The 71902-nt window shown below is 35.4% G+C and overlaps 6 protein-coding genes across 8 annotated transcripts in view; 3 read left to right on the plus strand and 3 right to left on the minus strand.

Moving 5' to 3' along the window:
- The window catches only part of LOC113707840 (trimethyltridecatetraene synthase-like), a 2856-nt gene extending 2808 nt beyond the window's left edge, over positions 1–48 (minus strand). The window contains exon 1 of the mRNA XM_027230181.2: positions 1–48. This exon is cut by the window's left edge and continues 314 nt beyond it. Coding sequence (XP_027085982.1) covers positions 1–45 — 45 coding nt within the window. The 5' untranslated portion in view covers positions 46–48.
- A 6518-nt stretch (positions 49–6566) lies between these two features.
- On the plus strand, positions 6567–7886 carry LOC113708161 (uncharacterized). The gene has a single exon (XM_027230631.1). The coding sequence runs from the start codon at positions 6567–6569 to the stop codon at positions 7884–7886; it is 1320 nt and encodes a 439-aa protein (XP_027086432.1).
- Positions 7887–31076: 23190 nt separating this feature from the next.
- Positions 31077–34079, minus strand: LOC113709123 (dimethylnonatriene synthase). The gene is made up of 2 exons (XM_027231880.2): positions 33109–34079; positions 31077–31925 (listed from the first exon to the last, which is right to left on the minus strand). The coding sequence occupies exons 1-2, from the start codon at positions 34006–34008 to the stop codon at positions 31302–31304; spliced, it is 1524 nt and encodes a 507-aa protein (XP_027087681.2). The 5' UTR covers positions 34009–34079; the 3' UTR covers positions 31077–31301.
- An 8368-nt stretch (positions 34080–42447) lies between these two features.
- On the minus strand, positions 42448–44233 carry LOC113707629 (trimethyltridecatetraene synthase-like). 2 transcript variants are annotated; one of them, XM_072064271.1, is made up of 2 exons: positions 43365–44233; positions 42448–43094 (listed from the first exon to the last, which is right to left on the minus strand). In XM_072064271.1, exons 1-2 carry the CDS (start codon positions 44226–44228, stop codon positions 42471–42473), a joined length of 1488 nt encoding a protein of 495 aa, XP_071920372.1. In that variant the 5' UTR covers positions 44229–44233; the 3' UTR covers positions 42448–42470. The 2 variants fall into 2 exon arrangements, with proteins under 2 accessions (XP_071920372.1, XP_027085694.1); XM_027229893.2 differs by having other exon boundaries at positions 43326–44233.
- A 13125-nt stretch (positions 44234–57358) lies between these two features.
- On the plus strand, positions 57359–59258 carry LOC140014006 (calcium-dependent protein kinase-like). Of its 2 annotated transcripts, XR_011820859.1 has the most exons (5): positions 57359–57800; positions 58097–58249; positions 58525–58636; positions 58797–59076; positions 59205–59258. XR_011820859.1 is itself a non-coding variant. In XM_072064274.1 (4 exons), exons 1-3 carry the CDS (start codon positions 57713–57715, stop codon positions 58632–58634), a joined length of 351 nt encoding a protein of 116 aa, XP_071920375.1. In that variant the 5' UTR covers positions 57359–57712; the 3' UTR covers positions 58635–58636; positions 58797–59128. The 2 variants fall into 2 exon arrangements, 1 of the variants encoding a protein (XP_071920375.1); XM_072064274.1 differs by lacking the exon at positions 59205–59258 and having other exon boundaries at positions 58797–59128.
- A 4602-nt stretch (positions 59259–63860) lies between these two features.
- On the plus strand, positions 63861–65649 carry LOC140014215 (uncharacterized). The gene is made up of 3 exons (XM_072064642.1): positions 63861–64070; positions 64187–65296; positions 65392–65649. Exons 1-3 carry the CDS (start codon positions 63861–63863, stop codon positions 65647–65649), a joined length of 1578 nt encoding a protein of 525 aa, XP_071920743.1.
- Positions 65650–71902: the final 6253 nt, after the last annotated feature.

The raw sequence follows: 71902 nt of genomic DNA on the forward strand, positions 1-71902 counted from the left end.
TGCAACAAGCCATGCCAAGGCTAAGAGTAGCCAAGTGCTTTCCATCAGGGCTGAATAGCAAGTTAGGGTATGACAATGGACTCCAGTGGGGTTGTATGCCAAACTCCGGTGGGGGGTTTTATACACATGGTCGAGTTTAATAAGGTTAATCTGTAGGGGCCACATGCATTGGCTTTGAATTATTTCTTGGGATAATTTCAGAAACCTTCCTAAGGTTTTTGTGAATATCACTTTGTACTTCTAGACTGTTGAAAATCTCATTGACCTCCCCTAAATCAACTCTTGTGTAACATGTTCAGGAACTAGGAGCAAAGTAAGATTAAAAGATTCATTTAAGTAAACAGAACATAAATTGCCCTTTTAGTTGTCTTTCTTGTTCACTCATTACCCAAAATCCATATGAGGATTAATAAAAGATTTAAAAGCCAAGGAAAAATTATATAGTGGTTGTTATTGTAATGCAACTAAATATAGCAGCAATAACTATTAAGCACATCATTGTTGAAATAATAACAGTTACTTATGTTGCTGAAAATGCATATGAACAGAGTTGAGGTGAAAAAAATAGAAACATTGATGCACAGATTTTGAAAATATAAAGTAAAGAATTAGAAAGAACAAGTAAGATCTCTTAAAATTTAAGAGGGAAGTCTTGAATCTTTCAATATTAGTGAACAAAATTGTTTGTTCTAATTGCAAGGCCACAGCCAGAAATTTTTTAGGCACAACCAAAAATTTTGTTTGAGGGCGGAGAAAATAAAAAAAAAACCCTAAAATAGGCTCTACTTATGCTAGTAAAATCACAATATGAAGGCAATAAAATTAATGAGTTGAACAGATTGTGTCAAAACAAATGGTAGGTAAACTGGTGTAAAAAAAATTGCACTTTCAAATATATAAGATTCTGAATTGGGACTAAAATATATTTGGCATTTGCATTAAAGATAGGGCAAAATTAAAAAGAAAAAAAGGCAAAAGAAGACAATCATATTAATTTTTTTAGTTGGAAAGTATTTTTCCCAAATAAACCTATAGTATTGAGGGTGAAAATATCAATTAGTGATTTGTGATGTTCACTTTGAATGACAAGGAAAGTAAGTGATGTTTTTAGAAGTTCAAGCGTGCTGAATATTTTGGATTGTGTTTTATTTGGAATATTTTTACTGTAGCACTTTTTGTGATGTGATGTGTGTGAGATAAAAAGGTAATTGGGAAGATAAAAAGGTGTATTGGAAATTGTAATGATGATGTAAGCAGATAAAATTGGGGAAATAAAACACAATCCAAACAAACCCATTGTTAGAAATCTCAAGCGAGATTCCTAAATCATCCCTTATTTCTTTTGGCCATAAACCACCAATTGTCTTTGAACTTAATTTAGAAAACCGTTCAAAATGTTTCATATTTTGTTAAATGATTTTTTTTGTCTTTGACTTTTAAAATATTAATTCTACATGCCTTACAAATTTAAATCAACAAAATTTAGTCCTAATCTTAAGCTTCCAATGTTTTTAGTTTGAAATCACCATTTGACTCACATAAAATCATTTTTTGGATACAAAAGTGTCGATCCCATTTAGGGGTGCCGCATATGTAGTTATGTACTGCATGTGACACCCAAACACTTTTGAAATGTACTACATGCGGTCCTATATTGCAAAAGAGCTCCTCCAAGAACAAAGAATAAAATTGCGGGTTGTATTTACTCCATACGGCCCTTTAAAAAAATTTAAAAAAAAGGTGTTTATCCATTCGCAATAATTTCTAACTTAAGTTCATTGTTTTCCACATTTTTTTGGTTGATTCCACGCGGATGAACGCACATATATTTTAATAAATATGCTGCAAAGCATATGACCAAATCCACTTATCTTCTTCGGATATATGCTGCCATTTGTTAATCAAGCACCAAATAAAGCTAAAAACTTTTGTTTCACAATCACCCTTCCCTCAAAACATTGATTTAACAGTAGCTAGTACGATTGTATTGATCATACAATTAATTAGTTTTCCAGAAAAATGAAACAAAAAGGATTACTACTTGTTTGAAACTTGATCACTTCTTTTTTTTTTGGAAAAAGGCAAAAAATATAAGAAAAGAAAAAAAATGAATATTGAAAAATCATTGATGCCGTGCAGCATTATCATACTTCTTGCCAGACATAGGCGTGTGTTTTGTCACAGTGTAGGAATCTGAGAAATCGTTGATGCCGTGCAACTTGGATCCCTATCCAATCATCCTTTAATGGAGTTGGATGAGTCACCCTAACTTGTTTTTTTTTTTCGGAAACGGAACAAGACACACACCCAACTAATTAATTTTGACTGAGAGTTAAAGACACACACACACCCTAACTTGTCGATTTGGTCATTTTCATATACAGCAAAGGGGTTGTGTGAATTGGGCCAAACATGCAAAACAGGAAGAAGAAAGAGACACATTGGCCAGAAGGAAGAAAGAGACTAAATAAAACAGAAGCTGGATGTGGAAAAATGATATGGAGCACGTGATTGAGAAAGACTAAAGACATTACTTTCTCGGACGACAATATATGAAACAATCACTCATGAGTAGTGATATATATCACCGATTTTTCATCATCGATCTATCACCTCCTACGTAGATATGATCTGCTATATTTCAATAATTTATTTATAAAATTGAGTGTATGTACTTTTTATTTTAGGAAATTTTGTGTTTGAATAATTTTCAATTTTTATGGAGCTTCGTAATACAAATATGTAAAGCATTTTGAAAGGAATATTTCTGCTCGAATTACGCTTTTGGCTTTACGTTTATTAATTCAATCCTCCCTACAACCCCACCTTCTTCTTCCATGAATTCAAGGAGACTTCATTAGCATTTTTAGTTACAAATTTTGCAAGCTCTTCTGTCATTGGTTCATTTAATCCTTAGCTATTCGCCTACTTGGTTCCATTTGGTCGTTGGCAGAAAGCACCAGTGATTAGCTCTAGAATATACTATCTTTAATTAATTAACAACAATGATTAGTCAAGATAGAAACATTCCAAATTGACAACTAGTTAATAGTTTGGAAACTTACAAATATTAAACCTTACTTAATTTTGTATAGGAATTATTAAGGTAAGCTTGAAATGAATAATTAAGCATTATAAATTTAATTAATTTGATATGTATATTCCAAATAATTATTGCCATGCCATGCCATTACTTCTTTAAGATGGAAAAGGAAACCTTGCTACACGTCATCACTCCACGTAGGTGATGATAAGCTGGTGATGAGTGTGTGTATGTGTATGTGTATATATATAGCATCATTCTACTCTCATAGGCTATGTACACAACTTGTATACAAGGCTATATTAAATAGTTACTCTTATAGATCATGTATACGAGTCAAATCTTTACTATACTAAAAGCGAGAGTTGGGATTGCTACAGTAGGCATGGGCCGGTTATAGAGTAATTTTTAGCAACTCCAGTGGCTCTTACAATGTGACATTCGAAGAAGTTCAGGGCAATATCGTCACTATGTTGATATATCATGCCAGAAGTAGGCCCGGGGAGGGAGGGGCACGAAAATTTTGCTCGTTCCATAACCCATTCATGGGTTTAAAGATAAGAAGAAGGGTTATCCAGCTATCCCCTAAAATTACAATTAAATACAAACCTTTTGATGATTGTTGTTTCCTTCTGAAAACTAATATGTCGAACTATTGGACCACAATAAAAGGCCAGAGTACCAAGAATGGAATCAATTAGCAATCCTCTAAAAAATTAAGGTGATTGTTCACATAAATTACCATTACTTAACTACAACAACAGTAAAGTTTGAAGCACAAGTACAAAAATTCTTGGTCTGCTTAGCAAGAAAAATCTGCAAGCCAAATATATAAAGAAACCAGAAATTGAATACTATCTATCAATTGCTTGCGATTTTGACATACTGTAGGTCAAAGCTACATGTTTTTTTATCAAAGTATAGTTTAATTTCCTAATCATGCAAGTACCACAAAAACTTCGACGGAAAAAAAACATACAAAAAAGTGGCAAAGGTTTAAAAGACTACCTCAGGCAGTGAATAAGGTCTCTGGATTCCAAATCTTTTCTGAAATAAGATCAATAAGTAGTTTCCTCCAAAACACTAGTGAGATAGAAAGCTATGAATACGAGCTATTCAGTTTGGTGGATAATTGAATAAGTAGTTTGGTCATTTATAAATCAATATTGGATGGTCCCTACTAAGACTAATCTGTAGATGCAGGGATACTATTGCTTTGCATTTGTGAAAATAGGGACAATACCTTGCAGTGAATCTGAGTATGATATATTTCTCCAGGTTGTTCCTAGCTATTGTTTAGTACTTCCTAAGTAATTCTCCTACTAATGCATTCCCACAAACGTATCAGAAATTTGCATCAAGTTCAAGCAAATACTTAGATATTTTGTAGCAAATTCAGACAGAAATCCAGGCATCCTTACGGGATTCAAATGGTAGTTAAGGTCCAATTATGAATTGGCTATTAAGGTTGTAAGGTAAAATATACTACATGTTGCATGTCTCAAGATTACTATAATTTGTTCTACTTCAAAGAATGCTTGACAAAAGAAAAGAAGGAAATGTTCATCGTCATTGACTAATAGTCTATGCACAAAAAAGAGATGCAAAGAAGAAAAATGATGACGATGATCTATGTACTACACCCAAAAATTATTGCAATGAGTGCAAGAAGTTTTGTAAGGCTCGTTCTATTGGAAAGATTACTACAAGAAACAACACCTGTCAATATGATATTTTTTACTACAATTACTAGAAGCATATTTGTTTTACTACATCACGAATAATTCTCAATTTCTTGACATTTTTTATTGCATAGAAATGTGATGATTGTTCTTTTAAATTATTGACATCACCATTGTGTTTATTCACAATAAGTTTCAAGAAGGGTTTTACTTGTTTAAACTTATTTCATTCTTGACTAGATACAAATAGTGTGTGCATAATTTTAAAAGTGATCAGCGTCACCACATTTATGATATTTGTATGTACTTGTACATTTCAAATGAATGCATCATTTATTTATAGTATCAAGAATTTGCAAAGATCTTAAGGTAATGACTGACTATCTAAGAGAAAATTACAAATCAAATGAGTAAACGAGTAACATCAATATTCAATTTACTTAAAATCAAATTCCTCACATTTATTAACACCTATCATGTATTAATACATAAGCATTTTACATTAATTCACTTGCCTTCATTTGATCTTGATTAACATAGACCCAGGGCATCCTCACGCATCGCGTGAGGCTGAAAAAACTAGTGAAAACGTAAAAACACTTCCACAATGGATCAGAGGCTTTTACTGTGACTAGTGGTGATAATACGATACACAGCTTGCTTTTGCTGTTACTACTGATGACAGTATTAAGTCAGTAACATAACTAATGTAAACATTAACATAATAAATTTATATACTAATATAATAAGATAAAATATATGACAAATTTTTTGATACATTGAAATTGGTATCCTATATTTAATCTTTACCATCTAATTTCATAACACAATTTGGATAGCTTATTATTTGCACAACTTTATTTAATTGCATTACAAACACATTTTTCAATTATCTTTTTATTTCATATATGTCACATCAAAAAAGTGTTATAGTATTTTTTTTGAAAAAAATTTCTCTAATAATCTCCTTTTCAAACACATTTGCGCCTTCAAATATACTCTGCTATTACTATTGTAACCGTACAAGACCCCAATCTTTTCATAATACTTGCCAGAGTTGTTCTCTATAGAATCTAGGGGTGACAATTTCTGACACGACCCGAAAACACGACACGAATCTAACACGAAATTAATGGGGCGTGTTATTGGTTAGGGCTAGGTTTTTCTAATATTAATGCAATTGGGAAATTAATTCCTATGGTCGTACCTAGGAGTATTTTCTGGTTAGGGGTGATCAATGGTCGTACCTTGGTTATCAATAATTTAAGGAAAAATTGGTCGTCAGACTATAACTAGCCTATTAATAAATTAAGTGAACCTCACTCGCATCAATGATCAGATAAATGGACTGTGCCTGAGTAGTTGCATCCCTGGCTAGAATTTATTTATTCTTGATTTAATTCCTGCTATATTCGTGCTAGTTAATTATTTATTTTTAGTTGAATTGTTTAATTGATTTTAGTTTCTTTCCGGTGAAATCCCCCCTTACCAATTGGAATTTAAGAGAGACAAATATTCCCAATCCCTGAGGAGACGACTCTACTTGCCACTGTCTACTATTCAGTGTTTTTTGCTAACTAATTAATTCTGGTATATCGGATTTAGCAAACTCTTCGGGAACAGGGTGAATCAAGTAACCCATTGCACACCTAGAGTCCCTGCTCCAGTACCTAGGATTAATTATTGACAGCTTTTTAGTGGTATTTAGGTTATTATTATTAGTATTATTGCACAGGTTGACGCCCTGTCAATTTTTGGCGCCGTTGCCGGGGACTGGCGTTATTATTTGTTTCTTTTTAAAATTTCATTTTTGCTCTAATTTTCTGGTATTTTTCTAGTGTATGCCTAGGTCTTCTCGCACAGGTGAATTGATTTTTGACGCTGAAGTAGAGAAAACCGCGCGCAGAACAAGGAAAGAAACCAGACAGCTCAGAGAGGAGCACTCCAGGGCTACAGCTCAGAGACCTGAGCCCGAAGTTGAACCAGCAGATTCGTTGGGTGACACTTCAAGTGATTTTTGCCAAGAGAACGTCGACATGGCAAACACACAAACATTAAGGGAGTTGGCTGCTCCAAACTTAACCCAACAACCTCTTTGCATAACTTTTCCTCGCCTTAGTGAGAATGCAGCTTTTGAATTAAAACCTGGTTTAATACATTTGCTGCCTGTTTTTCATGGTCTGCCAGGAGAGGAACCCCACAAACACATGCAGGAATTTGATGTGGTGTGTTCGAGTATGAAACCTTCGGGAGTAACTGATGAACAAATTAAATTAAGGGCCTTCCCTTTCTCTCTAAAGGATTCGGCAAAGGATTGGTTATACTGTCTACCTGCAGGCATTATCACCACGTGGCCAGAGATGCAGAAAAAATTTTTTGAAAAATATTTCCCTGCATCCAGAGCTGCTAGTTTGCGAAAGGAAATATGTGGCATCAAGCAATTTCACGGGGAATCCTTGTATGAATATTGGGAGAGGTTCACCAGGCTGCGTACCCGATGCCCACATCACCAAATAAGTGATCAACTGCTGATTCAGTATTTCAACGAGGGACTACTAATGAACAATAGGAATATCATTGATGCAGCAAGTGGTGGTGCACTGGTGAATAAGACTACCCAGGAAGCATGGGATTTAATTGAGCGAATGGCAGAGAATTGCCAGCAGTTTGGCACGAGAGCAGATGTTCCTACAAGAAAGGTCAACGAGGTAAGTTCATCTTCCATTGAACAGCAATTATCTGAATTAACCTCATTTGTTCGACAGATAGCTGTAGGAAATGCACAGCAGGCCAAAGTGTGTGGGATTTGCACGAATATTGGTCATACCACTGACTCGTGCCCACAGTTACATGAAGAGGGAATTGAGCAAGCAAACATGGCTGGTAACATGCCCATGCCATGTAGACAGTATGACCCCTATTCCAACTCATACAATCCGGGTTGGAGGGATCATCCAAATCTAAGCTATGGGGGAAATAAGCAACAAAATTTCATCCCCAATAGACAACAGGGTTTCCAACAACAATATCAAACAAGGAATCAACCCTCCTCTGCCTCAGGTATGTCCCTAGAAGACATGGTCAAAACCATAGCTTCTAATACTATGAAATTTCAACAGGACACTGAGGCCAACAATCAGGAGATGAAAGCGCGTATGTAAAACTTGGAAAATCAGATGAGTCAGTTAGCCTCAATTGTCAACCGACTAGACTCCCAGGGGAAGGGAAAACTTCCATCCCAACCTGAGGTGAATCCCAAGAATGTAAGTGCAATGACCCTCAGGAGTGGGAAAGAGATTGAAGGACCAGCACCAGTGGCTTCGAAGGACAAGAATGAGGACCGCATTGAGAAGGAGCTTGAGGAAGAAGGAACTCCCGGCACCAATAAAGAGGTAATACGTAACCCAGTGGTTCCAATGAAGCCTAACCCACCACCTTTTCCTAGCAGGTTGGAAAGGCCTAAAAAGCAAGACATGGAAAAGGAAATTTTGGAAATGTTTAGGAAGGTGGAGATAAATATCCCCTTACTTGACGCAATTAAGCAAGTACCCCGGTATGCCAAATTTTTGAAGGACCTATGCATCAATAGGAAGAAATTAAGGGGAGATGAAAGGATAATTGTGGGAGAGAACGTATCTGCAGTGCTTAAAAGAAAACTTCACCCAAGTGCGGAGACCCAGGTATGTTCACTATTCCTTGCAAAATAGGGAACACTAGCATTAGGAATGCCATGTTAGACTTAGGAGCCTCTATAAATGTGATGCCCAAGGCTATATATGCTTCTCTGAATTTGGGCCCCTTAAAGGAAACTGGCATTATAATTCAACTGGCTGATAGGACTAATGCTTATCCTGATGGGGTGATAGAAGATGTGTTAGTGCAAGTGAACAATTTAGTGTTCCCTGCTGATTTTTATATTCTTGATATGGGTGATGAACGTTCTCCAAATCCATCACCAATTTTGTTGGGGAGGCCCTTCTTGAGCACAGCTCGTACAAGAATTGATGTTAGTGAGGGCATCCTAACGATGGAATTTGATGGAGAAATAGTTCATTTCAATATATTTGAGGCCATGAAATATCCGTGTCATTCTAATGCTGTTTTTGCTGTGAGTGTAATTGACCCTTTGGTGCAAGAAGTATTTGAGATTAATGGCAGGGATGAATTGGAGGTAGCAATCACCAAACATTTGAATCTGGAAGCAGCCTGCGAAATGGAGTTAGACATCAATTTGCAAAGAATGGTCGGAGCCTTGCATTCACTAGGCCAAAGTCCTCTAAGGTATGATGTTGCTCCTATATTTGTGCCTGAACCACACCTAAAGCTATTACCTTCTATCGTGCAGGCACCTGAAGTGGAGTTGAAACCCCTGCCCGACCATTTAAAATATGCCTTTCTAGGTGAAAAGGAGACGTTACCAGTGATAATCTCATCTAAATTATCACCCACGGAGGAGGACAAGCTGCTGCGGGTTTTAAGGGAGCATAAGGAAGCTATAGGGTGGACAATTGCAGACATCAAGGGTATAAGCCCGTCTGTGTGCATGCATCGAATTCGCCTGGAAGAGGATGTTAGGCCGATAAGACAACCACAAAGGAGATTGAACCCCATCATGATGGAAGTTGTCAAGAAAGAGGTAATCAAGCTTCTGGACGTAGGAATTATTTTTTCTATCTCAGACAGCCCATGGGTAAGTCCGGTCCAAGTGGTGCCAAAGAAAGCAGGGGTAACTGCGGAGGAAAATCATGAAGGGGACATCGTTCCAATTCGAAAGCCTACGGGTTGGCGCCAGTGCATCGATTACCGCAAATTGAATGCAGTGACCAAGAAGGATCATTTTTCTCTTCCATTTATCGATCAAATGGTTGAAAAGTTAGCTTGTCGTGCCTATTATTGTTTTTTAGATGGTTTCTTTGGTTATTTTCAAATAGCAATTGCACCAGAAGATCAAGAGAAAATAACTTTCACTTGCCCCTTTGGCACTTTTGCCTATCGAAGAATGCCTTTTGGGTTGTGTAATGCCCCTGCAACATTCCAGAGGTGCATGATTAGCATTTTTTCTGAATATGTAGAGAGAATAATTGAGGTATTCATGGATGACTTCAGTGTCTATGGTGATAGTTTTGACGATTGTTTAGATAACTTGACATTGATTTTAAAAAGATGCATTGAGACTAACCTGGTGCTAAATTGGGAAAAATGTCACTTCATGGTTGAACACGAGATAGTTCTAGGACACGTAGTGTCGTCTAGAGGAATTGAGGTTGATAAAGCTAAAATAGATGTGATAACTGCTTTACCTTACCCCGTAACTGTACGGGAAGTTCGTTCTTTTCTAGGACATGCAGGTTTCTATCGCAGATTTATCAAGGATTTCTCAAAGATCGGAGCACCACTTTTCAGGCTTTTACAAAAGGATGTCAGTTTTGAATTCAACGAGTGCGAAGAAGCGTTCGAGAAGTTAAAAAAATTACTCACTTCTCCACCCGTCATCCAATCCCCTGACTGGAATCTCCCATTTGAAATCATGTGTGACGCCAGCGATTACGCAGTGGGTGCGGTGCTAGGTCAAAGAGTGGGAAAGGCAGCCCACGCTATATACTACGCATCTCGAGCCTTGAACGGAGCCCAATTGAACTATTCGACCACTGAGAAAGAGCTTTTAGCTGTAGTTTTTGCTTTAGAAAAATTTCGTTCCTATTTACTTGGTGCTAAAGTTATTATCTTCTCTGATCATGCAGCCCTGCGGTATCTGTTGACCAAGAAAGAGGTAAAACCGCGACTGATAAGGTGGATACTGTTGCTACAGGAGTTTGACTTGGAGATCAGAGATAAGAAAGGGGCAGAGAATTTGGTTGCAGATCACTTGAGTCGGGTACAAGTCACCAAGGACGATATCCCATTGAGAGAAACCTTCCCCGACGAGCACTTATTTTCTGCTAATTTAACTTTGCCCTGGTATGCAGATATTGTTAATTTTCTAGTTACTGACAAGTTTCCTGCAGGGTGGCCTAAGGCAAAAAGGGATAAGTTAAGGAGTGACGCAAAGTCTTACATCTGGGATGACCCTTACCTCTGGAAGTGTGGTGCCGACCAAATCATTCGCAGATGTGTAAGTGAAAATGAATTTCAGTCTACTTTAGCTTATTGTCACTCTTTTGCATGTGGGGGTCACTTTGGACCAAAGAGGACTGCCCGTAAGGTTCTAGAGAGTGGATTCTATTGGCCAACCCTCTTTAAAGATGCCTACTCATTTTGTAAGTCATGTGATAAGTGTCAAAGAGTAGGTAATATTTCTCGTAGGGATCAAATGACCCAAACCCCAATGATCTTTGTTGAGATTTTTGATGTTTGGGGTATTGATTTTATGGGCCCTTTTCCTTCGTCTTATGGTTTTCTATATATATTGCTTGCTGTAGACTATGTTTCGAAATGGGTGGAAGCAAAGTCCACTCGTACTAACAATTCCAAAGTGGTTGCAGAATTTGTCAAATCTAACATTTTTGTCCGCTTTGGAATGCCTCGAGCAATTGTAAGTGATCGGGATACCCATTTCTGCAACAAGACGATTGCTGCGCTTTTCAGGAGGTACGGTGTCTTGCACAAAGTCTCCACGTCTTACCATCCGCAGACAAACGGTCAGGCGGAAGCATCGAATCGGGAGATCAAGTTGATTTTGGAAAAGATGGTTCGACCTGATAGGAAGGACTGGAGTGGGAGACTTGAAGATGCCTTGTGGGCGTATAGAACGGCGTACAAGACACCGATCGGCATGTCTCCGTACCGTTTGGTATTTGGAAAGCCATGCCACCTCCCTGTCGAGTTCGAGTATAGAGCATTTTGGGCGGTCAAGCAATGCAACATGGATATCGAAGAGGGCGGGGTTCAAAGGAAGCTACAGTTACAAGAATTGGAGGAGATTCGCAATGAAGCCTATGAGAATGCTATGATTTATAAGGAGAAAAACAAGATTTTTCATGACCAGCAGGTCTCTAGGAAGACGTTCGAGTGTGGGCAAAAAGTTCTACTGTACCACTCCAAATTGAAGTTATTTCCAGGTAAATTACGTTCTCGGTGGATTGGTCCTTTTGTTGTGACTAATGTCTTTCATTATGGTGCAGTAGAGATCTAAAGTTTGAAGACTGAGAAGAAATTTGTAGTGAATGGTCATCGTCTTAAGCCGTATTATGAAGGGGTTCCAACTGAAAGGGTGGAGATGATGCACTTGGAGGACCCTACTTGCTTAGTTTAAGCAAAGTTTTGGACAACGTCTAGCCAAAGACGTTAAAGAAAGGCGCTTTTGGGAGGCAACCCAATGGTTAATTTTGTTGTTTTAGTGCTTAATTATTAAATCATGTCGTTTCTCACGTGGGTGTTTGTCACTCTTGGTGTTTTCTAACTCTAATCAGTAAAGGGAATCTTGGCGTGCCCACGCGAGGAGGGCACGCGTTACGGTGCGTAAGGAACTCTCGAAGGCAGTGGATACTCGCGAATCTTGGCGTGCGCGCGCCGTGTTGGTAAATTCTCAACATCTCGCGACACTGGTAGGGAATAGAATCTTGGCGTGCCCACGCGAGGAGGGCACGCGTTACGGTGCTTAAGGAACTCTCGAAGGCAGTGGATACTGGCGAATCTTGGCGTGCCCACGCCATGTTTTGCAATCCAAAAAAAAAATCTTATTTATTACAATTAAAATTTAAAAAAAATAAAAAAAAATTTCAAAATTGAATGAAAAATGAAGATGAAGATACGGAGGATTTGTAAAAAAAAAAAAAAACTTTCTTTCCTCTTCTTTTTTCTTTTTCTTCTTTCTTTCTTTCTTTCTTCCCTTCTTCCCCGCTGCCCTGCTTTTCCTTCTTTTCCTTCCGCGCCGCACGCCGCACGCCGCTCGCCACTGCCGCGCGCCGCCGATATCCTCCTCTCGCGCGCCTCCGTACCGCCAACCACCAGTCCGCCCCAGCTGCCGACCAGAGCTCCACCAGCGCGCCCGCACGACTCCTTCTCTAGCCCAGTCCGCCGCACACCAGCAGCCCTCTAGCTCGCTGCCCTGCTGACCGCCGCGCGCCGCTGCGTGCCACAGCCCACGCCCGCCGCCGTGCGGCCACCACCAAAGCCACTCCAGCTCAGACACTCGCTCACCTCGCCGGTGCCACATGCAGCTCCAACAGCCTCCACCTCTCAGCAGCTAGCCGTCAAGCGCCCCTCGCAGCCACGCGTCACCACCTGCCCAAATTTGGCAGGTGGAGGTATTGCAATTTTCATTTTCATTATAGATTTCTGGTCCTTAATTTGCTGGAATTTGCTGTGATATTTGGGGGGGTGAATTAAGCATTTTCTGGGGCTAATTTTGGGATTTTTGCTGCGATATTTGAGGGGTGAATTAAGAAATTTTTGGGGTCCATTTTGGACAGGTTTGGGTCTAATTGCTACCATATGTGGGGGTATTTCTGATTTTGTTGAATTGTTGGCCGTCTGACCTCCGTGTGTAAACCAGTGGTACTGGTTGGAGTGGTTTGTCTATATTTATTGAGTTGGCTATTTGTTTTAGTTTCCCCTGTGACTCACCAGTGGTACTGGTTGAGATTTTTGTTGTGGTTAAGGGCTTCCGTTGAATTTCATACTTTACTGTCTGAGCACCAGTGGTACTGGTTGCTTTGTTGCTTGAATTCTTAAACTTTCTCAATTACTTTGTGGTGAATTGCTGCGTTTGCTGGTTACATTTGGGGGCGCCCGTGACGCTTATATTTGCTTATTGGGGGCGCCCGTGACGCTTGCATTTGCTGCTTACTCTATTGTTTTGGGTTGCCTGTTGGTCACCATGGTGAAGCCCCGATCTTCTTCTAAGTCTAAAACACCTAGGAAATCACAACCTCCAACACCTCCACCCAATATTCCCGTCTCTGACCCCTCGCACGAACCTTCCTCCTCTGGGAGGAGAGCTCGCCTTGGGAGACAGAGGGGCGTCCATATTTCTGACCCTGCACATTTTGGGGGCAATCTGCACTTCACTAAGACTGCCGACAAACAGCGATATGCTGTTTGTTGTGAGCGGCAGATCACTCCCTGCCGTTATCTGGATGCTGCCACCATGGGCCTTCTCAATATTAGCGAACCCTTCCACCATTTGATCCATGGCATTGGGTGGCGCCCATATTCCCGTATTGTTAATCTTCCGGCCTTTGTTGAGTTGGTTAGGGAGTTCTATGCCACCTTTGAGTTCACCATTACTACCGGTTATTCTGCCTCTACCCCCAATGTTATTCACTTCCGATTGATGGGTCAGGAGTTTCACCAGTCGATCACTGAGTTTAACTTAGCTTTTGGCTTTATTGACCAGTCCTATGCCGCCTCTCGGGAGTATGCCGAGAGTGCGTGCGACTACATAGAGCCTTTCTTCTCTCGTTATCGGAGTATATGGGAGGCGTTGTCTGTCGACCCTGCCTCTTATGATCCTCGCCAGACCAAGAGCTCGTACATCAAGGACCCCGCTTCTCGCTACATCCAGCGTTTCCTAGCCTATAGTTTCTCGGGTAGGCGGGATAGTTCGGGTGTATTGTCCAAGCCAGAGTTCTTTTTCATATGGTGCATGCATAATAATATTAAGGTTAATTTGGGGTGCTGGCTCGCTACTCAATTTAAGTCTGTTTTGACAAAAAAGAAGCGTCCCTTGATTCTTGGGTCATATATCACCCATTTGGCTGTTAACTTGCAGTTGCTTGATCTCTCTAACCATGATTTACATGTTGCTTGTCAAATGGAGCCCTTGGACATCCCGTGCTTGGAGCGAATGGGTTTGGTCCGGGAGGGTGATAACGGGTGGGAGATTGTGCCCCCGGGACCAGTAAATGCCCCTCTGCGATCCTCGTTTGCACGCCCTTCCACTTCCGGTGGTGGCCCCGGTCCTTCGACTTCCGCTCCTCCCCCTTCCGGCCATACGGATGAGGAATGGAACCAGCTCCGCAACACAGTCGAGCGGCTTGAGATGCGGCAGAGGCACATGGACGTTAACATTCACAATATGGCGCAGAATCTAGCGGCATTTATGCAGCAGGCCGGGTTCCCTCCGCAGTTTCCGCCTAACCCTCCCTTGTCTTGACGACTTCAGGGAAGTAACCTTGCCCCTCCCCTTTTTCTGCTCTTCCATTATCACATTGGGGGCAATGTGTCCATTAGGTGTGGGGGGGTCAGTTTGGGTGCTAGATATTGCCAATTTTTCGTTTTTGGGGTGTTTTCCTATGTTTTTAGTGTTTTCTGTTTTAGGTGTTGCTCCTTTATCCCTTTTAGGTGATTTTCCCTTACTCTTGTCTTGGTGAATATGTTGGCAGCTCACTTCTTTATCGCTAGTTGTAGTTTATACTATGAGTTGAGTTTCGATGGCTAGTAAAAGCATGCTGTGTTGGTGAATACCTTGAGGTTAACGACTTGGTGCAATTTATGGCTAACTTGTTTAGGCATTATAAATATTTTGCCGGCATTGTTGTGTAGTTTGGTCTCCTGTTTACCTTAGTTCTCCATTTTTGGGACATGACGCAGGCTATGATCTTTAAATACTTGGTATTTTGGTGTTATTGGTGAATAACGTATGGCTTTACTCCGCTAGTGTCGCTACCTAGTAACCGGGAGCCTTCACCACAAGTGTCGGCTCTCGCGTCAAAAAGTGGCGATATCTACGAGTAAGTGGTCCTGGAGCTGTGAAAAGTTGAGTAACTGGGCTCTTTCATCTAAAAATGTCAGAGTTCACGTCAAAAGACTTGAATAGCTCGGGACTAAGCATCAAAAAAAAAAATTCAAAAAAAAGAGAAAAGAAAAAAAAGAGAAGAGAAAATCAGATGTGGAGAGTATGTGAGTTTATGATCATGTTAGCCTGCCGATCCTTGGTTCGTATTGTTGAGATTTTGGTTGACAGTTGACTTAATTATGGACTATTGCTAGTTAATATTTGGATTTCCTAAACGATATAGCCATGAATTGGACAGGTCTGTGAACTCAGAAGCTAACCGAGTAAGATATGACTTGACACTTAGCCGCTAAATCTTGATTTTTGGTATAAGCACAGCTGGAAATGAAAGTGTGAAAGCTAGCCTGTGTTGAGTTGAATTGTCCCCATGCTTGAGGGCAAGCATGATTTAGGTGTGGGGGGAATTGATAGGGTATAATTTGTTAGTAATTTTATTATTAATTCTCCCTTCTATCCCTGATAAATATTGTGTTAATTGCTGATTTCTACTCATTTTTGGTATCTGGACTTAATTTCAGGGATGAAACAGGGAACTACCAAAAAAGAAGGGATTTGATGGAAAATATGAAGACTTCTAAGGGTTTCAATTCTTGGGCCCTTGAATTGGTAGGGGACCACAAGCTATATGTCATTGTGGACTCTTAAAAGAAAGCTACGGAAAGAGACTTGGGGCAAGAAGTACTTTGAAGGCTTTGTCCACATGTGTGGGGACCACCTAGATAGATTTTAGTCATCTTTCTTTTGTTGCTTAAATAGGGATAACGTAGAGTAGCAGAACATCTCTAGTTTTAGTCTTTTAGTTTTAGTTTTAGTTCTTTTTTCCTCCTGACTGGCCTCTGACACACGCCAGGTGTTCGACAATATTCCCCAACGGGAAAAACATCCTTTATTCCTTACTTTTTAGTCAAAAACAATGCCTTCGCAATTTATTAATTCGTGTGGTGAATTAACTATGCGGCGTGGCTAAATCTTCCATCTAGTCAAGGGTCAACTCGACGGCGCAGTCCCGAAAACCTGTGAGATCTAATTAGTTTTCACGCGTCCCTTAATTTATTAATATTTGCACGTTGCCTGCTTGTATTTTCATGGGATTATTTTATTAATTGGATGTCAAGGGCCCGATGTTCGATGTGATTTATTAACCTCGTGCCAATTTAGTCAATTAAATCCGTAATTGTTTGATTGATTAATGTTAGTGGCAACTGGTGTGTTTACACATTAGGGGAACGTGCAATCTAATTTAAATAACCCTCGTAGCGTGTTATTGGTTAGGGCTAGGTTTTTCTAATATTAATGCAATTGGGAAATTAATTCCTACGGTCGTACCTAGGAGTATTTTCTGGTTAGGGGTGATCAATGGTCGTACCTTGGTTATCAATAATTTAAGGAAAAATTGGTCGTCAGACTATAACTAGCCTATTAATAAATTAAGTGAACCTCACTCGCATCAATGATCAGATAAATGGACTGTGCCTGAGTAGTTGCATCCCTGGCTAGAATTTATTTATTCTTGATTTAATTCCTGCTATATTCGTGCTAGTTAATTATTTATTTTTAGTTGAATTGTTTAATTGATTTTAGTTTCTTTCCGGTGAAATCCCCCCTTACCAATTGGAATTTAAGAGAGACAAATATCCCCAGTCCCTGAGGAGACGACTCTACTTGCCACTGTCTACTATTCAGTGATTTTTGCTAACTAATTAATTCTGATATATCGGATTTAGCAAACTCTTCGGGAACAGGGTGAATCAAGTAACCCATTGCACACCTAGAGTCCCTGCTCCAGTACCTAGGATTAATTATTGACAGCTTTTTAGTGGTATTTAGGTTATTATTATTAGTATTATTGCACAGGTTGACGCCCTGTCAATTTGAGGTTTCGGGGGTTCGGGTCAGAATCGGATTGAACCCGATGAACTCGAAAAAAAAAAACAGGTCGATTTCGGGTCAACCCGTGGTGACCTGATATGACCCGATATGACCCGTTTACGAATTAAAAATAATTTAATACACATAAAAATTATTTTATCTAACTAAACTAAATCATTCTTTTTTTTTCAAAGGCATTAAATCATTAATTACTTAATCCTAAATGAATTTATTTAACTTGTGTGAAGTTGAAATTATTATATTTAGACAAATAATATATTATATTATTTTTTACTTTTATGTTATTTTAATTTATTTTATATTTGGTTTGGGATAAAACACTTTTACAGCGTTTAATTTATTTTATATTTGGTTTGAAATTATTTATTTAAATTTTTATTACTTGATAATGTAATTAATTTTGTCAGAAATTGATTTTATTAGAAATTATAGTGATAAATTAATAAATTAAAATTAATTTTCGGGTCGACCTGCGAATCCAAAATTTTCGGGTTCGTGTCAGATATCCTAACCCGTTTCGAGTTGGCGGGTCAAGTTCGGGTCAGTGGGTTTTCTGTTATACTTGGGCATCAACCCGATCCGCCAACGCGAACCCCGACCTGATTGCCACCTCTAATAGAATCCAGTGAATTGATTAGGAAATTATTTTTTTCATACTTATTTCTTTAAAGCTGTGGAATAGAGGCAAGAGTGTTAGAGATATTTACTGTGGTTAGTTTGACTATGTTTGTTTATTTTGTTCTACCTAATTAGTGGAATTAGTGGAGTAGCTAGTGAAATTAGTGGAGTAGCTACTGGAGTTAGTGGGATAGTTAGCGAAGTTGTTTTGAACTCTATAAATAGAGCAATTTCTATGTTATGAGTTAAGCATTAGCTTTACTAAGAAATAAAATCTAATTCTTTGATTCTCTTATTATTTTTCTTAGTCATTTTAACAGTGGCATCAGTGCTAGGTTTTTAAGTGAAAACAAAAGTGAGTTGTGAAAATTGTGTTGGTAAGTCACGATGGCTACCAACAACTTTGTGCAGCCAGCAATTTCTCGCTTTGATGATCACTATGATCATTAGAACATGCTGATGGAGAACTTCTTGAATCTAAGGAGTATTAATAGGTTGTCGAATCTGGAGTAGTAAAGCCAAAAGCCGAACTAGTATTGTTAGAGGTGCAGAAAACAGAGTTTGAAGCATTGAACCTAAAGGATCTTAAAGCCAAGAATTACCTTTTTTAGACTATTGATCGAGTCATCTTGGAGACAATTCTTAGCAAAGATACCTCCAAACAGATTTGGGACTCTTTGAGGAAGAAGTATCAAGGAAATGCGAAGGCAAAGTGGGTGCAACTTCAAACTCTTCGAACCGAATTTGAGACTTTACTCATGAAATCAAGTGAGTCGGTCACAGATTATTTCAAAAGTTTGATGGCAATCGCTAACAAAATGAGGATCCATGGAGTGAATTTGGAGGACGTCACCAATTGCGAGAAGATCCTTTGATCGATGACAACAACATTTAATTTTTTTGCATACTTTGTAGTGGAATCAAAAGATATTGATGCACTTTTAATTAATGAGTTGTAGAGCTTTTTGTTGATTCATGAGCAAAAAATTAACCCGCAAGAGAAAGAGGAGCAAGTATTGAAGGTTTCAACAAAAAATCACTCAACATGGAGAGGAGGCAAAGGCAGAGGCAGAGGTAGAGGAAGCAATAATTGTGGCAACTAATAACAACAATACCATTATGAAGAAAATCAATTTCAAGGAAGAAAAAGGGGACGGGGAGGCCATCCATCAACAACTCAAAGGCCAAAGTCAGTAGACAAGTCTAATGTTGAATGTTACAAATGTCATAGGTATGGCCATTATCAGTCAAAATGTCAAACTAATTTGAATAGACAAATTGGAGAAAGAACTAATTTTGCAAAAAAAAAAGTGTTTCTTTTAATGGTGTGTCACATGAGTAAAGAAACTCAATAAGACATGTGGTATTTAGACACCGGTTGCAACAATCACATGTGTGGAGATAAGAAGGCATTCTTTGAGTTGGACTAGTCATTCCATAATACTGTCAAGTTTGGTGATAACTTTACAATTTTCATTATGGGAAAAGGAAAGATAACTATCTAAACTAAAAAAAATTCTACTCATACTATCACTAATATCCTTTTTATTCTAAATTTAAAGATAAATTTGCATAGTATGGGTTAGTTGTTAGAAAAGGGGTACGAGATTTCTATAAAAGATGGAGTATGTCGGGTTTGAGATACAAAGTTAGGCCTAATTGCTCAAATTAATATGATAGCAAATCGTATGTTTTCACTCTATTTGCAGAACTCGACTCATTCTTGTTTCTCAGCAAATCAAAAGATGTTTTATGGTTATGATATTTTAGTTATGGACATCTAAATTTTAATGGATTAAAGACTTTGCAGCAGAAAAATATGGTGACTGGTGTACCTCTGATTACAATTCCTTCAGAAGTTTGTGAAGAGTGCGTCGTAGGCCAATAACATTGGGATAATTTTTCAAAAGAAAAATCGTGGATAGCAAAGAATGTATGGAGCTAGTTCACTCTGATTTATGTGGACCCATAAATCAGCCATCTAATGGTGGAAAACGTTACTTTATGACGTTTATTAATCATTATAGTCAAAAAACTTGGGTTTATTTTTTACAAAAAAAAAAATTGAAGTATCATAAGGAAACAGGCAAGTCCATAAAGATTTTTTGCAGTGATCGTAATGGAGAATATAACTCACAAAAATTTGTAAGTTTTGTAAGGAATATGGAATTCAGAAGCAACTTACAGCAGTTTATATACCACAGCAGAATGGTATTTCAGAGAGGAAGAATCGTATAATCTTGAATATGGTAACGACCATTTTGACAACAAGTGGTGTTTCAAAAAGTTTTTGGTTTGAAGCTGTCGACTGAAGCATTCATATATTGAAAAGAAATCCTACACTTGCCATTAAAAATATGACTCCTGAGGAAGTATGGAATGGACGAAAACCAATAGTGGATCGCTTCAGAATTTTGGATGCATTGCCTATACTCATATTGTAAAGCAAAAGAGGACAAAACTAGATAATAAGGGAGAGAAATGTATTTTTCTTAGTGTTAGTGATCAGTCAAAGGTCTATAAATTTTATAATCCTATCACTAAGAAAATTGCCATTAGTCGGGATATAATTTTTGATGAGGAAAATTTTTTACTATGGAGCAATAATGTTATTAAATAATAAATACCTACTGATTTTAATAGAGTTGATGAAGAGAATAGGCAACAGTCGATAGAACAAATTCCACCAGATGGTTCAAATGATATTCCAAGTTCCCAAACAATAGCAAAAGATGAAGAACAGTATCAATGTATTAGAAAAAGACCTGCATGGATGATTGATTATGAGGTAACTAGAATTGACCAATCTGAAGATGCACTTATATATTTTGCTCTATTTTTCGATTGTGATCCTATAGTTTTTGAAGAGGCTATCAAAGATTTAAAGTGATAGAAGGCAATGGATGAAGAAATTGCAATTATTGAACAAAACAACACATGGGTATTAACCGATCTTTCAGAAGGACAAAAGTCAATTGGTGTCAAATGGGTGTATAAGACGAAATTAAAGGAGAATAAAAAAGTTGATAAGTACAAGGCACGCTTAGTAGTTAAAGGCTATAAGCAAGAGTTTGAGATGGATTATGAAGAAATCTTTGCTCCAGTCGCAAGGCAAGACACGATCAGGATAGCGATTACATTGGCAGCACAACATTCATGATCTATCTTCCAATTGGACATGAAATTAGCATTTTTACATGGTAATCTACAGGAACATATTTTTATTGATCAACCTCCTAGTTATGGGAAGCTTAGAAGTGAACATAAGGTATACAAACTCAAAAAGACATTATATAGGTTGAAACAAACCGCACGTGCTTGGTATTGTTGTATAGATGCTCATTTTCTAAGGAGGGATTTAAAAAGTGTCCATATAAGTGACAAGTATATATTTTACGTACTTTTAGTGTGTTTTATTAGTTAGTTTTGATGTGTTTTAACTACTTTTATAACTAATTAAGTAGGATTCTAGTGAAAATATGCATTTTATGGTTTAACATATGACAATTATATTTCTATGGATTTTGATGGTGAAAATTTCATATTTTTATAAGTTTAATGATTCAATCATCAAAGGGTATGAATTGAGAATATAATTGGATGATAATTGATGGTTTGAAGTTGTTAAAAGAAGACGTGAAATGCAAAACATTCAAATAAAGAAATGCAAATGAAGACAGTTTTGACACCTGGTAGTATTTTGGCTATATCTTGAGCTACAAGCATTGGATTGAGGTGATTCTTGAACTATTTTGAATCCAAAAGATAGATCTACATTTGGTATGAGACATCAAAATCCAGTTCAGTCGTTTTCATAGTCAAAATGTCAAAATACAAAACTGAAACTCTGTTATCGAAAGCTGAAATAGAGCTCTGATCAGTCGTTGGTATTTTGGTCATATTTGGGATCACAAAGCTCTAACTAGGATGATTCTTGAGGTATTGGAAAACTAACTCAAAGAGCTACAATGTTTAAGTTTTGCACAAGTGCTAGTTCGGTCTCCATCAATGAGAAAATAGTAGTTGAAGTGGTACTAAGTGAGCAGAAGTGAAAACGCGACTACCTGAATACGTGGCTTGAAATTGCGAAATCTCAAGTCGCGTATTCCTCAATTTTGGCTGCAACTTGTTCAACAATTTGTGTTTTGTTCATACAAGCTTTTTAACCCATTTTTCTGCAAGAATATCAATGGAAACAGCCCAAGACAGCTATAAAAGAAGCTTTACAACTTATTTCTACCTTGTTTATGGGCTCAAGACATGATTTAACATTGTCTCTTGCAAAATTTCCTCTGTGTATAGAAGCTTTTGGAGGACATTTTCATAACTTTAGAGAAACTTACCAAAAATGTAGTCTTCACTAGTTTTTTTTAATTCATTAGTTTAGGTAAGTTAGTATAGTTTTATCCTATCTTGTATCATACTAAACAAGGATGATGATTGAGGTTTGAAGATGGAAAAGATGTTGCTCACATGTGATAAGGGGTTCCATCTATTCAACTCTTTAACTCTTGTATTTGAATCTTATGTTTAGTTATAATACAAGTATGATCGTTTCTTTAATGTTTTTCATATTTAGTTAAAGTTTATGCCTAAAGTTATAGATGAACTTTCTATATCTTGTTAGTGAAGTTTACTTGGTTATTTGATGATATTATTTTGAACAAGTTATTTATCACTTTTGCTTTTCTAATCATGATTAACCGGCCATTGGTTGTGATTATTTAAAAGTGTTTAATTTGCAATGAGAATTGGAATTTAACACTAGTTCAAGGAAGTGATAATCCTAGCGAGTACACTCACGAGAGTGGAGGTACACCTATGTAGCTTAAGTGACTTGTTTCATATGATTTCATAGAAGGAATGAACTTGTAGTTAATTTCATAACCACGAGAGTAGGTATGGCTTAGTTACAAGTATAGTTGATTCACAACGAGAGTAGGTTTCACGTACATTAGAAAATTACGCCATAACTAGTCAAGATAATAGTATTCCCTCAACCGGTAACTTCATTCTAGTGTTATTTTCATTAATTTTATTTTTATGGTAGTCTAGATAATAAAGGAGTTCAAAAAACATAGCTAATTGAAATCTTCCATGTAGAATCGACCTTTAATACCCTATATTCGTTCACGATTCGTATACTTGTGATAAATCGCGTATGGCTATTTAGGATTTATAAATGTAAAACTTTATTGTGGATGAACTAATTGTATATGTATACCCCGCGCACGTCAAGTATTTGACACCGTTGTCGAGGAAGATTTGTTAATATCGGTGATAAGAATTACTTTATTAATTTAGACAATTTTACTTGTTTTTTGTTGTCTTTGTTGTGTCTTGTGTCTAGTTTGTTGTATTTAGTGTCTTGTTGAGTCTTTATTTGCATGTTTTCGTTTGTGTGTCGAGTCATCTATTCTTCTTGACTAAACTTGTTTTTAAATTACTTTAAAAGCATGTTTAAAATTTAAGGAGAATAGAAAATATGAGGAGACAATGTATGATAGAAGGAAGATCGGCAATGGATGATTACTACATGCAAAACTCTTTGAATAGAGGTAACTAAGAAATTATAGAAAGTATGTCGTCTGAAGATGGTTTGAGGTGCTTAAAGACTAAAGTTGACGTTATAACGTTACAAATTCAAATGGACACTTTTATGCATGAAATTGAGCAAAAGAGGAATGTTAATGCTTTTAATTCTTATCATGTGATTTATGACTTGTGCGGAGGTTATCATGCTACTCATACATATAGACAAGCACAAAACATGAATTATTATGCTAAATTTGGGTATTACAATCCTTGTTTTGATTAGTACAACGCTAATTGGGGTAATTCTTATGCTTATGGTTTGGATAATTAATGTAATTATAGTGATTCTCCATATTTTTATGATTATCTACCCGAATGTGTCCAATATGAATCAAAATCATCTTGAAAATGGACAATAGAAAAGTTAGTTAATGCACCTTCATCTTGACAATTAGAAACTATTAGCTAATAATTCTAAGCTATCTTAGGAATTAGTCATAGAAAAGCTAACAAATGCAACTTCCGACTGTTTTGATAGGGTTAATAAAAGATTAGATAAATTAGCTTATCATTTTGGCAAAATACAAGACCAATTGCATGAGTTGTATGAAATTATTTATTCTAATGATATGCACTATGACCCTAGCATGAATGGTGAGCATGTTGCAAGTGAAATTGGATTGCATTTTGATGAAAATGATGAATCTCAATTGTATTTCAATGAGAAAATGTCCATTTCACATGATAATACCTTTAAAGCTAACCTTGAACCTCAAGAGGTGAGTCTTAACGACTCATTTTTCACCCCTCTTGAGAAATGTATTGAGAATATAGGTTTTAAATGTATTATTCGCCAAAAAAGCCATACAGACATTCCTTTGGTAAGTTCTCAAGTGCTACACATTCAAGATAATATCTATGAATCACTTGAGATAGGTAAGCCACTTCCATCTCTCATATCATTTGATTCTGTGACTGTTGCTATAAAGTCACTTTTTAATGATCCACCACGACCAAAATTGATGGATTATTTAGCTTCTTGAAAAATGAGGTTCAATAGTCGAGCAAATGACTATAAACAAAAGCGCTTGTTGGGAGGCAACCCAATATTTTTGTTATTCATATTATTTTATGTGATTTTATGTTTAAGTTATTTTGTTATTTTTCATCTGTAGGTATTGGAAATAGAAGCAAAAGTAACCAAATGAGGTGAAAAGGATGAAATTCGATCAAGGAACTCAACCCCTCAATTTGTGTAATTATTATTTTTGACTTGTTAGAAGGGATTAAAATGCATGTTTTGATCATTTTACATGTGCGCGTATTGATTATTTTGGCAAAAGAATGATCTAAGATGCATTTTGAATAATTTGGGTAAAAGTCAAATTTTTGAAAAGTTGCAAAATTTCTGCAGAAAACTACAGAAATTGAAAATGCGTGCTCAGAAATAGGCGACTTCAAGTCGCGCATTCATGAGCCACGTATTCCATTCTGCAACAACAAAGAAGAAAACGAGAGTTTCAAAACGCGACTTTAAATTGTTTTTTCAAGAGTCACGTATTTGGTCCCACAACTTTTAAACTAAAAACGCGAGTTACTAAAACGCGACTTCAAGCTCTCGTTTTCTGCAATCATGTTTTTAGGGTTTCTTTTTAAAGACAAATATAGGTTCCATTGTTCATTTTCTTTTTTTTTTCTTTTCCTCATGTATTTCCTTGTGCCTTGAGTAGTTTGTTGCGTATTATCTATAGGTACATCACCACCACAAAGGCATAAAGTTACGGATCGCCGGTTTATGTTTATAAATGCCTTTGTTATCACCTTTGTTTCACATTTTCCTTTTTTAGATTTATATCACTAATGGTTACCTATTGAACTTGTGAAGTTCATGGCTAAGAGCATTGGATTGAGCTAAAAGCATCGGATTGAGGTGACTTTTGAACTATTTTGAAACTAAGAGATAGATCTACATTTGGCATGAAAACATCGAAATCCAATTCAGTTGTTTTCCTAGACAAAAAGTCAAAATACAGAAGTGCAATTTCATGGTCGAAAGTTGAAACAGGGAATTGACCAGTCATGATTAATCTAATCATATCTTGGTCCACAGAGCTCCAAATTGGATGATTCTTAATGCCTTGGAAAGCTAACTCAAAGGGCTACAATGTTTATGTTTTGTGCAATAGCTAGTTCAGCCTCCATTATCAATAAAATGTCAGTTGAAATTGGACAAAAAATGGAGTAAGGATGAATTCTGCCTAGAAAGTACAAACCTGCAGAAGCAATACGTGGGTAAGCAATACGTGATCTAAGGTCGTGTTTTCAAGTCGTGTATTCTTCATTTTCTACTACAACTTGTTCTTCGTTCATACAACCTTTCGAGCTCATCTACAACTTAAAATTTTAGCTATATCTGACCAAGAAGAGTGTGGAAACTTGGACAACAACTCTTGATGAATTAAAAGACCAACTTTGCCAACCAAGAAACAACTTACCTTGAGTTTTAATTCTCTGTAAATAGCAGCCTTTAGAGACCATTTTCAAAACTTTGGAAGGCTAGAAAAACTAACCAAAAATATAGTCTTTATTAGAATTTCCTTAGTTCATTAGTTAGAGTAGTATAGTATAGTTAGTGTAGCTTTTCCTTCTTGTATTTGTAGTTAGATTTAGGTGAAGATTTGAAGAGCAAAATAGAGAGTTTGAAACTCGCGTGACAAGGGTGACTTCTCTCCTATCACTTTCTCTCTTGTTTTTGATTTCATGTTTAACTATAAGACAAGTTTGGATCTTATTTTCATGATTAGTTAAAGTTTATGCCTAGAGTTATGGATGAACTTTCTATATCTTGTTAGTGATGTTTATTTGATGATATTATTTTGAGTAAGTTATTTATCACTTTTGCTTTTCTAATCATGATTAACCGGCCATTAATTGTGATAATGTTAAGGTGTTAAGTTTGTAATGAAAATTGAAATTTAACACTAGTTCAAGGAAGTGATAAACCTAGGAAGTACATTTACGACAGTAGAGGTGCACTTATGTGGTTTTAGTGATTTGTTTAATGTAATTTCATAGAAGAAATGAACGTGTAGTTGATTTCATAACCACGAGAGTAGGTATAATTTAGTTACAAGTATAGTTGATTCACTACGAGAGTAGGTTTCACATACATTAGGAAATTATGCTATACCTAACTAAGATAATAGCATTCACTTAACTGGTAACTTCATTTGCAAGAGTAGTAAGGAATTCCATACCTCTAGAATCTTTCTATTGTATTTTTGTAGTGCAGATTTAATTTCTTTGTACTTGTGATAGTCTAAATAATAAAGGTATTAAAAAAATATCGATAATTGAAAATCTTCCCTGTAGGTTCGACCCTTAATATCCTATATTCGCTTTCGACTCGTATACTTGCGAAAATGGATACGAGGGGATGATCTATGCAAAATACACCTTAAAAACACATCATGTACATTTTAAAAACAACTATTAATAAACACTAAAAATTAACTAGAAAAAACTAGAGGCAATCATCGCAATTTATGTTTCGTACAATTTCACACAAATTGACCTCTGGTATAAATTAATATGATTTTCGTATAAATCAAGTCAAGTTTAACGTAAATAGGTTACAATTCAATGTATGTTGATTTGTTATTATTTGGTGTAAATTAAGTACCGTTTGGTATAAGTTAATTATTATTATTTAGTGTAAATTAAAGATAATTTGATGTAAGTTGAAAGTAAATTATTAATTTACACCAACTTGTATGAAATGGAACTTGTGAGGCCCCGTTTCCCCAACGACGTATCAGATGGAAGGTCATAACATAAAATCAAATGAGTAAAGGCCAAAACTTAAGTACCTTAAATTGGATGCTATTTGCTGAAGAAGATAAAAGCTCAACTTGAAAATTACAACCTCAATTTGAAAAAGCCGTAATTAACATAGAAGATGGAGGAAGATTCATGTAAATCTGTGACCAAATTCCAATAATTTTAGTGAAGAATAGACGTGCCACAAGATTTCGTATCCATCGGGCCAAACAAGTACAATTTATCCGTTCTCAATTTTTTAATGCTACAAACTCTTCTTCATCAAAGCATTTGTTGGTCAGTCACTGCCCAACACTTTACTGTCGAAGAATGAACAGAAAAGTCGGCCATCAGTGATTATAACGCCGAACCACAGAAATCACACTAAAATCTCACAGGATCAGCCCAAGAACGATGTGTTAGGACATCATTGAGTTGTTTTAGTATTCCAATAGTAGGGTATTGAATTGATTAGTATTGTGTTAGGACAGTAGTACGTATATCTAAAAGGTAAGAATTTGATTTAGGCGCAATTGGAAAAAATTAAATGAAAGTTGAGGAAGGGACTATATAGAACTTAGAAGTGGCAAAATGGATTCATATCCACCAATCCATCCATATAAACCAACCTTAAATGGATTTGGATGATCCATATAAATTCAATGGTTTTAAATGGATAACCATTTAAATCCAATTATATTGGTGGATTTAAATGGATTATCCATCTTATCCATATACATCCATTTAACTTAAAAAATAGGAAACACATTTATAAAAATGCGAGATAAAATTTTGTGGGACCATCTATTCTTTTCTTCATAACTTTCTCATATGTTAGATTAATTTTGTGGGACCACCTATTCTTTCTTTCGTAACTTCCTCACATGCCAAGTTGCCAATAACATTAATTGCATTTTATTTGCTTCTAGTTCCTAGATTTCTTCCATCCTTTTCAAAATTATATTTTAGTCTCTACTCTTTTTTTTTTTAATTAAACTCTCATGCAGTAATGATTGCAAACATTTATATTCTTAAGTAAAGAAAAAGCAAGAATGCATCATGCAGTGTCAAAATAATTTTTATTTTTTTAATTCTTTTATTTATAAAAAGAATTTTTCTAACGAGTGTCCCCGCAACATTGGTTAAGATATGTAAATGTCACCTTTTTTTTTTTTTTCCAAATCCTCATACTTGCAATCTCTCTCCCCTTATCACCCAACCCAACTATCCAAAAAAAAAGACACCTAATTTACTAAGTAATATAAGGTAGCTTGTATATCAATGGTATAATAAGAAGTTTCATACATTTTTAGGTACTACGTGCATAAGTGATGAAAATATTTTACTTATCAAATAACATAAGATTTCTTATTTGAACTCCACTTTTATTCAAGACATCACTCTTGAACAGGAGTGCAAAAATTGGAAACGTAAACTTTTTTTTCACTATAAAGCCGTATTCAATTCATTCAAAAGTTATAAAAATGTAGCCAAGTTCTTAATTGTTCATTACTTTACAAAATGATACTTAAAGTAATGACGAAAGGTTAAATTGACCACAGCAGTTAAATTTTCTTGGAACTAAACTAATTTTATGAAGAACTGAAATAGAGTAGTAGTACAAGCATTTGTTATTACCAAAAGGTTTTAGGTGATTTAGGGATAGAACTTTGGGGATCTGTATTTTTTGGAAAAAAAACATTTGGATCTTAAATTTAGGATTTGGGAGAGTAAATGGATAAATGGATGGATCATGGTTTACAGTATCCATTGAAATGGCATCCATTTAGATCCATTTATTAAATGGTTTTAATTGGATTGGATCAATTTGATCCACTATCCATTTAACTAAAACCATTTATCAACCATATATCCATTTTGCCACTTCTAATAGAACTCTAAGACAATGTTATGTAAAATCAAATGGTTTCACGTCCCCCACTTATTTGTTATTAAAATAAGAGGGGGTATTGTTGGAGTAATTTAACAAAAAAAAATTACAATTATTATTCAATGATTTTCAATTACAAATTTGATAACAAAAATGAGAAACTTTTCTAATGTTATTTTCATAATAATTTGACCGTTATACATGGCATTACAAGCAATAGTATTTTGAAACTAAAATTTTGTATTGTCATTAGATTTAATGTGAATTGTCAAGGTTGCACTCATATAATATTCTACCTATAAATAAATGTTCAAACAACAGATATCTTACATTATTGTAACACCTATATTTCTTACTCTTGATAAGGAGATTCTTCTACTATATTCTACTAATACTAAACTAGTTTTAGATATGTTATATGTACTAGTGTTAAAGGCACACCGAGTATGTGTGCAATTTAGAGATAATTATTATTTTTATAAATTCACAAATTTTATTTTTGCACAAATAAATTTTAAAAGAATTTTTCATTAACAAACATCAATTTATAAGTAATTTTCCTTCAATTAAAAAATAGATAATTTGGTAGCTGGAATATTTGGTGTAGTTATGAGCAGTGATATGTTGGCAAATGTGATCAAGTAATTAGGACAAAAAATTAGTTTTTCTAAGGGGTAAAATTGAAAGTTCATAAAAATGGCAGAAAATCTTTATACCAACTATCACTACTCTCCCTTTATATATAGTATAAATTTCATTTGAAGTAAAAACAGTATTGTGTTAAGTTTTTGTCTAACCTATTGGTATATTAGGATAAATTGCAGTAAAAAATAGGTTAGAAGCAACATGCTAAAACCTAGTACATTGGATAATACTTCATACGTGCAAATTATCTTAAAGAGAGCAATCTAATTTGTGCTTCAATCCATGCAGTAAAACTTTTATGGTACAATTTTTATTTTTTCATGCAATATTGAGGTAAGATAATTTAACTCATTTTCTAATTGAATTTAATTTGAGATGTATTCATATTCACTTGATTATATTTAGCACAAAACCAATGCCAGCTCCGTACATTTTTAGAATATATATAAAAAAAATTAATATATGTGTGCGTAAAGCTCATTTGAATTCAATTAACCTTAATGAGTTTTCGAGTTTCATATGTTAAAATCGAACTCGACTCGTCAAGTAGCTCGAGTTGCTCGAACTCGAGCTTAAACTTGACCAATGAAAAGTTTGAGAACTTTGACAGACCAAACTCATGAGCTACTTAATTAACCTCGACACCCGTAGTTTTACTTAAATTGGGTGTCTCGGTTCAATCTGTTTGGTTAGATTCTTGAAGTTGCATAGGAATTGGGTTCATAGTTAGCATTGCCATATTGAAACATGTGTTAGTAGTATGAAGTCAAGAAGTCAGATTTGTTTTGTCTTTTTTACAGGCCTTGTGCGAACCAATCATAAAGTTGGTCATTGCACAAGGTTTAGTTTTGCTCCTTCTCTGTTCCAGTAAGTTGTGCCAACTCTGCTTTCGTGAATGTTATCTTTTGTTCTCAAGAACTTGAAAAGACTTGTGGCTCTAATTGAGGGCCTCCTTGTTTGTTCATCAAATTTTTGAGATGTTATATTTAATGCCGTTGCGTACCTATTTTCTTTGCTAACAAGAGAGCCAGTTTCCCCCCCCCCCCCCCCCTCTGTGCAGTTTTCAATATTTCCATGTCAATTCTTCCACACGTCATAATTGCGATATTTTGACTCTTTCTATTTAGCAAAAAAAATATATATTGTGACTTTTCTTTTATTTCACAAGATAGAATTCACCAAAAGCAATTTCAAGAAAGAAAAGAAAACGCAGCATGATTGTGACTTTTGTTTTATTTCACAATAGAAATCACCAAAAGGAGTATCGTCTCTTCAAAGTTTTCTTAGGTCAAACATACTCTGTCCCAACTTCCAAGCTCTCACCTAAATTGAGCTAAGTGATCAAAAGGGCATGATACAATTGGAGAGGGGAGATTAAGTTTAACCTTTGATTGATACAGAGTAGGAATATATTTCAATCTTGCCTTAAATCAATACTTGCTAATAGAGATTGACCGGCAAACGTGGTTCTGGGATCATAGCAAGTGGAATCCTTGGATGGGTTGTGAGTCCGTAGTGTTCTTCCATGCAAATTTCTTCTGGTTTCATGCCATGAGGCAATTTCCAGTTAAATCCATGCAACAAGTTGGCCAACATTGATCGAATAAGTTTGATTCCAAGGTTATAGCCTGGGCACATCCTCCGACCTGAGCCAAAGGGCAGTAGCACAAAGTTTTGTCCCTTCATGTCAATATCCTTCTCCAAAAACCTCTCTGGAATGAATTCTTCAGGAGAATCCCAATACTTTGAGTTCCTCCCTATACTCCATGTGTTTATAAACACCGTTGTTCCTTTAGCAATGTTATAACCAGCTACAGTGCAATCCTCGAGGGCATAACGGGGCGAAAGTAGCGTTGCCAGTGGATGTAACCTGAGAGTTTCCTTTATGATCGCCTCTAAAAGAGGAAGTTTTGAGAAATCTGCCTCTTCCACCCACTTATCTCTTCCTATCACTCTATCAAGCTCTTCGGTTGCCTTTCGAATGAGACGTGGATGTTTGAGAAGTTCATTCAATGCCCATTCTACTGTAAGGGCTGAGGTATCGGTACCACCAACCAGCAAGTCCTGGCCATGATCAAATAATGGTAAAGTTAGAAGTTAGTCATGCCATGATTAAATATTGGTGAAGTATCATGCTTTACAACAGATTGGAAGGAAAAAAACTGTTGGATCCTAGATCCAATGCTAGGCTTATATATGAATAATTATGTATTGCAAACTGTGAAATTAGATTGAATCCAATTAAGTAATCAATTATAATTTGAATTTTAATGTATTTCATAAGATATTGGCTTTTATACATTATTGGCTTTTAATGCATAGAGACTTATGGATAATTTCTATTTTTATGATAGATTAAAATAGAAACATCAAAAGATAATAGAAAAGTTATTTATATTATAGTTATAATCCCCGGATCACATGCATTTTTATGTTGTATACTTTGGTATTGCAAAATAGTTCTTATATCCTAGATACCAGAGAGAAATTGAAGATAAATGTTGATTTGAAAGGCCAGCCTAAGATTTAAAGGATTCAAATAGCAATGAATCAATATGAATCTAGTTGATAGTTTTTTTTTTTCAGAGATTAGTTTTATAAATGGTACGCATTTATATCATAGTTGTATTAAAAAATCTCCTATTGGAATCTTGGAAAATGCAACAAAGCCCTCTTAATCAGAAGGATGAAAGAAGACAATTATCTTTTTTTTTTTTTTGGAGGGTGAAGACAGTTATCTTTAATAGCACGTTATGTCAGCAACACATCGGTAAAGTTAGTCCCGAACATGACATATTGGTAAACTTAGTGCCTCTATGATCAAATATTGTTGATACTTTACTACAAATTGTAATACTATTAATCTAGAAAGGAAATAAAAAACTCTTAACTAGAAGAAAGGAGACAGTTATCTTTAATGGCACATTATACTAAGCAAGACCGCTGGCTTTCAGATTCAGTAACTTAAAGAGGTACTTCTTAGCAGCAGCAGCCCTTGGAGGCAAAAGCCCAAGAGGCTTGGCCCTTGTTGGGGTTTCATTGTCCCACATCGGTCTTGGAGGGTTGGGATTTGAGTAGATAAGTCTCCTGGGAGCCTTCAAAAGTTGCCGGCTTTTGAAAGATTTCATGGGGCTTTAGGTTTATTTGCCGAATTCTTACTTTCGTAAGAAAATGCGTAATGAGTAACTTAAAGAGGTACTGAGTCAGAGACCTAGGAATTTGATTAAACAATGAGAAGAAATAGCACCTGAATTAGCCCTTTTATCTGATCTCTGGTGAGTTTAACCTGGAGATCTGGATCTTCAGCGTATTGCAATAGAATGTCAACCATGTCCTTAGGGATAAAATCTCTCTCTGTTTTCCTCCTGGCCTGGTGATCATCAAGCACATGGTTATGGAATCTATCAAATTTCTTGTGAAGTTCTTTCATTTGCTTTACATAACCTTGGAGGTCAAATCTGTCGAGCCATGGTATCCAATCCCCAATATTGAACACACCACTCAGCAAATACCAAGTATCTATCATCTCTTGGAATTCTTCAAAGGTAGGTAGAGATCCCTCCCCTTCGAATTGGGCAAAGTACTTGTTAGTCAAAACCATCTGGCTTGCAGTGGAGAGGGTAAGACGTGTTAGATGATCTCTCATAACTACTGGCTTTCCTGAGAGGGCATACAAGCGAGAAATGAAAGCACGCCTTTCTTCAATGCGTATGCTCTCGAAGGAGTCAAGTCGCTTTGGATTAAATATTTGGGTTAGATAAAGTTTACGAGCTTGTCGCCAGAATGGACCATAAGGTGCCCATGTCAAGTCGGAGCAGTTATAGCTAGTGTATATGCCAGCAGCAGTTGTAGGCCGAGAGGCGAAGATGTTGTCATGTGTTTGCAAGAATTCTTTTGCCATTTCAGGGGATGAAGCTACTACAACAGGGCTGGAACCAAATTTTAGTTGCATGATTTCTCCATATTTCTGGGACAGCAAGTGTAAGGATTGATGTGGGATTGAACCTAGGAGTTTCAAGTTGCCAATAATAGGCCATGGTTTTGGTCCTGGTGGATGATTTTGCTTCAGGCGTTTGTGAGTGGATACTTTTGAGAGAAAAGCCAATGCGACAACCCATGCCAAGGCTAAGAGTAGCCAAGTCTCCATCAGGGCTGAAATAAGTTAGTATGGCAATGAACTCCGGTGGGGATTTGAATGCCGAACTCCAGTGGGGGCTTTATGCACATGGTCATGTTTGATAAGGTTAATCTGTGCCACATGCATCAGCTGGCTTTGAATTGATTCTTCGGATAATTTCGAAAACCTTCCCTAAGGTTTTTGCGAATATCACTTGGAACTTCTAAACTTTTGAAAATCTCATTAACCTCCCCTAAATAAATTCTTTTGTAACATGCTCAATGACTAGGATAGGAATGGCAATGAATGGAGTCAAACTCAAATATATAATGTATTCAATCTCGAGCTCGATGAGCTTGAAGACATTACTTGAGCTCAAACTCAGGTTTGAGCTCATCAACTTTGAAACTCAAGTTCGGCTCATGTGAAAGATAAAGGTGCTCAAGAAGCAAATTAAGATCAAATTCGAGCTCAAGTGGTAAGACAATTATTTCTAAAAATATAGGTTTTTAGGTAATTTAACAATTACCTAGATGCTTGAATTCGATTCAATAATTGACTTGAGTATCAGTCAAACTCGAGTTCGAATAAAGATTTGACTAAATTCCTTGCGAGTAACTCAATTCATCTACCACCCCTAACTAGGAGCAAAGTAAGATTAAATGATTCATTTAAGTAAAATGAGCATATTTTTATTTCAAAATTGCCCTTTCAGTTGTCTTGTTCCTTCATTATCCAAAATCCTTATTAGTATTAATAAAAGATTTAAAATCCAAGAAAATTTTGTGTAGTGTTTGTTATTGTAATGCAACTCAATATAACAATAGATAACAACTATTAAGCACATGTTTGGATTGCATTTTCCGTCATTTTTCATGGAAAAATTACTGTAGCGATTTGATATATGTGAGGGAAAAAGGTGATAGGGAAATGTGATCACGGAAAACGACAATATTTTCCGACGGAAACAAGCAATCCAAACACACCTTGCTGGAAATGCATATGGAGAGAGTTGAGGTGAAAAGAATTGAAACATTGATGAACAGATTCTAAAATATAAAGTAAAGAAATAGAGAGAACAAGATTGGTCTCTTGAAATTCAAGTGGGAAGTCACCCGATTCACCAAATCTTTCAATATTAGTAAAAAAAAAAAAAAAAAAAAAAAAAAGTGGTTCTAATTGCAAGGCCACAACCAGAAATTTTTGAGAGCCAAAACTAAGAAAAAAAATTTGAGAGCGGACGAAAAAAAATCCCTAAAACAAGCTCTACTTCGCTACTGAAAATACAAACTCTTCCAATAATATGAAGGCAATGAAATTAATGCGGGGAATGTGGTAGGTAAACTGGCATAAAAGAATTACGCTAAAAAATATAAGCTCCTGAATTGGGACTAATATATGCGACATTTTTATTAAAACAGGGCAAAATTCAAAAGAAAAAAAAAAAGCAAAAGAAGAAAATCATGCCAATTCTTTTGGGTGGAAAGTATTTTTCCAGAATAAACCTATAGTATTGAGGGTAAAAATATCAATTGGTGACTTGTGCCGTTGAGTTTGAATGATGAGGGAGGTAACTGATAGTTTTAGAAGTTTAAGGATACTAAATAATTATCAAAAACCCCAAGAGAGGTTCCTAAAAATGGGTCGCTCATTGCTGTACGTCAGAAGCCACGAATTGTCTTTGAACTTAATTTCCACAGCAGCCGTGTCTTCAAGTTCAATAGGTCCAGATTATCTCATGGGTATGCCCATCAAATCATTTTTTCCCATTAATACACTTTGCTAAAAGCCTCTAAATATTTTCTAAACATCCCAGCCTTTCAATTTTATTATGGAGCAAATCCCCCGAATAGTCATTCAAAATTTTTACTAATTCATATTTGATCCTTCATCTTAAGAATGGGACATAATGGCCCTCCAATGAAATTTTTTGGGCCGAATTGGTCCCTATGTGACGGAACGGGCAAGAAAATTCAAATCTCATCACCACTAAGAACCAATTTGGTCTAAAAAATTTTATTAAAGGATCATTCTATCTCATTTTTAAGATGAAGGATCAAACATGAATTAGTTAAAAAGTTGAAGGACTATTTAGAAAATTTGCTCTTTGTTATATTATGTCACTTCTTGCCACACATAGATATGTCTTTTGTCAAAGTATTGAAGTTGTAGGGATGTGAAAAATCATTGATGCGTGCAGCATAATCACACGTCTTGCTGACATTGACATGTCTTTTGTCAAAGTATGGGATAATTTCATGAACCTCCCTTAAGGTGTTTCATAATTGCAAAGAGCTCTTTTGAAGTTTTAAAAATTACATCTAAATCCTTACTTTTATTGTTTATATAATAAAATAGGTCCAACAAATTAGATTTTTTCTCAAAAACCTTAAATTACCCTTTATTACAAAAGTAAAAAGGAAAAATACAATATATTCAATCCTTTTCTTTCACACTTTTCACAAATTGACCATCCCAATTCATAATAACCACCTAAGTAAAAACTCTAGTTCCAAATCAAAGCAACTATCCAAAGGATCATCAATGCTTGCCACAGAAAAAATATATATATGGTAAAATTTCCATCTTTGATCCTCCAACCTGTTTCAATCATTAATTAATTTCGTTATTTTTTTTTCTCTATCACTCCAAATCTCTTCATTTTCTTCTAATTTGATACATAATTCACTCCCTCAATTGAACTATTAATTTTATAATTTCAATTTGGTAATATCTATAAAACTGAAAAAAAAAAAGAGGACACAACAATATAATAACTAGAAAAGAGAAGAGTGGAGCTAGGCAAGACATAGAAAAAATGATTTTTTTTTTTTTGGGTTTTCCAAATATATTGCATTACACTGTGAATTGTCTATTAAGTGAGGGTCATTATAGGTCCTTTATTATGTCAAGGGAGGTAAGCCTAATTATTTAAACTTGAGGAAAGCAGAGTAAAATTATCAAAATCCCAAGGGAGGTTTTTGAAATTATCCCGTCAAAGTATTGATGTTGTAGGAGTCTGAAAATTTGTTGATGCCGTACAGCATTGTCACACTTCCTGCCAGACATACACATGTCTTTTGTCAAAGTATAGAAGTAGGAATCTGAAAAATCGTAGATGACGTGCAGCATTATCACACCTTCATTTTTTTTTGGTCAAAATTATCACACCTTAATTCGAGAGGGTTGTTTCAAGCTTGCCAAGCACTAGCGCTGCAGCGATTGTTATTTTTTTAAAATTTTTGTAAAAAATATACTATAATAATTTAATATATATAAAATAATAAGATATTAAAAAATGTGTTCATTAAAAATGTAAAATTTTTTTCTTAAAAAACTACAATCCAAATATTGAAACTCCAAAGGAATTGACAATTGAAGTCCATGCCGTCTTGCCTAGCGTTATTCTTGCTTCCGTTTCCATTATTGAAGTCTTGATTATTTCTTTTCCTTCCATGAATTTTGGACGAATTTCACATTCCACTTTTGGCAAATTTGGTAATTTATATCACCTAATTTGGCAAATTTCTTCGTAAGAGTGCTAGTCAAGGCCTTGTTAGAGATTACAAATTGTTTATCAATTATCTTGTCAACCATGATCAGCATTAGGTCGGAATATGGTATAAGAAAAATTGGCTTGAACCTATCCTTCAGTGGGTTAACCAGTGAAATCACATTCTCATTCTCTAAACTTGATTCACTGCAAAGCTTGCAAGTGTCTCTGTTGCCATCCTGATTTGTGAATTTACTTTCTTCATCAAACGTTTCCATTTACCAATTGCTTTTGCGGCTATCCTGAAATATCAATTATGACTATTTTGAATTTATTATTGGATAAGTTTCATGCCATGAGAAGAATCTGTTAAAATTATGGATAAATAGAGAATGAACTATATTGAGAAAGTTCTTATTCCATTAACCAATAAATTGGAAAGTACTAGGAAGTAGGGTGTGGATTTTAGCAATGTTACACATGTAAATTATTGGTTGATTATGCCTTTTTGTGCTTTAATTGGATCCTAACTTGCAAAAAAGTGAGATCGAGGAGGAAATGTATTCCAAACGCGTGGAAATTTGATCTTGAAATTGACTTGTCACCGGATGTCATAAAAAACTATGCGGGAAGCCTATTCCTTTCGAGATTCAACAGAGATTATAGAAAACTATAAATGGGAGTACTTAGAACATTTTTAGGAGATAAAACACTTGTCAAAACATTAGTTCTATGGCTTTCTTTAGGAATTGAAGAATCGAGACTGACAATCAAGACACGGGATTTGGAGTCGGTAAGAAACTTTTCTTACGCTTTATTCCACGTCTTGTATTTTCAATATTGAACTCTTGTTTATTCTTACAATTATGATGAACTAATTTACTTCTAGGGTTAGGATTTTTTGAAGAGAATTGATTATTTATTCTAGTTAAATTCTTGACTTTTATCTTGATTTATTTATCTTCTCTTAATTACATATTTGTGATTAGCCACCATAGACATGCTTTAGCATTTGTAGTGAACTGAGAAGAGATATATAATCATGCATTAGATAGATAAATATGCTTAACCTAATCATGAGAGCAGGTTAGAATTTGTATGACGTAATTAAATCATCTACGATCTTAAAGGATTTAATTAAGGGATAATTTCAGAAGCCTCCCTTGAGATTTTTTATTATTGCAGGAAGCTCCCCTCTAGTTTAAAAAATTATACCTACCTCCCCTACGATTAGCATTTCAGTAACAATATAGACTCAATATACTAAATTTGTTCTTAAAAATCCTAAAATACCCCTTTATTACTTAGAAGGAGAAAAACACACTAATAAATTTCTTCCACGTTACAACTATTGCTAACAACATAACCACCACCATAACAACTTCAATAAACCACTTCAGTTTAATCCCCATATTCTCACAATTTTGACAGCCTACCATTGCTGTTCCAAAACTTCCCATACAAATCAGTTATGACAATAAAAGTTTGCATTCAACCTAATCTTTAACCTCATTTTTTGGGATCTAAATTCAGTGCTTGAATTGACCAATGTCACTATCCAAACTCAATCCAAAATGTTGCAACTTCGTTGATGCTAAAATAATCAGACCCACTAAGAAAACCAACACGGAGCAACCAAAAGCAACACTAGAAACAATATCCCATGTCTCTAGGCAAATTCGATTGCAATTTTTATCCCAAAATTCTTTTTTACACAATTGACATAATAACACAATCTTCCTCAATTCAAGTTTCCTTTTTAGCCATTAGTTTTATTTTCTTGTCTGTATTCTGTATCACCATCATCCTTTTCATCTTCATTTAGTTTAACAACAAATCAAATCCGATAACTGTCATTTGGCAATTTTAATTCAATAATACATACAAAAAAAAAGAGGATCTATTTCCATAATAATAAGGATTCGAGATGTATTAAATGGTTGTGTAGATGGCAGTTGCGAAAAAATGGTGAATTATGAGATACAGGAGAAAGAAAGTAGGAGAAAGGGTTGGAGAGAGAGAATAAAAGTTGTTTTATGTGGCAATTGTTACTTTAGAATGAAAAACTAGTTGTAGTTCTAGGGTATTTTTTTTTTGTTTGTATGAATTATTTATAAGTGAAGAATATTGTAGTCATTTAGCTATATGAAGAGAGGTTAGTGTAATTATTCAAATCTAAGGGATGCAAGTGAAATTGTCAGAAACCTCTTTTAATTAAATATTTATAATTTTGAGAGAGACATGAAATTTAATTGGATGCAATTTGGCTGTATCAAAAGGTAATCTATAAAACTTTTGCATGATATATTCTTGGCATGTTAAGAAATTAACGAGATAAATAATTCAAAATATGGATTAAAACCTGAACCCTAGTCTTTTGCCAATTATTTTCTTACCTATATCTTATTTGATTTGATTATTTATTCAATTTCTTAATTAGTAATTAAAAATCCTTTGAATTTAAGTTTCATTATTTTGTTACGATAATTAAAGTAGAAAATTGACTCATCTATATGGATTCAACCCCTAAAATATTTTAGGTGAATTATTACTCTGATTGACCCCTATGTACTTGCAGGAATTTGTCTATCACTATCACTTTCAATGGGCTAAGCGATTAAAAGGGCATGATACAATTGGAGAGCAGAGAATGAGTTCAACCATTGAGTGATACAGGGTAGGAATGTAGAACCCAAATGTTAGAATTCTAAGAATAATTAATGCATATAAAGTTATAGATTGAAAGATGAAACAATCACTCAAATATTTATAGGAGAGGAGAGAAATAAATAATTCACACTATTATTGATATCTCAAAACAATGTAAGAAAATCACACCATAACAAAACTTCACAGACTGGTTCCGGACTTTCTGGAGAAAACACTCTAAATAATGTCCTATTTATAACTAAGCATCGGCAGAGTGGAAGCATCAAGCCACTAAGGATAGGCTGGGTAATGTACATACCAATACACCTAGAATGCAAGTACCCTAACATTAATGACTTGTACACTGGTACTGAAATGCCTAATGTACCCCTCAAAATGGTTAGATGAAAATTATCCAACAGCCACACAACAACTCCTTTTTATATATATATAGGAAACTTGTTAATTAAGAAATCACTACCATAAGAAATTACCAAATAAAACACAAATTTTTAAATCATACAACTACTGAAAATCTGATACCAATAAAATTAGTAAATAAATAAGTAGAAAAGTTTAGGCTTGACTTCTTTTGTCAACATTGCCTCTCTTAAATCAAACTCTTCATTGAGATAGGTTCAACTCTATCTAGAGCAATAGTCTCCATGCAAATATATGTCATAGTATAATTGATATGCAACTCTATCTTGTTGCCGACTTTTATTTCATCTTTACTCGTGACAGTGAATGCACTTTGTATTTTGCAAATAATTTCCTTTGGATCAAAGTACTTATTCATACAAAGCCATTCATCACTAGTCACCATATTTACTACCAACGTAAGTGCCTAAGAATACAAAATCATAGTTTGCATTTTTATCAAAATGATCATCACCAAACAATTCAAGAATTCCACTACCACAATTACCAAAACAAGTTCACAATGTCAATCAATTCTTTAGAAGTAAAATATTTTTCAACTCCAATAAATCCATATCTATCAAATCAAACATCTTACCATCATCTTGAAGAAAGTCCAAACCAACAAAATTTTCAATAGCAATTTCATCTTCTTCTTGTCTTATCAAATCAAAATTTTCTTCTTTCTTTGTCAAATTAACACATTTTTTTCAACAAAATCATCACTCCCAATTTCTCCAAATATGGTATGCAAATCTAAACTATCAACCCATTCAAAATCTTCTAAATCACCCATGTCATCTACAAATCTATCACTCTCAAAATCAACTAACCATGTCCAATAACCAAATTTTGATTTAAAAGCATCATTCAATTCAACAGTTTTCAAAACGTAATAAATATTCTTCCAAAATATACAAAGTATTTTAGTACGATGAACAAATATTTTGAATATAGTCAAACATTGTTTTTCACATAACTTGAAAAAATGATCTAGCATTCCTCTTGACAACATGTTTTGGTAATTCATTTGTAACAATCCATCAAGAAAATTATCTAAATTGCAATGTTCAAGATATTTTTTTACTCTTAAAAATCAACAATAATATGATTCTTGGCTTTTATATTTAGGAGTTAGTATGCTATACCTTTCATTATTACATAGATCTCAAAACACATCCATCATTAATAACTCACGTATATCAACGAATTCTTTCCTCTTTTTTCAAGTTTCTTGGCCTCATTGGTTGATTAACTAAATAAATTCTTCAATCTAATAATCCACAGCAATCAACAACTCTGATAAGATTCTTCTCTAATCTCTGTCATAGCACCTGTAACAATCTAATAATTTTCGAGCCAATCTTATGATTGAATTTCTCACCAACTATACACTTCATGACCAACCTTGTGGTCTAACTTAATCAACCAAATACTTTTCAATAAATTTGTTCCTGAATTCTCTTACAACAGAAATGCCTTAATTCTCTGACAATGGAAACATCCAAAACTAACCTCGTGTTGGGCTTGTGATAGCAATTGTAGATTCCAAATTTTAAAGTTCTAATAATAACTAATGCGCGTAGGGTTATAGATTAAAGGATGAAATAATTACTAACATATTTATGAGAGACAAAAGAAATAAATAATTCACACTATTATTGATATTTCAAATTAGTGGAAGAAACTCATACCATAATAAAACCTTACAGACTCTTTCTGGACTCTCTTAAAAAAATATACTAAATAATGTCTTATTTATAACCTAGCAAACTTATTGAGAAAGAAACCACTTGTATAAGAAATTACCAAATAAAATATTAATTTCTAAATCACACAACCACTAAAAATCTGACACTAACAATTTTTAGGTTTGGTTTATTTTGCCAACAAGGAACACATTTCAATTTTCCCTTAAATCATACGATCTCTAGTAGAGATTGACCGGCAAACGTGGTTCTGGGATCATAGCAACTGGAGTCCTTGGATGAGTTATGAATCCGTAGAGTTCTTCCATGCAAATTTCTTCTGGTTTCATGCCATGAGGCAATTTCCAGTTGAATCCATGCAGCAAGTTGGCCAACATTGTTCCAACAAGTTTGAGTGCAAGGACATAGCCTGGGCACATCCTCCGACCTGAGCCAAATGGCAATAACGCAAAGTTTTGTCCCTTCATGTCAATATCCTTCTCCAAATACCTTTCTGGCATGAACTCTTCAGGAGAATCCCAATACTTTGAGTTCCTCCCTATACTCCGTGTGTTTATAAACACCACTGTTCCTTTAGGAATGTGATAACCAGCTACAGTGCCATCCTCAATGGCACGGTGGGGTGGAAGCAGCGTTGCTATTGGATGTAACCTAAAGGTTTCCTTTATGATCGCCTCTAGAAAAGGTAGCTTTGAGAAATCAGCCTCTTCCACCCACTTATCTCTCCCGATCACTCTATCAAGCTCTTCGGTTGCCTTTTCAATGAGAAGTGGATGTTTGAGAAGTTCATTCATTGCCCATTCTACTGTGGACGCCGAGGTATCGGTACCACCAGCCAGTAAGTCCTGGACATGATCAAATATTGGTAAAATTAGTCCTGCCATGATCAAATGCTGATGAAGTATCATGCTTGACAACACATTGAAAGCAGAAAACCTCTTAATCAGAAGAAAAAAGACAGTTATATTTAACGGCACATTATAGTAAGCTAAACTAAAGTGCTAGCTTTAAGTTTCAGTAAGTTAAAGAGGTATAGAGATCTGGAAATTTGATTAAACAGTGAGAAGAAATAGCACCAGAATTAGCCCTTTCATCTGATCTCCTGTGAGTTTAACCTGGAGATCAGGATCTTCAGCATATTGCAATAGAATGTCCACCATGTCCTTAGGGATAAAATCTTTCTCCGTTTTCCTCTTGGCCCGATGATCATCAAGCACATGGTTATGGAATCTATCAAATTTCTTGTAAAGTTCTTTCATTTGCTTTACGCAACCTTGAAGGTCAAATCTGTCGAGCCACGGAATCCAATCCCCAATATTGAACACACCACCCAGCGAAAACCAGGTATCTATCATCTCTTGGAGTTCTTCAAAGGTAACTACAGATCCATCCCCTTCAGATTGGGCAAAGTACTTGTTACTCAAAACCATTTGGCATGCAGCGGAGAGTGTAAAACGGATTAGATGATCTCTCAAAAGTACTGGCTTTCCTGAGAGAGCATACAAACGAGACATGAAAGCATGCCTTTCCTCAATGCGTATGCTCTCGTAGCGGTCAAGTCGTTTTGGACTAAATATTTGGGTTAGACAAATTTTACGAGCTTGTCGCCAGTGTGGACCATATGGTGCCCATAAAATGCCGGAGCAGTTGTAGCTAGTGTATTTGGCAGCAGCAGTTGTAGGCCGAGAGGCGAAAATGTTGTCATGCGTTTGCAAGAATTCTTTTGCCATTTCAGGGGATGAAGCTACTACAACAGGGCTGGAACCAAATTTTAGTTGCATGATTTCTCCATATTTCTGGGACAATAAGTGTAAGGATTGATGTGGGTTTGAACCGAGGAGGTTCAGGTTGCCAATAATAGGCCATGGTTTTGGTCCTGGTGGATGATTTAGCTTGAGGCGTTTGTGAGTGGATACTTTTGAGAGAAAAACCAATGCAACAAGCCATGCCAAGGCTAGGAGTAGCCAAGTGCTTTCCATCAGGGCTGAATGGGGGTTTAAATGCCAAACTCCAGCGGGGGTTTTATAGACATGGTCAAGTTTGATAATGTTAATCTCTGTACGTGCCACATGCATTGGCTTTGAATTATTTCAGAAACCTTCCCTAAGGTTTTTGTGAATACCACTTTATACTTCTAGACTTCTGAAAATCTCATTGACCTCCCCTAAATCAATTCTTTTGTAACATGTTCAGGAACTAGGAGCAAAGTAAGATTAAAAGATCCATTTAAGTAAACAGAACATATTGTTGCTTCAAAATTGCCCTTTTAGTTGTCTTTCTTGTTCATTCATTACCCAAAATCCATATGAGGATTAATAAAAGATTTCAAAGCCAAGGAAAAATTGTGTAGTGGTTGTTATTGTAATGCAACTAAATATAGCAACAATAACTATTAAGCACATCATTTTGGAAATAGTAACAGTTACTTATGCTGCTGAAAATGCATATGAACAGAGTTGAGGTGAAAAAAAATCGAAACATTGATGCACAGATTTTGAAAATATAAAGTAAAGAATTAGAAAGAACAAGTAAGGTCTCTTAAAATTTAAGAGGGAAGTCTTACAATTTGCCAAATCTTTCAATACTAGTGAACAAAATTGTTGTTCTAATTGCAAGGCCACAGCCAGAAACTTTTGAGTCACAACCAAAAATATTTTTTTTTTGAGAGCAGAGAAAATTAAAAAAAAAACCCTAAAACAGGCTATAATTTTGCTAGTAAAATAATAATATGAAGGCAATGAAATTAATGAGTTGAACAGATTGAGTCAAAAATGGTAGGTAAACTGGTGTAAAAAAAAAATTGCACTTTCAAATATATAAGATTCTGATTTGGGACTAAAATATATTTGGCACTTGCATTAAAGATAGGGCAAAATTGAAAAGGAAGAAAAGCAAAAGAAGACAATCATACCAATTTTTTTTTGGTTGGAAAGTATTTTTCCAAAATGAACCTATAGTATTGAGGGTAAAAACATCAATTAGTGACTTGTGATGTAGACTTTGAACGACAAGAGAGGTAAGTAATATTTTTAGAAGTTTAATAGTGCTGAATAATATTTTCAGAAGCCTCAAGGGAGATTCCTAAAATTATCCCTTGTTTCATTAGGTTAGGAACCACCAATTGTGTTAGAACTTAATTCAAAAAATCGTTCACAATGTTCTCATATTTTGTTAAATGAATGATTTCATTTTTCATTTTTAAAATATTAATTTTACGTCTCTTACAAATTCAAATTTATAAAATTTGGTGCCTCTTAATTTTTCAACCGCTTTTAGCCTAAAATCACCATGTATCACCCCTGTGATTTGTCCGGGTCGCTGCGTGGGGGCCATGGCGTACTCTTCTGGTTTGATGTGCCGGCTCGGGTCCTAAAGGTTCGAGTCCGGACATGTTCGGGTTTATCAAAAAAAAAAAGATCAAATCCCGTTTGTTTAGGGTAATTTCTTCAAATATTGTTAAAAAAAAAAGTTGACAAAACGAATTGAGTTGTGGATCTATTCTTCATTTAGGGGCACTGATTTTGTCTATGGTGTGGCACGTGTATTTCATTCGACACTGAAACACCTTTTTTTTAATTTTGAATTTGTTTTTGAAATGTTACTTTATTTTTTAATTTTCGAAATAGGGACAACATACTACGTGCCGTCCCTATATTGCAAAAGATCCCCTCCAAGAGGGACCCTTCTGTCAAAACAAAAAAGAATAAAATAGGGGTTTGCATGTACTCCAATACGTGCCGGATTTGCTTTTAATTTACCCATTCACAATAATTTCATTGTTTTCCACATTTTTTTTTCATTCCACGTTTATGCACGTACATGAATAGTTGCGGCAGCCGCCTTTGTATTTATTTTAATATATCGCAAAACATATCACCAAATCCACTGATCTTCTTCGGAGTCTACGTACCTCAACCTGTTGATGCCTTAATTTGCTGCCCTTCAAAATATATTATTGTCTATTACTGGCATTTGCTAATCAAACAGCAAATAAAGCTAAAACATTAATTTAACAGCAGCTAGTACGATCGTATTGATCATACAATTAATTAGTTTCCAGAAAAATGAAACAAAAAGGATTACAATTTTAAAACTTGATCACCATTTTTTTTGGGGAAAAAGGAAAAAAAAAAAAGAAAAGAAAAAAATGGGTCTTGAAGTTTCGTATGGTGCATCATCAAGAGGGAAAGGGTAGAAACTAAAGCACCTAACAATATATATGCACACCAAATTGCACCTAATTAAATAACCACGGCCCCCATCTTTTTAATTTTTTGGCAATATAGTACATGTGAAGCCTATTTTGAAAATTTTAAAAAAAATATAAAGTAACACTTTAAAAAAATTTAGAAATTGAAAAAAAGGTATTTGGGTGCTACATGTAGGGTTGCAAACGAGTCGAGTGGAATCAAGTTTTGGACTTATCGAGCCGAGTTCGACTTAATAACAGGTAGGCTCGAGCTCGATGAGCCAAGAAAATTGAGTTCGAGCTTAACTCGATTAAGGAAAAGCCAGGCACGAGATCGAGTTGAGTCTGGCTAGCGAGCAGCTCGAATTGTCAGCTTGTAATATAACTCAAATTTCTGACTCGTGAGCAGCTCGTTAACTCAAGTTTCTGGAAATTATTCTAATAAAAACAACAAATGATTATTTTTCTTAATAAATAATAAAATATTAGGGATATATATGTGATAGGGTGCATTTTAGTGGGGTATTTTGGGCTTTAATGCACGATTATTTGACTAAATATTTCCATTAATTGGGTAGATTCTACTCATATATGATTTTGGTGCTAATTGCAGGAATGAACGCTGAAAAGTGCTTAAAATCGAAATTCAAAAGATTCATCATACGTGAGCCACTTCAAGCAGTGGGGTCTGCTTGAGAAGCTGGAGAAACTAAATTGTAATAGATTTTATTTTATTTTATTTTATTTTAGAGAGTCTTGTTTTAATTTTTGAGGACCAATTTTCGATAAGGGAAAATCCTCTCCTTGAATTCCTGCTACCAAAACAGAAAGAAGGAAGTATTAGACTCGAGTAGAGCGGCTAGGGAAGGAATCAATTTTTCATCGGGCTTAGGTTTTTTTCTTTCGTTCTTTATTTCTTTGCCTTTGAATGGGGTTAGCTGTGGCTTTGTAAGGAGGAAGAGACATAAAGGCTGCAGTTGTTGACTTTGCAAATTGCTTTTCCATTGGTATTAATGGTTGCTTCTATGGTGGAAAGTAGGTTGACCTGCCCACCGTAGGCAGAAAGAGTGCTAGAAGGACAGCTCAGCACAAGCACATCTATCCATGTTTTTGGGGCCCAGTTGAGAGTAGGTGACCGGCAAAACCTTTTTATCATCTGAAGGAGCTAAGAGCAAATACTAATATAAATTGTGTTGGGTGATTAAATAAATTAGTGAAACAATAGATGCTATACTGGAATAACAATAAGAGCCAAGTTTGTCCTTTTTGAATTTGTTATCATCAAAGGCGGAGGAAACAGAAGGTGGGATAAAAAATTTTCACATTAAATTAAATTGTTATTTTAAACTAAGCAACTAATTTTTATTTACATTGTAATTGTTTTTTAACATAATTGGGTTTAACCTTTTTACTTTATCATCAATTGCATTTTTTGCTTGCTTGTTTCAATGGATTTGCTATCATTAGATAATCCTATCACAACAAAATCTTTTAATTTAGCACTTACTTTTAAGTGTAAATTTTGATTTTTACTATGATTTGATTATCCGTATCACTAGATCATTTTAATGTTTAAAAATTCTCAAATTTTGACACTAATTTATTGGTCAAATTTGTGATTTATAGTTTGTCATATCCAGTACAACTAGTTGCAGAGTTAGAATTTAAATTCATAACCATCTAGTTATTTCAATAGTTCAAACGTTCAATCTTTGAAACTTTTGTATTATGTGATTTATGTTTATGATTATTTTATCTACAATCTCAATTTTAGTTTCTTGGTGTATTATGTTAATTATATTTATGATTACTTCTATACAAATTTGATATCAATTTGAAAGTCACTATGTTACATATAAGATTACTTATCTAATTTCTAAATTAAAATTAAAATCTACTAGGTCAATTATGTCACGATTCTAGTTTTTTGTAGCACTATGTTAATTATGTTTCTAATTATTCATCTACAATTTTGATTCCAATTAAAAAATCACTATCTATGAGGACTTAGTTAGAGGGATCGCTGTTAGTATAAACTTTTTAATACCATTTTCTAAACTTTCAATTTTATCCTTAGGGAAAAACTTTTAATTTTTGCTCTAATTGTTTAATCACATTTTGCCAATATAACTATCCTAAGTATTGTAATTACCAAATTACTATAACCTTATGAACCAAAATTCTTCAATAAAATTATTGTGAAAAATAAAATTTTTATAAAATTAACTCCTTTTAATTATTTATGTATATAATTACTCATCTACGTGAACTAACAATTAAATTTAATCCTTAAGATTGGAGTACACATAAATACATTTATGGGCTTTTAACTTACCAAAATTGCCTTTCAAATTTTGTCCTTCGCCAGTTTGGTTTGGGAGTTGCTCCCTTATGTATATAATTACTCATCTACGCGAACTAACAATTAAATTTAATCCTTGAGATTAGAGTACACATAAATACATTTATGGGCTTTTAACTTACCAAAATTGCCCTTCAAATTTTGTCTTTCGCCAATTTGGCCTGGGAGCTGCTCCCCAGCTGATGCCAATTATTGGATAATCCGACAAATCCAATTAACCCATTTAGAATTATCTTCTCCCAAGTCTCTTCTCTTCCCCCACCCCTTTTTTTTCAAAATTTTCATTTTGTCATGATCTTAACTAATTTTGTTTTATTATTATTATTATTATTATTATTATTATTATTGTTGTTGTTGTTGTTGTTGTTGTTGTTGTTGTTGTTGGTTTTATTTTATTATTTTATTTTCTCTTAGTTTGTTAACTTGCTCATTTTTTAGCATTACCAATTTATGATAAGTTTTAGCCTCTTTTTTATATTCTTATTATTCAATTATTAAATAATATGTAATTTTGTGACATAAAGTATAAATGAAAAAAAATTGAAAATTAGGCTTATTGAGCATTATAAGTAAATATTTAAAACTAATGATGGGTACAAAGAGTGGTATAAATTGATAATTTAGTTTGCAAAAATGAATTTAAATGAGTTTATAAAAAGTTAAAATAAATGGGTTATAAATGGGTAATTGGGTTATCCATTTCATTTTTTGATTTATCCATTTATACTCATTTAATTAAATGGGTATAAATGAGTTGACTCACTTATACCCATTACCCATTTTACCCAATCCAAACCCACACAAGTCATCCATTTTGACACCTCTAGATGGAACTAGGAAATCTCGAGTGAATTAATGACTTTCTTGCATCAAAACCTGAGTTTTGTTATTAGTTATTACTGACAAGGTGTTTAACATACCAGTCCAGTTTTCAGAGTTACTATCCCGAGTTCAACATGCCATGTTGGTACCAGCTGGGTTATGGTTGTGAAATTTGTTTCTTGTTAATTATTATTACAAAAAATATATATAATTGGAAAAGATTCAATTCTTGCATACTGAATAATAAATATTTATAGGAAAAATCGTTTAAAATGTCTTTCACATTTCGTTAAATGAAATAGTATTTTTCTTAAAGAAAAAATAAAATGTTGGTTAAATTATATTAAAAAAGAGTTAAAAAGGATAAATGCAATAAAGGAAAAATGCTTTTGAACCAATAAATATAATTAAAAAATAAAATGACAAAAATTGGATAAATTACTTTAAACAAAATAGAAAAAAGGACCACTTTAAAATGTCTTTCGAATTCCCAAAGAGGCAAAGACATCATTTTAAAATAATTGGGGATGTTGCATTGGGTCAAAAAAATCTCACGGATGCTCGAACTAAAGACACGAAAGCAGCATCTTTATTCCTTCACGAAAACAGGCTTTATCTTAAGGAAGCGCCAAAATTAAACTACGCCCCCTTGTTCATTACCGATTCTAGCCTGACTCAGCTTTCCACCATAGAAGCAACCTTACGTATAAGATTACTTATCTAATTTCTAAATTAAAATTAAAATCTACCAGGTCAATTATATCACGATTCTGATTTTTTGTAACACTATGTTAATTATGTTTCTAATTATTCATCTACAATTTTGATTCCAATTAAAAAATCACTATCTATGAGCACTTAGTTAGAGGGATCGCTGTTAGTATAAACTTTTTAAAATCATTTTCTAAACTTTCAATTTTATCCTTAGGGAAAAACTTTAAATTTTTCCTCTAATTGCTTAATCACATTTTGCCAATATAACTACCCTAAGTATTGTAATTAGCAAATTACTATAACCTTATGAACCAAAATTCTTCAATAAATTATTGTGAAAAATAAAATTTTTATACAAATTAATTCCTTTTATTTATTTATGTATATAATTACTTATCTACGTGAACTAACAATTAAATTTAATCATTGAGATTAGAGTACACATAAATACATTTATGGGCTTTTAACTTACCAAGGGTAAATGCAATAAAGAAAAATCGCTTTTGAACTAATGAACAGAATTAAAAAAAAAAAAGAATGGCAAAAATTGGATAAATTACTTTAAAAAAATGGGAAAAAAAGAAGAAGGGACAGCAAATGTGAAGATTGTGTAAATGTAGATACATTTTAGTATAATAGAATACTTAGTGAATGTAGGTGCATTGTTATCTATACTATATATAAAGTTTGAGGAAGGAATTTGGAGTTAACATTTTATGAACTTTTTTTATTCTTATAAAAACTAATTTTACTTTAACTATCTATAATTACTCATCGCTGCTTTTACTTCTAACTATTTAAGTATATGTTTTTAACATAACTACCCCTAAATATTATAACTACTAATATAAATTATTTTATGAAAATTATTTAAAACATTAAAGTTTGTTTCAATAAAAAAAATCTTATTTAAAATATATTATCATAAATATCATCTATTTTTTGATTGCACGCACATTATGAAAAACAAAGCTGAATATGATTAATAGTCCTAGGATTAATAGTCCTATGATTAATAGTCCTTAAATCAATAGGACTAAATGCGCTTAATCAATAGTCCCAAGGATTATTGCATCTGACCAATTTTTCCAAATCTTCCCGCTAATGCCCGCAACTTGTTTCCCGCCAATCAGGCATGGGGAGCTACTCCGGAATTAATGATAATTTTTTGGTGCATACAAATATCCATAAGTTGTTGAGGGACATACATGTTATTTATCCTAAAAGTGCAATGGACATGGTGAAACTTCATCTACCAGGTTCCGGTCACTACTTTTAATAACCTTTCTTGATCCAGGCCCACAGTGCTGTGTTGTCCTAATTTCCTTTGCTCTTCCCACCGTGCATAGGCAGGTCAGCTTTCCACCATAGACGGAACCTTGATCGAATTGGGTAGAAAAGCAATTGAAAACCTTTCTCGTATGATTTTGTTTAGCAATTAGGAGAAGCGGACGAGAGCCGCCATTGTGGACCAATTGAATTTGCTCTTTCAATCTTGCTTTTGACCGAAAATTAAAAGAGAGCCTCAGACTCTCTGCATGATTTGCCCTGGACAACAACTGACAGCATTTGACGTCAGTTGCTCCTCAATCGGTTGACCAATTTGGAAAAAAAACAGGATTGATGGCTCTTGTCAAATACATTTGCGGATGTTTACTAGTTAAAGAAGAGATGTGAAAAGTAAAGCATATGGCAAAGAAGGTGGCACGTTGCAATTTAACATGTACGGATCAAGAAGGGAATATTTCTACAAAAGCAAGTGCTGATCTATAATCGGGGTTTGGAAATATTGCGTACTGCAGAAGCTAAAAATGTGTTGAGATGTCATGAAATTAACATAAATATAAAGGGGCTAAGAATAAAATATTTGTGAGGAAGCGTAAGCAGTACTAATTACTAAACAAAGCCATCCTGGGGCCACGGATTATGAGCATTACATCAACAAAATACTATCTATTTGTGGGCATTTTACTCTGAATCATTACATTTCTGTAAAATATATAAATATTTTGGATAGCACGGATATTCACACTAGCTGTCCTTGTACTAAGTTTTATGGGCATTTTACTCTGAATCATTACATTTTGGATACTACTTTGATTAGAATTTAGTTTAAAGACATTCACTGGAGTTTGGACGCACCAGAGAGCACCGATTAATGTATGTTCAAGCGTAAATTGAAATAAATATGCAACTTAAATTTTTTAAAAATAAATTACTACTGCATATCCGAAATTTACCTTTTGAAGAGTAGGTTTAGTTCATACTATTTTTCATAGTATTTTAAAATATATAAGTACAAAAAATTTTAAATTATACCTATAATCATGTATTATACGAGTATATTATGAGTACTTACTAACTAAAGTATTAAGCTTTAATCATTGATAAAACATCTTATCGTTATTTCAAATAAACTTCCTAATACTAGTTTGAGATAAGTTTTAAAGTAAAATAGTACATGCGTCCCATAAATCAATAAATCTTGATTATTAATCAAATTTGCCATGTTATCAGTAATAATTACTATTTATGTATAAAAACTTACTATTACTTGAATTAAACTTACTAAGGTATATTATGAGTGCTTACTAACTAAGGTACTAAGTTTTAATCATTAATAAAAACATCTTATCATTATTTCAAATAAACTTCCTAATACTACTTTGAGATAAGGTTTTAATGTAAAAATTGTACATGCATTCCAAAAAATGGTAAATTTTGATCCTTAAAATTGTACATGCATTGCCATGTTATTAGTAAGAATTACTATTTATGTATAAAAACTTACTATTATTTGAACTAAACTTACTCTTTTAAAAGTAAGTTTGGGATATCAAGTAGTAATCTATTTATTTAAAAATTAAGTTTAATATTTATTCCAATTTACCTTTTGAGGTATAAAAGTTACTAATCTATTACACTTAACTTACTATTTTAGATAGGAAACTTACTTCCATAATTTTAGGTGTTATTTTATTTAGGTGAATAGGTCTAACAATAAATCAAATGATCGCTAAAAGTGCAACAACATGTTATATCAGGTAAAAACTATTTCGCTATCATAACTATCGTTTAGTATCTATATCATGTTATATCAGGTAAAAACTATTTCGCTATCATAACTATCGTTTAGTATCTATATCTATATGTATTGCTGAGGGGGTTTTGGATAAGGAGCTTCCAAAATTATCAAAAGTCTGAATGCTATTTTAATAGAATTTTACATTTTTATAATTAAAAAATATTTATCTCTTAACTAATCATGTAACCGGCCCTACAAATCCTATAATCATACTTATATTTTTTCCACATTTCCCTCATGTTTTTTCCACTACCCCATAAAATTCAAACTCCTAAACTTTAACTAACGGATAATAACCACTCCTGTAAAATGATATCTGCAAATTCCAATTCACATCTCATATTTATTACTGACACTTATCATATCTCTTAGAGTAATAACTAACCGTTAATTTAAGAAATTCGCAACTACGAAAGTCAAATATCCAAAATTTAGGAGCATGTTTAAATTACAATTTTCACAATTTAACGTATCTTATTGTCATATTACTCTCACAATCATTCACAAATTATAAAGGCATTAAAAGTAAATAATTTTTTTAATAAAAATTAATTCAAAGATAGTTAATTCACACACACACATATATACATATATATATTCTCATAATGCATATATATATATATAAGATTATCAAATCGAATGCATAATATTGGTAAGTATTTCATTTTAAAATAAAAAAACATGCAACTACATTTATTTCTATCCATATATCATTCATTTTCTAATATAAATTATTATTATTATTATTTTAAGATCCATCTTTTGCAAAAACACAATTCTTGAATGATTTACAGTTTTTTTCATACTTTGAACTATTGTTAGACAAATCTTAAATTTTAATTATGTTGGTATAATTTTTTAAAATTTTTTCAAATTAAAATGGTATAATCTTTTGATTTATTTTAATAATGTAAGCACCGTGTGTAGTACGGATATTCATACTAGCTGTCCTTGTACGACCGAGCCTGAGAGTTTGAGCATGTTTTGGTTGAGTGTTATAATTCAAAATTTGGGGTTTGCAGGGAATAGCTTATATCCATTGTAATCAAAACTCAAACAAATGTGGAGATAAACCTGATTGTCACAACAAACTATACAAATGTGGGGATAAATCTTACTTAGTGAGTACTCATAATATACCTGTATAATAAATGATTATAGGTATAATTTAATATTTTTTGTATTTATATATTTTAAAATACTCTGAAAAGTAACCTTGTAAAATATATAATAAAATTTTGTCTTATCATAAGTTTGTATTTATTTTCAATTTTTGAAAAGTTTGAAAGTTTGGATAACAATAACAACAAATCTTCCTAGTTACACGTAGAATATCACTTGTTTCTATATCACAATTTTTATAATTTAACACCTATGAATATAATAAAATAAAATTATTATTTTATAATACGATAAAATTTTATTATTTTCTAAGGTCATGTGAAAGGTCAAAATATTTTTCACAGAATATTTTAAAATATATAAGTACAAAAGAATATTAAATTATACATATAATCATGCATTATACAAGTATGTTACGAGTACTTACTAACTAATGTACTAAGTTTTAATCATTTATAAAATATTTTATTATTATTTCAAATAAGCTTTCTAGTATTAATTTGGTATAAGCCATAAAGAATTGAGTGATTTGAGTCAGTTGCTTCTGTGTTAATTTTGACTGTGGTTAACAAACTCAATGATTTAGTCCGTCTACCTTAGGTTAGTGGGAAAATGGGTCACAGTTGGCTGGAATAAAATTGTAATAAACCCGTTTTCCAATAAAAAATCAATTCTTTATCACTTTCCTCCATTATAAGAACAAAGTACCCCTTTTCCTAAAAAACAATTATTTATCGGATAAAATAAAAATAAACCCGTTTTTCAATAAAATTCTAACTCTTTATACATTTCCTCTATTATAAGAACTGTGCACCCATTTTGCCATAAACAAATTTATTTATCGAATAAAAAAATTTATTTATCGAAAAAATAAAAATAAGCCCGTTTCTCAATAAAACATCAGCTCTTTATGACTTTCTTCCCTTATAAGAAAAGAGTATTCATTTTGTCATAAACAAATTTGTTTATCAAATAAAATAAAAATAAACTCTTTTTTCAATAAAAAAACTAGTTTTTTATGACTTTCCTCCATTATAAGTATATAGTACCCATTTTTCTAAAAAAATATTATTTATCGAATAAAATAAAAATGAACCCATTTTTTCAATAAAACACCAACTCTTTATAGTTTTCCTCTATTATAAGAACAAAGTACCAATTTTTTCATAAATAAATTTATTTATTGGATGAAAAAATAAATATATTTTTTAATAAAACACCAATTCTTTATAGTTTTCCTCCGTTCACTACAACAAAAAAAGGGTATTAGCGGCAATAACTTTAGCAAAAAGTAGAAAGGTTGACGCTATTAAGAGGCTTATAGCAAGGAAAAGGACAATACTTCATCAAAAATTGGAGCCATCATATACTCTGCGAGGGTAAGGACTTTTTTCGGTTAAAATTCTCGCCAAAAGAAGTGCGGGAAAGCTTCCCTCCAAACACTGATTCTAGTGGGCCAAAGTTGCTATCTGTTTGGAACTTGAGTTTTTTGGGAATTTGTCTAAAATTTTACTATAGTGCACTGTAGAAGTTTTTGAAAAAATTTTGTAGAAATTTTTGTAAGGTGAAAAATTTTTTATAGAAGTTTTTGTAATGTGAAAAATTTTGTAGAAGTTTCTGTAAGGTGAAAAAAAAAAATTTTCCCTTTTCTTTTTTTCTTTCTTTTTCTCTTTTTCTTTCTTTTTCTCTTTCTTTCTTTCCTTTTTCTTTTCTTTCCTCTCTTCTTCTTCTTCTTCTTCTTTCTTCCCCCTCCCCCTTCCCCGTTACCTCTACCTCCCACCTCCAACACCACCTCTCTCTCTTTTTTTTTTTCTCCTCTCCCTCCCTCCCCCGCCTCCCCCTTTCTCCCCTCTCCCCCGCCACCCCCTTCCCACTCCCTTCCCCGTTCCTCCCTCCCTCTGCCCGCGACCTCCCTTGGGCCGCCACCCCCCACTCCCTCCCCCGCCACCCCTTTATGCTCACCATCCCTTTCCTCCCCTCTCCCGCACCACCCCCTCTACCCCTTCCCCCTTTGGCCTGCCACCCCCTCTGCCCCTTCCCCCTCTCCCCCGCCACCCTCTCTGCCCCTCCCTTTCCCCTGTTCCCCTTTCCGCTTCTTACCTTTCTTCTGCCCCTTTCTTTTTTTCACATTTTCCCTCTCCCTTTCCTCCCGTCTCCTCTCCTTGCTCTTGCTGGCAGATGAAGCAGTGAAATGAAATTTTTTTTTTTGGGCAATTTTCCTTCTCCCCCCTTTTCCCCTTCCCCCGCCACCCTCACCCTCCCCCGTGCGATCTGGTCTCACGACCAGATCGGCCAGAGGGGAAAGGGAAGGGTGGTGAGGGAGGAGTGGGGTAGACACAGAGAGAAAAAAAAAAGACAGAGGGGAAGAATATGAGGAGAAGGAAAAAGGAAAAAAAAAAAGACCGGCACCAGAGGAGGTGATCGGCGTCGGAACCGACGGTGGAGGTGGTGGCCGGCGACGGAGGTGGTGGTGGGTTGGGGTGGGGGAGGAAGAAGAAGAAAAGGGGAAAGGAATTTTTTTTTTGTGTTTTGGATATTTTAAGTGTGTAAGTAAAAACCTTTGAGAAATTTTTTAGGGTTCCTGTAGCAAAAGTTGTTAAAAAACTAGTAGGTAAAAAACTTGTCCAAAAACCTGGCTTCCAAACAGTTGGTGAGAAATCATGGGTGTTTTTTTGTGAAAATTTCAAAATTTTGCTCATTTCCAATTTTTAGCAGAGCCGCGCATTGAAAATTTTTTAACCACTCCCGGCACAGCACTTGTCAAGCGTAGCACCACATGAATTCCAAGTCTTCCATACTTGCAAGGTTACTTTCCCAAATATTGTTCTCAGATCAGAGCCCTCGAAAGTTCAATCGCAACCTCCCCTACACCTTTCTCCTTTTATCTCTCTTTCCCTCTCTATCAATTTTCAGTTTCCCGTAGACATATGGTTCCTCTCTTCCTCTCTAGCATCCAGATCTGAATTTATACAATCATTGACACACTTTAAAGACCCTTCCGATGTAATGGCAAACTTCAAGGAAAAGCGATGGTGCAGGTTTTTTAAGCAGATATGTTATTTTCATCTCTGTTTTGTCAATTGCTTGTTTCTTGCATTTTTGGTCAATTTAACAATCGCAAGATAAACTTTTTAAAATTGTAGGCTTCTACCTCAGTGGATTAGAGTGAATGGGCATCTCAGTTGGAGTAGAGAAGGGGGTCTTACTGGAAGGCAAAATGAAAACGGCCCGTCAAAATTTTAGATCTAAGATTTCAGGTAGTCTCCAACATATTTTCATACTAGAATTCTTCCTTCCACGATTTGATTTTTTTCCCTGCTTTGTTGTATTGTTCAATCTCCTCTCTTTACCACTCTCGTTTTCATTCCTCCGTACCTCTCGTTGCCCAGCCCTAATTGTCCCCTTTTGTTGTCCCAAACCCTCTTTTGTTGTCCTAAACCCCCTAATTCCCTTACGCTGCAATGAAGAATGAATTAAATTCTAGCACCTAGAATTAATATTTGCTATTTAGCTTTTAAGTTGCTATACTGAGTGATATTGGCTTGTGCTTCAGAGAACGACAAAGGCAATTTTGATGAAATTCTAGCGGGGCGCCTTGATTTCCAAAACTCTCCCTGGCCTTCAATATCGTCTGGTGCAAAGGATCTTGTTAGGAAAATGTTAACAATGGATCCTCGGAAAAGGATCACCGCTGCCGAAGCCCTTGGTAAATAGTAAAAACTTTTGACCTTCAATATTATTATTTTCTGTCCTTCTCAAGTCATTTGGCTCTGTTTACCTGTTGCTGTAAAGAAACTATTATATATTGTACAGAGAGTAAATAGCGTATGGAGTATAACACTTCATGTAGTGGCAGTAGTTAACACTGTTTGTATTGCGCTTCTTGGAAAGAAAATAGTATATAATGTTTACATCCTCCAAAGAATTGCATACCTATAATTCAGATCATCATCTAGATTTGGCTAAACATATATGAACCAGAACATCAATGGCTCAAGGAAGGTGGTGAAGCATCAGATACGCCTATTGACAGTGTTGTGCAAATAAGGATGAAGCAATTTAGAGCAATGAACAAGAAAAGCTGGCTTTAAAGGTAATGAATCGATATGTAAATTTCTTTGGACAGCGCGGTTTCCATAATGAACTAGTGAATACATTTGACAGTCATTCGTAAGAGTACTTTCCCTTCTACAGTTGCTTTATGATTCCTCTTTCTAGAGTTATTGATAGCTGAAACATGAAATTACTGGAAGGTTATTGCAGAAAACCTTTCAGAAGAAGAAATCAAGGGGTTGAGACAAATGTTCAACAACATGGACATGGATAGAAGTGGTACCATTACTTATGAAGAGCTCAAAACTGGGTTATCTAGGTTGGGATCCAAGCTTTTAGAAGAAGAAATACAAGAATTGATGGAAGCTGTAAGCAACCCGCGACTATGGAGGAGGTTCCTTGTGTTAACTCACACATAGGGAACCAAAGGCTAATTTTCCATTTACTAAAATAATAGATGAATGTTGACTTGAACTCTAAGTGAGTGAATCTTTTAAAGCAATTAAAACATAACGTCTTTGATATATGTAGGCTAATGCAAGTTTAATTTATCTAACTACCAATGTAAATTTCTGTTTAATAATTTTTTTTTCCATTGGACTCTGTAGGTTGATGGTGGATTGTAGTAAACCTGGCTATGAAGCTCTTACAAGCTACTTCGACTATGGACTTCGCCAATTAACGCAAACATGATACTCATTGTATATCGGCACAGGGTCTATCTTAGCATTTGTTATCCCTGACAATTTTGGTTGTAAATATTAAAGCCTAATTAGGATTTGATTTGAGTATCTTTGTGCTTTGTACTGTTGATAGTATTGGTTGCAATATATTGTTGCTCATTTTGTATTTGTAATGACAAATTGGTTTGTTATTTCATATAAAATTTTTGCTATATCTCAATATTGACATTAATGGTACCTCTTGCTAAAAAAATGGTTGAAAAAAAAAGTAGCAACTACAGTCACAAAGCTGCTTTTGGCAACTTTCTTGCAAAAAAATCATCTAGCTGCATTTGATCGTCTTTGGTAAGGGGTCGATGGTTTCTAATTAAAGAAGTTACTTGTTTAAGACAAAATGGGCACTCTTTTCTTATAATGGAGAAAAGTCATAAAGAGTTGATGTTTTATTAAAAAATGAGTTTATTTTATTTTATACGATAAACAAATTTCTTTTTGCCTTCAAAATGAGTACTCTGTTCTTATAATGGAGGAAAGCCATAAAGAGCTGGTGATTTATTGAAAAAGTGGGTTTATTTTTATTTTATCTGATAAATAAATTTGTTTATGAAAAAATGGGTACTCTGTTTCTAAAATGGAGGAAAGTTCTAAAGAGCCGATCTTTTACTAAAAAATGGGTTTATTTTTATTTTATTTGATAAATAAATTTGTTTATAAAAAATAGGTACTCTGTTCTTATAATGGAGGAAAGTCATAAAGGGCTGGTCTTTTATTGAAAAATAGATTTATTTTTATTGTATCTGATAAATAAATTTATTTATGAAAAAATTGGTACTCTATTCTTATAATGGAGGAAAGCTATAAAGAGCTGGTCTTTTATTAGAAAATGGATTTATTTTTATTTTATTCGATAAATAAATTTAGTTATGAAAAAATGGGTACTCTGTTCTTATGATGGAGGAAAGCCATAAAGAGTTGGTTTTTTTTGGGAAAGTGATACTTTACATAAAGTGACTGCGATTTGGTTTATGAAATAATCCCAAATAAAAATTTAGAATGAATTTATTTGTTTTGAAAGTTGTATAACGATTGTTAAAATGTCAAAGATTGGCAAAAAAATTTTGGGGTTACAGAAAGGCAGAGCGAAGAAGGAGAAGAATTGAATTTTTTGTCCATTACAATTGTTCCGTTAAAAATGGCTCTATTTGGTTTTACCTATTTTTTGTTGGGTAAAATCATTGGTTCTAACGATTAATTCTTCATTTCCCGTCAATTGTTCTTAATTGGCCAAAATTACGAAACTTTGAGGATGCAATATGTTTGGGGTGAAATTTTGAGGATGAAATTGACCAACCACCCAAACTTTGAGGATAAAAAGTGCATTTTTTCGTATAAGATATTTAATCAAATGTTATTTCTTGTCTTAATTTTAGTTATGACTATACTACATATTTATTAAATACACATACCTTTATAATTAAAGTTAATATTTGATATTTTAGGATGCCATATATTTAAATAGATGAAAATTATTTTGAACATAACATATTAAAATAATTTTATTTATCAATCATTTTGGCCCTCCCTTCAAGGAAAAAATCTTGGTTTCGTCGCTGCCTAGGAGGAAATTGGGGTCTATTGCTAACAAAAGATTGTGAAAATTTACCTTTATATCCTAATTATTTGAAAAAAAATCTAATGAACAAATTTTGCAAAAGAAATCTTGTTTCTTACCAACAAATTAAGTAACTAATAAAATCACCTTTAATATTGCTTTAACATATTTAATTTATGTTAAATACAAATTTTACCAGTTTCTCTTTTGTAAAAATATAAGTATATTATTTTTTCAATTTTAGTTACAAACATTTATGTATTTTATGTAAATGTAGTGATTCAGAGTAAAATGCCCATAAATAATTAGTATTTTGTTGATGTAATGCAAAAAAATCCATAAAGAGCTGGTATATTATGGGCGCAATCTTTTTTACTTTCAAATATTTAAAATTTGTTAAATGCAAAATCTACTAGTTTTCCTTTTGTAAAAGTATAAGTATAATACTTTTTCAATTTTAGTTACAAACATATATGTATTTTACATAAATGTAATGATTCAGAGTAAAATACTCATAAATAGTTAGTATTTTGTTGATGTAATGCAAAAAACTCATAAAGAGATGGTATGTTATGGACAAAAAATTTTTACTTTGACATATTTAAAATTTGTTAAATATAAAATTTGCTAGTTTCCCTTTAGTACGTAATACGCTTCCTCTTTAGTGGCCCCACGATGGCTTTGTTTAGTAATTAGTACTGCTTACGCTTTCTCACAAATGTTTTATTTTAGACCCTTTATATTTATGTTAATTCCGTGACATCCCAACACATTTTGAGCTTATGCAGTACACAATATTTCCAAACCCCGGTTATAGGTCTCCACTTGCTTTTGTACAAATATTCCCTTCTTGGTCCATACATGTCAGGTTGCAACATGCCACCTTCTTTGCCATATGCTTAACTTTTCACACCTGTCTTCAAATATCCGATTACACTACAGAATTTACCTACATTTGCTTGGGTTGTTCTCTAATTATGGGGAACTAAACCCCTAATTCTAGTCAAGGGGACAGCTGACGAATTGGTTCAACAATTACTGTGAGATCTAAACCATTTTTAATTATTTTCTTCATTTATTGATATTTATATGTTTCCTGCTTTTAATTGTTATAACCTTGTGTATGATTGGTTAGTACGCAATAATTAATTATTCATATAGACTATTTTGCTAATTAGGGATAATTGAATCCATAATTATTCGTTATCCCTATCTCTGTAGCAACTGGCGTAATTGGGTTTATATCAGGGGAACATACGATCTAATTTAAACAAACTCTCGCAGCGTGTTTGTTAGTTAGGATTGGGCCTGTCTAATTATTAATGCAATCTAGAAATTAAATCCTACGGTCGTATTTAGGGTTATTTTTGGGTTAGGGAAATGGTTAACGGTCGTACCTTAATTATCGAGAAATCAAGGAAAGGTTGGCTGTTTATCGCGTGCATGACAACTATAACTAATCTATTAATAAATGTTCGAATTATCTGTGAATCGATGATCAGTGCATGAACAATTTCTGAAGTAAACCCTTGGCTAGAGTTTCTCTTAATTATTTCTTTTAATTAATTATTTTCTGCATTTAAATTGGTTAATTGGCATTTAATCCCAAAACCCCCCATTAATCTTGACTTGAAAAGAAATAAACTTCTCGCTAGTGCTTGAGGAGACGACCCTACTTGTCACTGTCTATTAGTTAATGAATTCAGTTAAATAATTAATTCAGGTATATCGAACTAGGCAACTTTTTGGGAACAGGGTGAATCAGATAATCCATTGCACACGTGGAGTCCCTGCTCCAGTACTCGAATTGATTATTGACTTCTTCAGGTGGTAGTTAGATTTTATTTATTATTATTGCATAGATTCGGCACCTGTCAATTTTTGGCGCCGTTGCCGAGGACTGGCGTTTTAAATATTTATTTCTTTTTGAGTTCAATTTTTTCTTCTTTTTCTTGATATTTTTGCTAGTTTATGCCCCGTTCTTCTCGCACAAGTGAATTAATATACGATTCTGAGGTTAAGAAGGCAATGCGTAGGCGAAGGCAATGCGTAGGCGAAGGCAAGAGACCAAAAGACGAAAGAAGGGCACTATTCTACTGCAAACGAATCAGTAGAAGACGAATTTAGCATGGCCAACACCCAAACATTAAGGGAGCTGGCTGCCCCGGAATTGACTCACCAGCCCTTGTGCATCACATTCCCCACTTTGGCTGAGAATACCGCCTTCAAGCTGAAGTTGGGGTTGATACATCTCCTACTCTCGTTCCATGGTCTCTCTGGTGAAGAACCCCACAAACACGTCAAGGAGTTCGAAATGATTTGCTCTAACATGAAACCCACTGGGGTCATTGAGGAGCAAAATTAGACTTAGAGCCTTCCCCTTCTCTCTCAAGGATGCAGCGAAGGATTAACTAAACTATCTACCTGCAAGTAATATCACCACGTGGGCACAATTGAAAAAAAAAATTTCTAGAAAAATTCTTCCCCGCATCCCGGGCTGCGAGTTTGAGAAAAGAAATATGCAGCATCAAGCAGTATTCCGGGGAGTCCTTGTACGACTATTGGAAAAGGTTCAACAAATTGTGCACTAGATGCCCGCAGCATCAAATTAGTGAACAACTGTTGATCCAGCACTTCTATGAAGGGCTCCAGTCAACTGACAGGAGTATCACTGACGCTGCAAGTGGAGAAGCCCTAGCAAACAAGACACCGAAGGAAGGGTGGGAGTTTATTGAAGCCATGGCAGAGAACTCTCAGCAATTCGGCTATGTGAGAGTAACCTCACTCGTAGGGTTAACGAGGTAGAGACGTCATCCATTCAGCAGCAACTGTCAGAATTGACGTCCGCTGCTAGGTAATTAGGCACGGGGAACACGCCGCGAGCGAAGGTTTGTGGAATCTGCACTAGCATGGACCACTGCACGGCCATATGCCCCCTTTTGCAAGATGACGGGGCAGAACAGGTAAACATGGCCGGAGGCGTGCCCATGCCCCGCAGGCAGTATGACCCGTACTCCAATACGTACAATCTGGGTTGGAGGAACCATCCCAATTTTAGTTATGGGAACAGGCAACAAAATCCATTCCCAAATCGTCCACCAGGATTTCAGCAGCCATGCAACCAAAACCTCAACTCTCGTCCTCCAATTCAGGGAACTCTCTGGAGAATATTGTCAAAAGTTTGGTCACGACTACTACTCAGTTTCAACAGGAGATCAGATCCTTGACCACAAATACCGCTCAGTTTTAGCAGGAAACTAGAGCCTTAACCGTAAGCACTTCCCAATTCCAACAGGACACAAAAGCGAGCATGAAGGACCAAGATGCTCGAATAAGCCAACTGGCAACTACCATCAACCGCTTGGAGTCACACGTTTATGAAAAATTGCCATTGCAACCCGAGGTAAATCCCAGAAATGTAAGTGCCATGACACTGAGAAGTGGCAAGGAACTGGAAGGATCTAAAGTAGAAAATTCAAAAAGCAAAAGTGAGGAGGAAATAGAAAAGAAAATTGTAGAGGAAGGACGTATTAGCGAGAATCCTAGGGTAACATTTACCTCTCCACCCCTTATTAAATCTAACTTACCTCCCTTTCCTTGCAGGTTGGAAAAGACAAAGAAGGTAGAGAAGGAAAAAAAACTTTTGAATGCGTTTCGGAATGTGGAGATTAACATCCCCTTACTGGATGCAATCAAGCAGATACCTAAGTACGTCAAGTTTTTGAAAGATTTATGCACCCACAAAAGGAAGTTAAGGGGTGATGAAAGAGTGGCGGTGGGAGAAAATGTATCGGCAATACTCCAAAGGAAACTCCCTCCCAAGTGTAGGGATCCAGGTATGTTCACAATTCCCTGTAAAATAGGGAGTACCCCAATTAGGAAAGCGATGTTGGATTTAGGAGCGTCAATAAATGTAATGCCTAAAACTATTTATGTCTCCCTTAATCTTGGGCTATTAAAAGGCACGAGCATTATAATCCAACTAGCAGACTGTACCAATGCATACCCAAAGGGGTTAGTTGAAGATGTTTTGGTACAGGTCAATGAAATAGTCTTCCCTGCAGGTTTCTATGTCCTAGATATGGGGGATGAGAGGGCATTAAACCCGTCACCTATTTTGCTAGATAGGCCATTTTTAAGAACTGTTAGGACAAAAATAGATGTGAATGAGGGTACTTTGTCGATGGAATTTGACGGTGAAATTGTAAACTTCAATATCTTTGATGCGATGAAATATCCGGATGAGGCTAACTCTGTTTTTGCTTTGAGTGTTATTGAACCCCTTGTACAAGACACATTCGAATTGGATGGGGACGATACACTGGCAGTGGCATTGCCCAAACATCTTGAGTTGAGAGCAACTTTTGATGTAGAAATAAGTGATGAATTATACCGTGCAGTTGAAGTATTGCATTCGCTCCCACCAATTTCTCCAAGGTATGAGTTTACTTCTCTCTTTGTACCAGAACTCAGGCGAAATTGTTGCCTTCTATTACGCAGGCACCTGAGTTGAAACTCAAGCCTCTCCCAAAGCACTTGAAGTATGCATTTCTCGGAGACAATAAAACGCTACCAGTTATCATATTTGCTCACCTTTCACCAAGGCAAGAAGACAACCTTGTTTGTCTTTTTCGATACCATAAGGAGGCGATTAGGTGGAGTATAGCAGATATCAAGGGAATTAGCCCCTTTTTATGCATGCATCGGATCCGGCTTGAGAAGATGCAAAGCCGGTTAGACAGGCACAACGGAGATTGAACTCATTAATGATAGAAGTGGTAAAGAAAGAAATACTTAAGATCCTGAAAGTGGGGATCATTTTCACCATCTCAGACAGTCCTTGGGTGAGTTCAGTCCAAGTAATCCTTAAAAAAGCGGGAGTAACCATAGAAGAGAACCAGGAGGGCGAGATGGTCCCAGTGAGGAAACCTACAGGATGGCGTCAGTACATTGATTACCGACGTCTGAATGCTGTGACGAAGAAGGACCACTTCCCTTTCCCTTTTATTGATCAGATGATAAAGAGGTTAGCTGGTCGTTTCTATTACTGTTTTCTTGATGATTTTTCAGGATATTTTCAGATCGCGATAGCACCGGAGGATCAGGAGAAAACTACATTTACCTGCCCATTTAGCACATTTGCCTATCGGAGGATGCCTTTCGGTCTCTGCAATGCCTCAGCAACTTTTCAGAGGTGTATGGTAAGTATATTCTCTGAATACGTAGAAAAGATTACTGAAATGTTTATGGATGATTTTAGTGTATATGAAGATAGTTTTGATGAATGCCTTGATAATTTAGATTTAATTTTGAAAAGATACATAGAGACCAATTTAGTCCTTAATTAGGAAAAATGTCATTTCATGGTGGAGTATGGTATTATTTTAGGCCATATAGTGTTGGTTAGGAGAATAGAAGTAGACAAAGCAAAGGTCGATATTATTTCTGTTTTACCTTACCCCGTAAGTGTACAAGAAATGAGTTCCTTTTTGGGTCATGCAGGGTTCTACAGGAGATTCATCAGAGATTTCTCAAAAATTGGAGCACCCCTATTCAAATTGTTGTAAAAGGATGTAGCATTTGACTTCACCGAGGAGTGCAAGGTGGCATTTGACAGATTGATATCGCCACCCGTTATCCAACCTCCAGACTGGAGTCTCCTCTTCGAAATTATGTGTTACACGAGTAACTACGCAGTGGGAGTTGTGTTGGGGCAAAGAGTTGGCAGGGCGGCACATGCAATCTACTATGCATCAAAAGCATTGAATGGAGATCAGCTCAACTATTCTACAACAGAGAAAGAATTACTAGCTGTGGTTTTTGCATTAAAAAATTTTAAACCTTATTTGTTAGGTGCAAAAGTAACAGTTTTCTCTGATCATGCAGCCTTAAGGTACTTGATGACAAAGAATGATGCAAAACCAAGGCTTATCAGATGGATCCTGCTCTTGCAAGAGTTCAACTTGGAGATAAAAGATAAAAGTAGGACAGAGAATTCGGTTGCTGATCACTTGAGTCGTTTGCTGACACATAAGAAAGAGCAACCATTGAGGGGGACATTTTCAGAAGAGCAACTCCTTGCCTTTGATTCATCTGCACCCTGGTATGCTGACATTATAAATTTTTTAATGACTAATCAACTGCCTGTAGAGTGGCCAAAAGTTAGGAGAGACAAGTTGAAAAGTGATGCCAAATATTACATTTAGGACAACCCCTACCTTTGGAGACAATGTTCGGATCAAGTACTAAGAAGATGTGTAAGTACAGGTGAATTCCACTCTGTTTTAAATTTCTGTCATTCATTTGCATGTGGAAGGCATTTTGGGCCCAAGCGAACAGCTCGCAAGGTGTTGGAAAGTGGCTTTTACTGTCCCACCCTTTTTAAAGATGCATACTTATTTTGCAAATCTTGTGATAGGTGTCAGAGGGTGGGAAATATTATGTTGTTTGTGAAAATTTTTGATGTTTGGGGGATAGATTTTATGGGTCTTTTTCCCTTATCTTTTGATTTCCTATACATTTTACTTGCGGTAGATTATGTCTCTAAATGTGTGGAAACCAAAGCCACCCGTACTAACGATTCTAGAGTGGTTGCAGAGTTCTTAAAATTTAATATTTTTGTCCACTTTGGAATGCCAAGAACTGTGGTAAGTGATAGGGGGACACATTTTGTAATAAAACTATCACTGCCCTGTTCCGAAAATACGGCGTGCTCCACAAGGTATCCACACTGTATCACCCGCAAACAAATGGGCAAGTCGAAGTGTCAAACAGGGAGATCAAATCAATTTTGGAGAAGATGGTGCGCCCAGATAGGAAGGATTGGAGTTTAAAACTAGAAGACGCACTATGAGCGTACAGAACCGCGTATAAGACGCCGATTGGGATGTCACCGTACAGATTAATCTTTGGTAAAGCTTGTCATCTTCCCGTGGAGTTCGAACACAAGACGTTCTGAGCAGTGAAGCAATGCAATATGAACCTGGAAGAAGCGGGGGTTCAAAAGAAATTGCAGCTACAAGAATTGGAGGAGATTAGGAATGAAACATACGAAAATGCCACGATCTATAAGGAAAAGAATAAAATCTTCCATGATCAGCAAGTCTCTAGGAAATCGTTTAAAGTGGGACAAAAAGTCCTCTTGTATCACTCGAGATTTAAACTTTTTCCCATTAAGTTGCGTTCTCGTTGGATTGGTCCCTTTGTCGTTTCTAATGTGTTTCATTATGGTGCAGTGGAGATTCAAAATTTAAAAACGGAGAAGAAATTCGTGGTGAATGGCCATCGTCTCTAGCCTTATTATGAAGGATTCTCTGTTGAAAAAGTAGAAGTTATACACCTCCAAGATCCACTTATTCTTGCTTGAGGGTTTCGGCCATGTCTAGCCAAACACGTTAAAGAAAGGCGCTACTTGGAAGGCAACCCAAGACTATTTGTTTTAGTTTTCGTACATTTTTTAAGTTTTAGTTAAGTGTTAGTGTCATTTAGTAGTTTGTTGTTTGGTGGTAGGAAATTGGCAGTTTAAGTGGTCACGTCTAAGGAAAATAGTTGGAAGGCGACGGTCAGAGGACTCTATAGCAGTTAAGTGTGCCCATGCCAGGTGGTCACGTTTAAGGGAAGAAAATTTTCGTCCGCGATCAGAAGACTCTATAGCAGTTAGGCGCGCCCATGCTAAGTGGTCACGCTTAAGGATCAAAAATTTTAATGGATGATCAGAAGACTTAAAAGCACTTAGGCATGCCCACGCCTAAGGCAGGGGTCCCTTGAACCACAAAAAAAAAATGACGAAAAGATGAAATTGCCCTTACTCCAAAAAAAAAATTTCAAAGACCCGAAACCCTACTCTTTTCTTATTCTTCTTTCTTTTCTTTTTCTTTCTTCTTTTCTTTCTTTTTCTTCTTCCCCTTCTCTTGCTCTGCCCCCCGCCACAACTTGCACGTTCGCCGCCGCCCGCTCCTTTTCTTCTTCTTCCTTTGCTTTCTTGTCGCCGTCGCGAGCCGTCCGCCACTGCCAGGCGAGCTCGCAGCAGCGCCAGCAGCGGCGGTCCACCAGCGAACCAGTCGCGCCATTCGCGCGCCTCGCCTCTTCCCTTACGCGACGACAGCGAGCTCCAGCCGAGCTCTCCCTTCGCGCGTGACCAACACCAGAGCGCCTCCTTCAGCCCAGGCGCCCTCCAGCTCACGCGAGCCCAAGTGCGCACCAGCGCGTCATCCGCTATCCTCACGCGCAGGCCAACAGTAGCGGCAACCGAGCAGCCCGCAACATCCGAGCCCAGCACCAGTCCAAGCCGTAGCGTCTCTGTTCAGCCGCGCGCACGGTCACCAGCAGCAGTAGCATAGTGCGCCTCGCCTCGCGCGAGTAGACCTGGCCCGATGTCCGCGCCTGTCCTGGCGAGCGCGACACACGCGCAGTCGCGTCCCTCCACTCCTGTGGCCGCCCCTGCTCTCTACTTCACCTACTGCCAGTCAAAAACTCAGGTGTTCTCTTTTTCATTTTCTGCCACTTTAACTGAGGCCAGATTTTTCGCTTTTGTTAGCTGAGGATAGATTATTAGTCTTTGATTAGCTGAGGCCAAATTTTCGAAATTTTAGCTGAGGACAGATATGGTGTGTTCAATTTGGATGTGGTGATTTTATCTGTAGCTGTTATTGACTAATTGTTCCATATTGGGGTTAAATCGGCAGTATTTGGGTGAAATTTAGCTGCTTACATATTTAATTAGTTTTTGGGGGTTGTTTTGCTATTTACATGTTTAATTAGTTTTTGGATAAGTTTCTGTTCCGTTTGTGCAAGTGTTTGTGTGTGGGAGTTGTGACTGGGAATCATTTACTTTGTTGCTATTTGTTGACTTCTTTTAAACACCATTACCTTGCTTTTGCCTTGTTAGCTGATATCCAATGACTAAACCAAAATCTAAAGGTAAGAACAAACCTTCCACCTCCACCCCACAGCCTACGGTCCCCTTGGGTGGACCTGCCCCAGTGACTGGTCCGGGAGGGCTCCGGACCCGCCTTGGGCAGAATACGGAGGTTCATATCTCCTCTCCGACCTATTTTGGTGGTCATTTGACCTTCACCCGAGCTGCTGACAAGGAGTAGTATGCCTCAGCTTGCACAAGGAAGATAATTCCTTGTAAATATATCCACGGTCCTACACTTGATCTCCTAAATTTTAGGGATGAGGTCACGAAGCATTTAGCTGACATAAGTTGGACCCGCTATGCTGCTATCATTCTATCTGCTTTTACTGAACTGACGTGAAAATACTATACTACTTTTGAGTTTAATATCCATGATAAATTCTCCGTTACCACTCTTGGGATAGTAAGGTTTAGATTAATGGGTAGAGAGTTCACCCAATCTATCACTGAATTTAATTTGGCCCTTGAGTTCATTGATATTCCCTACTCCCAGAGTGAGGAATGTATGCACAGTGTGTGCGAGTACACGAAACCATTTTTCTCTCATAACATTGGTTATTTGAGAGATTTGTCGATTGACCGACACAACTATGACCCCAGCCAGTCTAAGATATCTTTTCTTAAGAGTCCCGTCTATCGTTATTTACATAGATTTATGACTTACAGTTTCTCTGGTAGAAAGGATAGTTCGGGTATTTTGACCAAACCCGAGTTTCTTTTCATTTGGTGCATGGTTACTCGGACTAAGGTCAATTTGGGTTGCTAGTTTGCCCTCCACTTTCGAACCGTGTTAAATAAGAAAAATAAGCCATTAATTTTAGACTCATTTATCACTCAATTGGCTGTAAATCTTGGGGTTTTGGACTTGAATAATCATAATTTGTATCGTACTTGTACTATAGAACTCCTCGATTTAGTTTGTTTGGAGAAAATAAGTGTTGTGCAACAGGTGAATGGCGTTTTCCAGTTTGCTCCCCCGAGACCAATCTCTGTTGCTCCGAAGCGCAGAGCTTCCAAATCCACCGCCCCAGAGGCCGGTGGTCCTTCCACGGATGCCTCCGGACCGTCCTCTTCGGCGCCTCCACCGTCTCCCTCCGCCGATAGCTAGTTTGCAACCCTTCGGTTCCAGATGCAGCACATGGACACTCGCATGGAGCGAATAGAGCGTCAAATGGCCGGAATGGCCCAGAATTTAGCGCAATATCTCCATCACGTGGGTTTCCGCCCGCCCTTCCCTCCACAGCCATAGTTCATTTCTGCCCTCCTCCGTTTTAAGGGAAGTGTCGTTGCCCTAATACCTCTGTTTTGATCTTTCTTTGCTTACATTGGTGACAATGTAAGGTTTAGGTGTGTAACTATGCATTAGTTATGCTTTTAGTTGTTTGGTTTGCATTTTCCTTGCCTTAGTAGTTAAACGGTGATGAATACGATTGAGATATTAGTATAATCGGTAAGTTCATGCCATGGGGTGTCCTACTTTCCTTGATAATGAATTGATTGATGAATATGCTGAACTTGACATCAATTTGATTACTTGTGCAATTTTTGAGCCTAATTTTTTGTTTGTTGAGTGATTAGTGCACATGGTTTGTCACTTTAGAACTTGCTCGGTTATGCATGTCAAGACCACATTTAAATGAGTCTAATGCATTAAAATGATAGGGCACCTAGAATTGAGCCATTTTTGGACTTTCTTAAAAACCCGACCTTTAGCTCATTTACCATTAGGGAGTCAAACTGAGCTTTAACCCTTAATCTTCGCTTGAGACCTTAGTTTTTACCTGTAAATTCTCTTTTTAGACTTTCTTTTTGAACCTCGTGTAAAGAAGTGTTTTGATTTCATTACATAGAAATGTGGAGTATTATTTGGGAGGCATTACATAAATATATGAAAAAAAAGAGGGAAAAAAAGAGCAAGAGAAAGAGAGAAAAAATTGTGAAAAGAAGAAAAAGTGTAAGGAATCAATAAGTGGAGTTGATTTTTATGGTGTTGGAGCTTATTGCAAAAAAAAAAGAAGAAAAAGAGGAAACAAAGGAAAAAGAAAAAAAAAAGAGAGGCGCAATAGATGGAAAACAAGAGAAAAAAGGAAA

This window comes from Coffea arabica, chromosome 9c, assembly GCF_036785885.1.
Source record: "Coffea arabica cultivar ET-39 chromosome 9c, Coffea Arabica ET-39 HiFi, whole genome shotgun sequence".
NCBI classification, from domain to species: Eukaryota; Viridiplantae; Streptophyta; class Magnoliopsida; order Gentianales; family Rubiaceae; genus Coffea; species Coffea arabica.

Excerpts from the sequence above, each read along its gene's own strand:
- LOC113708161 (XM_027230631.1), top strand. The coding sequence starts at position 6,567 with ATGCCTAGGTCTTCTCGCACAGGTGAATTGATTTTTGACGCTGAAGTA.
- LOC113709123 (XM_027231880.2), bottom strand. The coding sequence starts at position 34,008 with ATGGAGACTTGGCTACTCTTAGCCTTGGCATGGGTTGTCGCATTGGCT. Across the intron at positions 31,926-33,108 it reads AGATAAAAGGGCTAATTCAG|GACTTGCTGGTTGGTGGTAC; the intron begins GTGCTATTTCTT and ends GATCATGGCCAG.
- LOC113707629 (XM_027229893.2), bottom strand. The coding sequence starts at position 44,228 with ATGGAAAGCACTTGGCTACTCCTAGCCTTGGCATGGCTTGTTGCATTG. Across the intron at positions 43,095-43,325 it reads AGATGAAAGGGCTAATTCTG|GACTTACTGGCTGGTGGTAC; the intron begins GTGCTATTTCTT and ends GATCATGTCCAG.
- LOC140014006 (XM_072064274.1), top strand. The coding sequence starts at position 57,713 with ATGGGCATCTCAGTTGGAGTAGAGAAGGGGGTCTTACTGGAAGGCAAA. Across the intron at positions 57,801-58,096 it reads TTTTAGATCTAAGATTTCAG|AGAACGACAAAGGCAATTTT; the intron begins GTAGTCTCCAAC and ends CTTGTGCTTCAG. Across the intron at positions 58,250-58,524 it reads CACCGCTGCCGAAGCCCTTG|AACATCAATGGCTCAAGGAA; the intron begins GTAAATAGTAAA and ends TATATGAACCAG.
- LOC140014215 (XM_072064642.1), top strand. The coding sequence starts at position 63,861 with ATGGCCGGAGGCGTGCCCATGCCCCGCAGGCAGTATGACCCGTACTCC. Across the intron at positions 64,071-64,186 it reads TCTGGAGAATATTGTCAAAA|GACACAAAAGCGAGCATGAA; the intron begins GTTTGGTCACGA and ends CAATTCCAACAG. Across the intron at positions 65,297-65,391 it reads AATTATACCGTGCAGTTGAA|GCACCTGAGTTGAAACTCAA; the intron begins GTATTGCATTCG and ends TCTATTACGCAG.